At 42.7% G+C, this 72,089-nt stretch overlaps 1 protein-coding gene across 1 annotated transcript; it reads right to left on the bottom strand.

Moving 5' to 3' along the window:
- Positions 1–738: 738 nt before the first annotated feature.
- Positions 739–35,615, bottom strand: LOC106562731 (uncharacterized). Its single transcript, XM_045708986.2, has 8 exons — positions 35,187–35,615; positions 22,801–22,956; positions 21,396–21,518; positions 10,258–10,362; positions 9,853–9,951; positions 6,273–6,608; positions 5,910–6,002; positions 739–5,803 (listed from the first exon to the last, which is right to left on the bottom strand). Exons 1-8 carry the CDS (start codon positions 35,193–35,195, stop codon positions 4,094–4,096), a joined length of 2,631 nt encoding a protein of 876 aa, XP_045564942.1. The 5' UTR covers positions 35,196–35,615; the 3' UTR covers positions 739–4,093.
- Positions 35,616–72,089: the final 36,474 nt, after the last annotated feature.

Below are 72,089 nucleotides of genomic sequence, written 5' to 3' on the forward strand. Positions count from 1 at the left end.
ACAGCTGTATATAGATATGAACTAGCGAGCATTACATTTGGAATACAAGGCTGTACAAACTAGAAGTCCCATGATAAATGTCTATAATAGCCGTATGGAGAAACTCCCCCACCAGAACGACATGCTAGTATACTGTGTATATTCCCCAGATCTCTCAACCACATAATGGCTGAGAGATCTTTAGTTCAAGGTCTCTCTGTTGAGCTGTGTGCTGTTTGTGTAGAGGAGATCAGCTCAGTCTTACTAATCCTGGTTATCCTTTAACAGTCGGTCTGAGGGCAGCTGATGCTCATATCCTATTCCCTGTGGATCTGAGATAGGCAGCAGGGCTGTCAATGAGGAGAAACATGTTCATTATAGGAGGTAGAGCTGTGAGATGCACTACTGACTGATAAGGCTGTAAATGACTGCCACAGCAGTGAGCAGATGGGGAACTGACAGCAAATTGAACAACTACTCTGGAGTACGTGGGTTCATGCCGGAGATTGGAGAGACAACTGCGATACAATTTTGATTCCTGTTTTACTTCTGAACTGTAGTGAAACTGTTGTTCGCTTTATCTACTTCAGAAAGAGGAAGCAGACAAATATAGTTGGCACTAGTTGCTATAAATACAGTAGTGTTGTTTGGATTAAATGTTTTATAAAGTTAAATAAAGGTGAAATAAAAAACTAAACATGGATATGATTAATGTAAATGAATTAGTTGTCCCACATCCAACAAATCTGACGGAAGATATTTCATACAGAAAACAACATTTATTCAGACATGCTTTATAAAGCTACATGTTAAACCGTGTCAAAAATGTCTACGGGCGTATAAACCTTATCAGTACAATTATTAGTAAGAGCATTTGTATAATGAAATATATTACATAACAATATTACAAACCTCAACATACATTTGCAACTCAGCTACAGCTATAAGCCAGTTTGAGGGGATAAATCTATTGTTTTTCTACAACGACGGACCAACCAACCACAAGGAGTGTGTGACAAGATCAATAACTTAAATATTAAGTAGTTCGTAAGAAAATGTGTTATGTGCAATTTGATATTCAAAATAACAATAGATGAATTGACAGAGTATCTACTGTTAGACCTAATAGTACAACTTTAAACTTTAAAAATATAAAACAAATCATGTTTACATATTTGACTTCCTAAAGTCTTGGACAAGGCATTATCATCCTTGCTGTGCATTTGTAAAGGACAAATGTTAGGTAGGAACCACATTTGAGTTCACATCAAAATGGATCAGATCCTTCTGTTTCAATTGGTCAATACCCAATACCCTCAAACCTATGAAGCAGACAAAGGTTAAACCTAATGCTAAGATAAAATAAGAAAATACTTGACAAAGCATTAAGATTTCATAGCCTTAAAAGCCCCTTTAAAACAAAATGGATGCCACTAACTGTCTAATACCACGGTTCTTCAATACCACCAAGCTTCTAAGTCTTAGTCTGTTTTAGCACATAGCAACACCTAGGAGTGCATTTCAGTGTGATACAAATGATCTGGTCTCTGACTAAAGAGATATCTAAAGAAGAGAGGAGATCAGTCAGGAAGTGGCTAGTTCCTGTGTGCCCTATTTATAAGCCAAGTGAACGGGGCTGCTTTCAAGAGCACAGGGTAGATACAACACAACATTACTGGGGCTAGGTGAGAGTAGATACAACACAACATTACTGGAGCTAGGTGAGAGTAGATACAACACAACATTACTGGGGCAAGGTGAGAGTAGATACAACACAACATTACTGGGGCTAGGTGAGAGTAGATACAACACAACATTACTGGGGCTAGGTGAGAGTAGATACAACACAACATTACTGGGGCTAGGTGAGAGTAGATACAACACAACATTACTGGGGCTAGGTGAGAGTAGATACAACACAACATTACTGGGGCTAAGTGAGAGTAGGCATCATAGGTTCTGTACTCACTTTTACAGTAGCTCAGTAATCATACCGCCTACACTCTTAGAAAAAAGGGTTCCAAAAGGGTTCTTCGGCTGTCCCATAGGATAACTCTTTTTTATTCCAGGTAGAACTCTTTGGGTTCTTCTGGGGAAGGGTTCTACATGGAACCCAATAGGGTTCTACCTGGAATCAAAAGGGTTCTTTCTGGAACCAAAAAGGGTTATTCAAAGTGTTCTATTGGGACAGCCGAAGAACCCTTTTACGTTCTAGATTTTTTTCTAAGAGTGTAGTTCCTGTGTTGCAATGTGCAGTCTGAAACCTTTTGTGAAATGTTGTATAAACCTAGCCTGCATAGGTATTTGCCAAAACAGAGTTAAGGTCACATTTGCTATGCATTTGGACCTGGTGAAAAGTTTGCACCTGTTTTTATTGGATGAAACACCAAAGCTAAAACAGCAAACTGTCTTCATTTATACTTGATAAATGATTCACTTTCAGAACCTTTATTCTTACCTTTTCATTTAACCTTTTATGTCCAATTCCCTATGGTAAACTTACTGTGCAATCTTGATACCTGATGCAAAGTGCAAATGTTGAATAAATGGGGTCCTTAGCTGTCAGAAGAAGGGAGGCTTGTAAAATAGGTCTGGTGTCAAATTTGATGTACATCCTGCCATTGAGATTTGGACTGGCAGAGTTTGTCTCAGACATTTTATAAAAGCCCTGAATATTCTTTTAACACTTGGAAAGTAGTTTTTCAAGACAAATAACTTCTCGAGAAAATTATATTTTCATGAACTACATAAACACAACCCACCTCATACACGATTACTTCAACTACATAAACACAACCCACCTCATACACGATTACTTCAACTACATAAACACAACCCACCTCATACACGATTACTTCAACTACATAAACACAACCCACCTCATACACGATTACTTCAACTACATAAACACAACCCACCTCATACACGATTACTTCAACTACATAAACACAACCCACCTCATACACGATTACTTCAACTACATAACACAACCCACCTCATACACGATTACTTCAACTACATAAACACAACCCACCTCATACACGATTACTTCAACTACATAAACACAACCCACCTCATACACGATTACTTCAACTACATAAACACAACCCACCTCATACACGATTACTTCAACTACATAAACACAACCCACCTCATACACGATTACTTCAACTACATAAACACAACCCACCTCATACACGATTACTTCAACTACATAAACACAACCCACCTCATACACGATTACTTCAACTACATAAACACAACCCACCTCATACACGATTACTTCAACTACATAAACACAACCCACCTCATACACGATTACTTCAACTACATAAACACAACCCACCTCATACACGATTACTTCAACTACATAAACACAACCCACCTCATACACGATTACTTCAACTACATAAACACAACCCTCCTCATACACGATTACTTCAACTACATAAACACAACCCACCTCATACACGATTACTTCAACTACATAAACACAACCCTCCTCATACACGATTACTTCAACTACATAACACAACCCTCCTCATACACGATTACTTCAACTACATAAACACAACCCACCTCATACCCGATTACTTCAACTACATAAACACAACCCACCTCATACACGATTACTTCAACTACATAAACACAACCCACCTCATACACGATTACTTCAAATGTCATCATGGTTTGATTGGCAAGGAGGACTACAGAGGAAACCAATCTGTATCCATTCAAAATGTGGATTACAAAAAGTTGCAGGCACTTCCGACATCCCCTAAGACTTACGTACTTTTGTAACATCCTTAAACGTATCATTAAAAAGTTTGATCGGGGTTGTAAGTATTCAAGTAAATATCCTTGGGAAACTGATGATGATCAATGTGGAATGTAAAAAAAAAAATATGCAAGTACAAAAAGTACAATCAACCTTCATTTGCAGGAGAAAAGTGAAAGTGGAAAACATTGCACTTAGCTAAATCTCAGCAGAACACTTGCATAAATATGCTGCATAATCAGCCAGAATAAGAAAACACCTGTCGTCCTTCCAAGCTACTACTTTCCATCACCATTAATCAATACATTTTCCCTACTTCTCCTTCATATTTAACAATCACCAGCTGTTTCTCTTGTCAGTATTCTCAGAATGTTTTGAGTCTTTCATACGCTTGGCCTGCCTGAGGAACTGGTCTGCTTTCCTCAGCTTCTCCATGGCTCTGGCTAGCAGCTCCTCCGGCGACCTGTCCTCCAGGCCATCACCCCCCGCTAGGGCCAAGTTCTGCCCAACCTCGGTGCTCCCTTTAGGGACGACGCTCCCCAGGAGCTCCCCTGTATTTTCCAGCTCCAGGGCCACTTCATTTTCAAGGTCTGTTAAGTCTTGAGGACCCACGGTGGCCTTTGTCACGGCCACGTCTGTGATTCGCTGTTTCACGTTTTCACCCAATGAGGCCTCAGAGAGGAGATCCCCCAAAGAGGTGGACATGAGCTTGGCTAAGGGTTTGAAGGGGATGGGGGGACAATGGGAGGCCTGACTGACCCTCACCTGGAGGAAGGTGGAGTGTAGGCCAGAGGGATTGTCCTGGGGGGTCTGGGTCGTAGAAGGGGAGTCCTCCACAGTGCTGAGTCCCAAGCTGTCGGGGGTCTCCGTGTCTCCGTCTTGACTCTCGTCCATCAGCGCGTCCAGGCCAGCTTGGCTGCCCATTAGGGCAGCGGTGGAGGCCGCCAAAGTGTCCCTGCTCTCTGACCATTCTTCATCGACATCGATGTCCGAGTGTTGGCCGCTGTCGACTGACTTCTCCTCCTCACGCTCACTCTTCTTTTCTGGGGAGAGGTGGCAGGACACGGGGCTGGAGCAGGAGCTGTCTGGCTCAGGGTCACTCAGAGAGAGAACTACGACTGGGAACTCAGACTTAGTCTCAACGACCACAGGAACTTTCAGGGCCTCTGTTTCTTCAGTCGGACTGGTTGTGGTCAGCGCGGCTGGTGTTGGTGAAGTGATAGAGTTGAGTTTCTCTCCTGGTGTGGTGGTGGTGATGTTCTTGGTTTTGTCTGTCGCTTGGTTCTTAGGCTCGCTTAGGTGGACGTCTTGAGCCACCACCACTGCTTTGGGAGGAGGGAGGACGACGGGCTTCTTCTTTGTGGGAGGTCCGGGAGGGCCAGGGCTCTTTTTGATTGGCTCCGGTGTCTGAACTGACGGCGTTACTGTGAGTTGGGAAGACTTCATTGTCTGAGGTTCTTCATTGGGTGATATATCCACTCCACCACTAGGGTCAGAATCTTGTTCTTGAGCCATGGGCTCGGAAACTTTCTGCGTCTCTTCTTCTATGGTGGTGGTGGCGACCTCTGGGTGGTCAGTCACAGAGGGTTCAACTTTGACCTCTAGGGGGGTCATGGGTGTTGTAATCTGAGAGGAAGAAGACTCCTCCTCATCCTCAGCCCCCTCAGGGATACTGCTTTGTTGAACGTCAGATGCAATCATTTCAGAACCCTCTTCCTCCTTCTCCTCTACCTCATCCTCTTCACCTTTCTTCCTTCTCCCACTAGCCTCCTCTGTACCCTCCTGCACGGCTGTCTGAGTGGGCTTCTTGTCTTTGGATGGTGGGGTGGGCGGCCTGTGTTCCTGGCTGGTTTGGGAGGCCTCGGCCATGTTGTCTGTGGAGCCGCCGATGGGTTTTCCGGGAGGGGTGGGCGGTGGTGCTGACTCGACCCCAGCCTCGAAGCACTGCTCTGGGCTGCCCTCGGGGCTGGTGTTCCTGGGGGGTTGGTCTCCGGCTGGAGCAGCGGGCTTGGCCTCTTTGGAGGGTGGCATGGGCATCTTCAGGACCTTGAAATCAAATCAAATGTTATTTACTTAATATGTTTCATATGGTTGTTACAACACATTGTAAAATACATGGAAAGAAGAGGGTAAAACAACAAATGATATGCACCTTTTTCTCAGGGCTGGTCTCCCCAGGTGGTTGGTCCTCGGCAGACACTGTGGGCTTGGCCTCTTTGGAGGGCGGCATAGGAGGCTTCATGACCTGGACAAAAGAATAACAATGGTTATGTGAACATATATCATATGACAAGTGTGTGTGTTTGTGTGTGCGGATGCGTTTGTACATGCGTACCACAGGAGGTTGGTGGCACCTTAACTGGGGAGGACGGGCTCGTGGTAATGGCTGGAGTGGAATGAGTGGAATGGTTTCAAATACATCCATTATTATGAGCCGTCCTCCCCTCAGCAGCCTCCACTGATACGCATGTGCATGTGAAACAGAATATGTACTATACTGTTTTAAAAATGCTACCTTTTTCTCTGGGCTTCTGTCAGTGCTAGTCTCATCAGGGAGTTGGTCCCCTGCAGAAGCAGCAGCCGTCTCGGCCTCTTTGGAGGGCGGCATGGGGGGCTTCAGGACCTTCTGGGGACTGGGCTCCGTTTCAGACGGCAGACCGTCAGGGCTCTGGGTGGTCTGACACTCCTCTGGGGCCTCGCTGGGTTTGGACGTGGGAGGCATGGGGGGCTTCACAGCCTTTTTGGGAGTCTCAGTGGTGTCTGTGGTGATGTGGGGTGTCCCGTTGGGGATGCTGGTGTCCACCGCGTCCAGGTCATGCCGGAGAATGCCGTCTGATGAGACGTTGGCAACCTGGAAGATGAGGGGAGGGGTTTAAGAGACATCTTATTCCAGTGAATTCTATAAACACATAATACAACATGATGCATTTAGCAGCATCACACACTGGCACTAAGCACTATGTTGTAGATCACACACACACACACACACACACTGGCACTAAGCACTATGTTGTAGATCACACACACACACACACACACACACACACACACACACACACACACACACACACACACACACACACACACACACACACACATACACTGGCACTAAGTTGTAGATCACACACACACACACACACACACACACACACACACACACACACACACACTGGCACTAAGCACTATGTTGTAGATCACACACACACACACACACACACACACACACACACACACACACACACACACTGGCACTAAGCACTATGTTGCAGATCAAACACACACACACACACACACACACACACACACACACACACACACTGGCACTAAGCACTATGTTGCAGATCAAACACACACACACACACACACACACACACACACACACACACACACACACACACACACACTGGCACTAAGCACTATGTTGTAGATCACACACACACACACACACACACACACACACTGGCACTAAGCACTATGTTGCAGATCAAACACACACACACACACACACACACACACACACACACACACACACACACACACACACACACACACACACACACTGGCACTATGTTGCAGATCAAACACACACACACACACACACACACACACACACACACACACACACACACACACACACTGGCACTAAGCACTATGTTGTAGATCACACACACACACACACACACACACACACACACACACACACACACACACACACACACACACACACACACACACACACACACACACACACACACACACACACACACTGGCACACACACTATGTTGCAGATCAAACACACACACACACACACACACACACACACACACACACACACACACACACACACACACACACACACACACACACACACACACTGGCACTAAGCACTATGTTGCAGATCAAACACACACACACACACACACACACACACACACACACACACACACACACACACACACACAGGCACTAAGCACTATGTTGCAGATCAAACACACACACACACACACACACACACACACACACACACACACACACACACACACACACACACACTGGCACTAAGCACTATGTTGCAGATCAAACACACACACACACACACACACACACACACACACACACACACACACACACACACACACACTGGCACTAAGCACTATGTTGCAGATCAAACACACACCTGGAAGATGAGGGGAGGGGTTTAAGAGACATCTTATTCCAGTGAATTCTATAAACACATAATACAACATGATGCATTTAGCAGCATCACACACTGGCACTAAGCACTATGTTGTAGATCACACACACACACACACACACACACACTGGCACTAAGCACTATGTTGTAGATCACACACACACACACACACACACACACACACACACACACACACACACACACACACACACACACACACACACACACACAGAGACACACACACACACACACACACACACACACACACACACACACACACACACACACACACACTGGCACTAAGCACTATGTTGCAGATCAAACACACACACACACACACACACACACACACACACACACACACACACACACACACACACACACACACACTGGCACTAAACACTATGTTGCAGATCAAACACACACACACACACACACACACACACACACACACACACACACACACACACTGGCACTAAGTACTATGTTGTAGATCACACACACACACACACACACACACACACACACTGGCACTAAACACTATGTTGCAGATCACACACACACACACACACACACACACACACACACACACACACACACACACACACACACACACACCCTCAAACACACACACACACACACACACACACACACACACACACACACACACACACACACACACACACACACACACACACACACACACACTGGCACTAAGCACTATGTTGTAGATCACACACACACACACACACACACACACTGGCACTAAGCACTATGTTGCAGATCAAACACACACACACACACACACACACACACACACACACACACACACACACACACACTGGCACTATGTTGCAGATCAAACACACACACACACACACACACACACACACACACACACACACACACACACACACACACACACACACACACACAGGCACTAAGCACTATGTTGCAGATCAAACACACACACACACACACACACACACACACACACACACACACACACACACACACACACACACACACACACACACACACACACTGGCACTAAGCACTATGTTGTAGATCACACACACACACACACACACACACACACACACACACACACACACTGGCACTAAGCACTATGTTGCAGATCAAACACACACACACACACACACACACACACACACACACACACACACACACACACACACACACACACACACACACACACACACACACACACACTGGCACTAAGCACTATGTTGCAGATCAAACACACACACACACACACACACACACACACACACACACACACACACACAGAGACACACACACACACACACACACACACACACACACACACACACACACACACACACACACACACACACACACTGGCACACACACTATGTTGCAGATCAAACACACACACACACACACACACACACACACACACACACACACACACACACACACACACACACACACACACACACACACTGGCACTAAGCACTATGTTGCAGATCAACACACACACACACACACACACACACACACACACACACACACACACACACACACAGGCACTAAGCACTATGTTGCAGATCAAACACACACACACACACACACACACACACACACACACACACACACACACACACACAGAGACACACACACACACACACACACACACACACACACACACACACACACACACACACACACACACACACTGGCACTAAGCACTATGTTGCAGATCAAACACACACACACACACACACACACACACACACACACACACACACACACACACACACACACACACACACACACACACACACACACACACACACACACACACACTGGCACTAAGCACTATGTTGCAGATCAAACACACACACACACACACACCTCTTTCATGTGTATCCTGGTTGGTGGTCTTCTGTTACGGTTTCCTTTCGGCCTTGTGCGTGTCGCATGCTCCAACTGACTGGTCTCATCTACCTTCACCTGGGAAAACAACAATTCAGAAAAAGGAGAATAAGTTGGCACCAATGTCAGAAGAGAAAATAGGGGAAAGGTTTGATATTGGAGAACTGGTACACGAACACTTTCAACCACTGGTTTCTAGGGGTTCCAAACATGTCTTGTCCCTGGGATTGTAATAAAGATAGTGCTTATACTAGCCTGGTCCCAGATCATGTTTGGAATGACCATAGGAGTTGGCAAGACAACACAAACCGATCTGGGACCAGGCTATGCTTATACCACACTGGTTACGAAACATGCCTTTTAGCATTAAGGAAAACACTTCACCTCGTCAAATATCTTATTCTTTGCTCTGTTGATGCCGTCACTAAAGGCCTTAATCCAAGCCTCCTTCTCCTCCAGGTTCTGAGCCTGGAACTTGACATCATGGACCTGGGAACCAGGAGAACACAGAGCTTAGAACATTAGAACAAAGGCACAGAACCTGGAGAGCTGTCAATCATTCCTTAATGACTATTAAACCTAGAATCAAAAGAAAACACTGCCACTAACCAAGGTGCTGTAATCAAACAGCCAAAGCCAAAGAATGTATGTTAATTGTGCCTTTTAGTTCTCTGCCAAAACAACTTGGATTCCACCACAGACGTAATAATTACAAACAGGGAATTATGAATACATTGCTGAGTGCCAACTTAGAATAGCGCTGGAGATAACTACATAATCCAATACTACAGAATTCCTATCAAACATTTTCAACAGAGAATTCTTGCTGTCAAATAAATGTCAAAACCAGGAAAGAGGAAAAAACTGAACGATAATGATGACACACTGAGTCATCTACAAAACCACTGTTCAAAACTAGGGCCAGGATGGAGAATAGAATTTAGATTAAGGATCAGAACGGTCTGAATCTACAAAACCACTGTTCAAAACAGTCCCACAGTGGAGTTAAGAAACTAGGGCCAGGATGGGGAATAGAAAAGAATTGAGATTACGTATCAGAAAGGTCTGAATCTAAGAAACCACTGTACAAAACTGCAGAGTTAAGAAACTATAGGCCCAGGGTGGAGAATAGAATAGATTAGAAAATAATCAAATATGTAAGAATAGGACAGAAAGGACATACATTCTATTCTATTCAGAGCACTGAGTACAACAGATTAGAGCAAGAAACTAAAAGCTCTGTTTTGGTGGCAGTTCTGGGTGAACTAGTCTGAAGACCATCTTTGTTCCTTTTGACATACCTTCTACTTAGGCCAAGCCAGAGAGCTAAACAGGGTTACCAGGGATGGAGCGCAGGGGCAGCCAAGTAGCTCTTAACATCCTGGTCAAACCCTCTCTGTCCATTCACACTGAACGACAACAGCGCCAACTCAAAACTACAATGCTGTAGCTTTAGAAGCTAAACTACAAATAGCTTTTAAAGTGCCATAAAACAGCTGTGTAAATGCAATGCATCACAGAACATGCAAATATCCACAGCTTTGAGCAGAAATGATGACAAATGTTTTACATAGACGTTTCTTTGTTAGTGTTTGTGGACTTTGGAGTCTGTATTACAGGGGTGTCTGTTGTGAATGTTAAATAGGTTTCTACTTTCTACGGGCCAAATGCTGACTGTTGTTCCATCCAGACCTGGGTTCAACTACTATTTGAAATATTTAAAATAATTTGAGCGTTTGAGTCTGCCTGGTGCAGAGTGCCAGGTGGGAAGGGTTTGCTCTTCACTATTGGTTCCATGGCAACAGGCCATGGAACCAAGCACATATAAAGTACTTGAAAGTATTTCAAATAGAATTTGAACCCAGGTCTGGTTCCATCCGCTCAGCATTGAGCTCTCTGCTGTTTCAGGTGACCCGACGACCAGACAGAGACAGAAAAGTTGGCAAACCAAATGCGCGGAAAGCCCTTTGGTTTGTCTTGAGAGTGCTAGGGCCAGCACAACCAACTGCTTACTTCACACAATTCTCCCTGATAAAGACCTCCTCCCTAAAGAAACCAAAACCAAACAGGAAACTAGAGTGCACAAAAACAATAAGTAGGCTGCATCCTGGAATATGTTGATTTAAGAAATACACAAATACTAAAGTTTCTCCCGGGACAATGTGGGTGTATGTATGTGTGTGTGTGTGTGTGTGTGTGTGTGTGTGTGTGTGTGTGTGTGTGTGTGTGTGTGTGTGTGTGTGTGTGTGTGTGTGTGTGTGTGTGTGTGTATATATGTGTGTGTGTGTGTGTGTGTGTGGGGGGGGGGGGGGGGCATTGGGACACATATTTTGCACCATAACAACAAATATGTCAAACCATAGCAAGTATGATTATTAACGCATCTCCGTAGTTGTATTATCTTCAGGGTTCCCCACTGATTAAATCGTCCAGCGACATAATGAACGTTCACAGATGTTTACTTTTGTCCCTCCTTCTGTTTGTTTTGTAAAAACTTTATTTATACAGCCTATTGTTCAAGTGGTGTGCTTGGTGTTCATGAAGGACGTGTGGCATCCGGTGTCTTGCTAGGGCCCAGTAAGAACTGTCTAGTGATGCTTAACAACGTCTGTCTAGCCTCCAAAACCAAGCCCAGCAGTATTACATGTAGATGTTCTCTATTGTCCGGTGGAGTGTGGAACTTCTCTATTTTATCAAGTTTATTATGTTTATTTGCACCCTGCTGACATTTTGGAGTGCATGTCAGATATATTGATATCAGATACAGACCAACAGAGCCTGACTCTAGGAAGTGCCTGTCAAAACCCAGTTTAAAGTCAGTTCCAGAGAACCACAGAGAACCTGACATGTTCAGTGTTTAATGGAAGTGTACAGGCCAGCATATAGTTCAACTTCAAACGTCTTTCCAAGCTGTTGAGGGCTGCTGCATTAAAACAAAGCTGTGAGCTAAGCAGTGTGACTCACGCTCCTCTCCTGCCTGGTCACTGTATTTAGGAGGGGAAAAAGTGACACACACACACACACACACACCTCCCTTCCTCTGACATCTGCTCAAGTCGTGGCGTTGGCCAACTCTCCAGTCTCCTCATTTGTTAGTAATACATTCCATTTCACCACTTTGGAATCTTCCACATTTCTTGAGACTTTTTCCACTGTCCTTGATCTGGGCCAAGGGGACCTCAGCTCCACCTGCACATTCATACATTCCTAAATGCTTTCAATATGAAATAGGCCTTTTGAGGACATGAAAATGAAAAAGGTTAACTTCACAGAAGAGATTTGAGACAGTCTTTTTTAAATAACAATCTGAAGACTGGATTTTGAGACTATCAGAGAAACACCATAGAAATACAAACACATTCACACTGTGACTGTGAACAGTTATCAATCAACAATTACCCTCCTGTATCAGTCCATCCACCCCTCCTGTATCAGTCCATCCACCCCTCCTGTATCAGTCCATCCATCCCCTCCTGTATCAGTCCATCCATTCTCTCCTGTATCAGTCCATCCATCCCCTCCTGTATCAGTCCATCCATCCCCTCCTGTATCAGTCCATCCATTCTCTCCTGTATCAGTCCATCCATCCCCTCTTGTATCAGTCCACCCATCCCCTCCTGTATCAGTCCATCCATTCTCTCCTGTATCAGTCCATCAATTCTCTCCTGTATCAGTCCATCCATTCCCTCCTGTATCAGTCCATCCATTCTCTCCTGTATCAGTCCATCCATTCTCTCCTGTATCAGTCCATCCATTCTCTCCTGTATCAGTCCATCCATTCTCTCCTGTATCAGTCCATCCATTCTCTCCTGTATCAGTCCATCCATTCTCTCCTGTATCAGTCCATCCATTCTCTCCTGTATCAGTCCATCCATTCTCTCCTGTATCAGCCCATCCATTCTCTCCTGTATCAGTCCATCTACACCCTCCTGTATCAGTCCATCCATTCTCTCCTGTATCAGTCCATCCATTCTCTCCTGTATCAGTCCATCCATTCTCTCCTGTATCAGTCCATCCATTCTCTCCTGCATCAGTCCATCCATTCTCTCCTGTATCAGTCCATCCATTCTCTCCTGCATCAGTCCATCCATTCCCTCCTGTATCAGTCCATCCATTCTCTCCTGTATCAGTCCATCCATTCTCTCCTGTATCAGTCCATCCATTCTCTCCTGTATCAGTCCATCCATTCCCTCCTGTATCAGTCCATCCATTCTCTCCTGTATCAGCCCATCTATACCCTCCTGTATCAGTCCATCCATTCTCTCCTGTATCAGTCCATCCATTCTCTCCTGTATCAGTCCATCTATACCCTCCTGTATCAGTCCATCCATTCTCTCCTGTATCAGTCCATCCATTCTCTCCTGTATCAGTCCATCCATTCTCTCCTGTATCAGTCCATCCATTCTCTCCTGTATCAGTCCATCCATTCTCTCCTGTATCAGTCCATCCATTCTCTTCTGTATCAGTCCATCCATTCTCTCCTGTATCAGTCCATCCATTCTCTCCTGTATCAGTCCATCCATTCTCTCCTGTATCAGTCCATCCATTCTCTCCTGTATCAGTCCATCCATTCCCTCCTGTATCAGTCCATCCATTCTCTCCTGTATCAGTCCATCCATTCTCTCCTGTATCAGTCCATCTATACCCTCCTGTATCAGTCCATCCATTCTCTCCTGTATCAGTCCATCCATTCCCTCCTGTATCAGTCCATCCATTCTCTCCTGTATCAGTCCATCCATTCCCTCCTGTATCAGTCCATCCATCCCCTCCTGTATCAGTCCATCCATTCTCTTCTGTATCAGTCCATCCATTCTCTCCTGTATCAGTCCATCCATTCTCTCCTGTATCAGTCCATCCATTCCCTCCTGTATCAGTCCATCCATCCCCTCCTGTATCAGTCCATCCATTCTCTTCTGTATCAGTCCATCCATTCTCTCCTGTATCAGTCCATCCATTCTCTCCTGTATCAGTCCATCCATTCTCTCCTGTATCAGTCCATCCATTCTCTCCTGTATCAGTCCATCCATTCTCTCCTGTATCAGTCCATCCATTCTCTCCTGTATCAGTCCATCCATTCTCTCCTGTATCAGTCCATCCATTCTCTTCTGTATCAGTCCATCCATTCTCTCCTGTATCAGTCCATCCATTCTCTCCTGTATCAGTCCATCCATTCTCTTCTGTATCAGTCCATCCATTCTCTCCTGTATCAGTCCATCCAATGTCTCCTGTATCAGTCCATCCATTCTCTTCTGTATCAGTCCATCCATTCTCTCCTGTATCAGTCCATCCATTCCCTCCTGTATCAGTCCATCCAATCTCTCCTGTATCAGTCCATCCATTCTCTCCTGTATCCGTCCATCCATTCTCTCCTGCATCAGTCCATCCATTCTCTTCTGTATCAGTCCATCCATTCTCTCCTGTATCAGTCCATCCATTCCCTCCTGTATCAGTCCATCCATTCTCTCCTGTATCAGTCCATCCATTCTCTCCTGTATCAGTCCATCCATTCTCTCCTGTATCAGTCCATCCATCCTCTCCTGTATCAGTCCATCCATCCCCTCCTGTATAAGTCCATCCACTCCCTCCTGTATCAGTCCATCCATTCTCTCCTGTATCAGTCCATCCATCCCCTCCTGTATCAGTCCATCCATCCCCTCCTGCATCAGTCCATCCATTCCCTCCTGTATCAGTCCATCCATTCTCTCCTGTATCAGTCCATCCATTCTCTTCTGTATCAGTCCATCCATTCTCTCCTGTATCAGTCCATCCATTCTCTCCTGTATCAGTCCATCCATTCTCTCCTGTATCAGTCCATCCATTCTCTCCTGTATCAGTCCATCCATTCCCTCCTGTATCAGTCCATCCATTCTCTCCTGTATCAGTCCATCCATTCTCTCCTGTATCAGTCCATCTATACCCTCCTGTATCAGTCCATCCATTCTCTCCTGTATCAGTCCATCCATTCCCTCCTGTATCAGTCCATCCATTCTCTCCTGTATCAGTCCATCCATTCCCTCCTGTATCAGTCCATCCATCCCCTCCTGTATCAGTCCATCCATTCTCTTCTGTATCAGTCCATCCATTCTCTCCTGTATCAGTCCATCCATTCTCTCCTGTATCAGTCCATCCATTCTCTCCTGTATCAGTCCATCCATTCTCTCCTGTATCAGTCCATCCATTCTCTCCTGTATCAGTCCATCCATTCTCTCCTGTATCAGTCCATCCATTCTCTTCTGTATCAGTCCATCCATTCTCTCCTGTATCAGTCCATCCATTCTCTCCTGTATCAGTCCATCCATTCTCTTCTGTATCAGTCCATCCATTCTCTCCTGTATCAGTCCATCCAATGTCTCCTGTATCAGTCCATCCATTCTCTTCTGTATCAGTCCATCCATTCCCTCCTGTATCAGTCCATCCATTCTCTCCTGTATCAGTCCATCCATTCTCTCCTGTATCAGTCCATCCATTCTCTCCTGTATCAGTCCATCCATTCTCTCCTGTATCAGTCCATCCATTCTCTCCTGTATCAGTCCATCCATTCTCTCCTGTATCAGTCCATCCATTCTCTCCTGTATCAGTCCATCCATTCTCTCCTGTATCAGTCCATCCATTCTCTTCTGTATCAGTCCATCCATTCTCTCCTGTATCAGTCCATCCATTCTCTCCTGTATCAGTCCATCCATTCTCTTCTGTATCAGTCCATCCATTCTCTCCTGTATCAGTCCATCCAATGTCTCCTGTATCAGTCCATCCATTCTCTTCTGTATCAGTCCATCCATTCTCTCCTGTATCAGTCCATCCATTCCCTCCTGTATCAGTCCATCCAATCTCTCCTGTATCAGTCCATCCATTCTCTCCTGTATCCGTCCATCCATTCTCTCCTGCATCAGTCCATCCATTCTCTTCTGTATCAGTCCATCCATTCTCTCCTGTATCAGTCCATCCATTCCCTCCTGTATCAGTCCATCCATTCTCTCCTGTATCAGTCCATCCATTCTCTCCTGTATCAGTCCATCCATTCTCTCCTGTATCAGTCCATCCATTCTCTCCTGTATCAGTCCATCCATCCCCTCCTGTATAAGTCCATCCACTCCCTCCTGTATCAGTCCATCCATTCTCTCCTGTATCAGTCCATCCATCCCCTCCTGTATCAGTCCATCCATCCCCTCCTGCATCAGTCCATCCATTCCCTCCTGTATCAGTCCATCAATACCCTCCTGTATCAGTCCATCCATTCTCTCCTGTATCAGTCCATCCATTCTCTCCTGTATCAGTCCATCAATACCCTCCTGTATCAGTCCATCAATACCCTCCTGTATCAGTCCATCCATTCACTCCTGTATCAGTCCATCCATTCCCTTACCATCTGAAATCTCCAACTTCTGAAATTCAGGGGTTATGATGAAGAGTGACCCAGAACTGTGTGCGTGTGTGTGTGTGTGGTGTGTGTGTGTGTGTGTGTGTGTGTGTGTGTGTGTGTGTGTGTGTGTGTGTGTGTGTGTGTGTGTGTGTGTGTGTGTGTGTGTGTGTGTGTGTGTGTGTGTGTGTGATAGGTACTGGAGCTTAGACGGACCGTCTCATAACCACACAGTCAGTAACCTATAGGAGGGACTGGGGCTTTAACCTATAGGAAGGACTGGGGCTTTAACCTATAGGAAGGACTGGGGCTTTAACCTATAGGAAGGACTGGGGCTTTAACCTATAGGAGGGACGGGGGCTTTAACCCAGAGGAAGGACTGGGGCTTTAACCTATAGGAGGGACTGGGGCTTTAACCTATAGGAGGGACGGGGGCTTTAACCTATAGGAAGGACTGGGGCTTTAACCTATAGGAGGGACGGGGGCTTTAACCCAGAGGAAGGACTGGGGCTTTAACCTATAGGAGGGACTGGGGCTTTAACCTATAGGAAGGACTGGGGCTTTAACCTATAGGAGGGACGGGGGCTTTAACCCAGAGGAAGGACTGGGGCTTTAACCCAGAGGAGGGACTGGGGCTTTAACCTATAGGAAGGACTGGGGCTTTAACCTATAGGAGGGACTGGGGCTTTAACCCAGAGGAGGGACTGGGGCTTTAACCCAGAGGAGGGACTGGGGCTTTACCCTATAGGAAGGACTGGGGCTTTAACCTATAGGAGGGACTGGGGCTTTAACCCAGAGGAGGGACTGGGGCTTTAACCTATAGGAGGGACTGGGGCTTTAACCTATAGGAAGGACTGGGGCTTTAACCTATAGGAGGGACTGGGGCTTTAACCCAGAGGAGGGACTGGGGCTTTAACCTATAGGAGGGACGGGGGCTTTAACCCAGAGGAAGGACTGGGGCTTTAACCTATAGGAGGGACTGGGGGTTTAACCCATAGGAGGGACTGGGGCTTAAACCTATAGGAGGGACTGGGGGTTTAACCCAGAGGAGGGACTGGGGCTTTAACCCAGAGGAGGGACTGGAGCTTTAACCTATAGGAGGGACGGGGGCTTTAACCCAGAGGATGGACTGGGGCTTTAACCTATAGGAAGGACTGGGGCTTTAACCTATAGGAGGGACGGGGGCTTTAACCCAGAGGAGGGACTGGGGCTTTAACCTATAGGAAGGACTGGGGCTTAAACCTATAGGAGGGACGGGGGCTTTAACCCAGAGGAGGGACTGGGGCTTTAACCTATAGGAGGGACTGGGGCTTTAACCTATAGGAAGGACTGGGGCTTAAACCTATAGGAGGGACGGGGGCTTTAACCCAGAGGAGGGACTGGGGCTTTAACCTATAGGAGGGACTGGGGCTTTAACCTATAGGAGGGACTGGGGCTTTAACCCAGAGGAGGGACTGGGGCTTTAACCCAGAGGAGGGACTGGGGCTTTAACCTATAGGAGGGACGGGGGCTTTAACCCAGAGGAGGGACTGGGGCTTTAACCTATAGGAGGGATGGGGGCTTTAACCCAGAGGAGGGACTGGGGCTTTAACCCAGAGGAGGGACTGGGGCGTTAACCTATAGGAGGGACTGGGGCTTTAACCTATAGGAGGGACTGGGGCTTTAACCCAGAGGAGGGACTGGGGCTTTAACCCTGAGGAGGGACTGGGGCTTTAACCTATAGGAGGGACTGGGGCTTTAACCTATAGGAGGGACGGGGGCTTTAACCCAGAGGAGGGACTGGGGCTTTAACCCAGAGGAGGGACTGGGGCTTTAACCTATAGGAGGGACTGGGGCTTTAACCTATAGGAGGGACTGGGGCTTTAACCCAGAGGAGGGACTGGGGCTTTAACCCAGAGGAGGGACTGGGGCTTTAACCTATAGGAGGGACTGGGGCTTTAACCTATAGGAGGGACTGGGGCTTTAACCTATAGGAGGGACTGGGGCTTTAACCCAGAGGAGGGACTGGGGCTTTAACCTATAGGAGGGACGGGGGCTTTAACCCAGAGGAGGGACTGGGGCTTTAACCTATAGGAGGGACTGGGGCTTTAACCTATAGGAGGGACTGGGGCTTTAACCCAGAGGAGGGACTGGGGCTTTAACCCAGAGGAGGGACTGGGGCTTTAATCCAGAGGATGGACTGGGGCTTTAACCCAGAGGAGGGACTGGGGCTTTAACCTATAGGAGGGACTGGGGCTTTAACCCATAAGAGGGACTGGGGCTTTAACCCATAGGAGGGACTGGGGCTTTAACCCAGAGGAGGGACTGGGGCTTTAACCCAGAGGAGGGACTGGGGCTTTAACCCAGAGGAGGGACTGGGGCTTTAACCCAGAGGAGGGACTGGGGCTTTAATCGAGAGGAGGGACTGGGGCTTTAACCCAGAGGAGGGACTGGGGCTTTAACCCAGAGGAGGGACTGGGGCTTTAACCCAGAGGAGGGACTGGGGCTTTAACCCAGAGGAGGGACTGGGGCTTTAACCCATAACAGATGCTGGATATGATCCATTTCCTCTGGTGATGGAGAGTTGAGGCCTGCATAACAACCAGGTCTGGTTTAGCAATACACCCCTGTCATCGCTCATGGATTGTGACTATAGTAAGCACAAGGTTGGGGACAATTCCATTTCAATTTAGTCTCATTACTTTTGTATTGTGGACAATTGGAATGAAGTAGGATTTTCCGTTTACTTCCTGAATTTAAATGGAATTGACCTGAACCCAGCTGTTTAGCATGTTTGCCTTGAAACCAGAAGGTTGTGAGATTGATAGTAAATGGCTCTTTACCCCTGTGTCTATGGGTTCTTTACGCCACAGACAGACGAACAGACAGACAGGCAGACAGGCACACACAGACAGACAGGCAGGCAGACACACAGACACACACACAAATTAGTAGGCAGACAGACAGACAGACAGACGTTTTTCAAAGACAACCTCTTCTATGGCCGGCCTGTTAGCATACTGCATCCACCTCTGTGAAGCCTCAAGGCCTTGAAAGCCCATAATTACACTAGCTCTGGCCGCTTTGATAATCACTAAGCAGTAGTGCCACACATATTTGCAGTCTCAGAGAGAGAAAGACCAAACCTGCTGACTTCAAGGGTAAGAGTTTGTCACCTTTCCAAGCGAGAAAATTGTTCATAGGTTTTAAACTTTAACATTTCAGAATCTACAGTTTAGTGTCTAAAGTTTAGTTGAGTGAATGAGCCCAAAGCTTTATACACACTGAAGACAAGCTGGAGACTATCTGAGAAAGATATTGAATGAAGGGTCTTAGTTATGTGATACTTTAGTCCAGACCAGTTTGTCAGTTTCTTTCATATCATGGAGCAGCAAGCTTTGGACCAACTCTGACCTGGAACACCTCCTGATTTTATTTCTATTTGACCTCCACTCCCACTTTTCAGAGGTCAACTTTGACCTCTTGAATTAAAACAATCACTTGAGAATTGACTAAATCTCTGTGAGCTGACTATCTGACTGACCGGTCAGCATTCTCCCATGGGCCAGTGCCGGTCTACAGACCGGAGGTTGAGAAACACTTTGTCTGGACAACTGACCGTCCAACTCAGTTCATTTTCCCAGATCGCTCTCCTTTGTGTCCGTTGAGAAATAGCTCAAGACAAGCCTTGCTGATGATGACACCACTATGTGACGGCATATGTCTTCTGAGTTTCAACCATAGAATGTGAGTTAGTAGAACAGACATTTCCATTCAAATTGACATTTGGAATGTTTGAATAATTGATGCATTGCACATGTATGAGGAGCTTTGTCCGGTTGATCAATTTCTCATTCTATGGTTTTCTCTTCACATTGGCCGACATTACATATGGCTGTTTAATTTACAGTAATGCTCCTGACATAAATGAACCTCTGGAAGTAGACTTGGGTTTTAGCTGTGCTTGATTGAGCTTTCCTGGAACAATGGAAACAATGGAACATTCCCAAAAGTGCAAACCCCGCTCATCTGGCATTCAAGGCTGGTTTTCGATCAAACTCTTAACGTTTTTGAAAGAAAACAAATAATATTTGAACCCAGGTTTGTCAAACAGACAGACCTTTTGATTCAGAGATTCAGAGACATGTCTCTCTGCTCGCTTACAAGGTTGTCGAATAATGCTCACCTTATTCCCTGATTTGGCCGCTCGTATCAACACCAGTCTATTCTTCTTCGTGAAGGCGCTCCTCAACTCGTGGCACTTATCGTAGTTTTCCAGGTCCACTTTCTCCAAGTAGGTCGCAACGTCCTGCACCAAAGAGGCAGAACGTTGTTTACGTTAAAGGGCAAATTGCACCTTTTAATTAACTGACGTTCTATTCCAGAAGAACGTGTGTGTGTGTGTGTGTGTGTGTGTGTGTGTGTGTGTGTGTGTGTGTGTGTGTGTGTGTGTGTGTGTGTGTGTGTGTGTGTGTGTGTGTGTGTGTGTGTGTGTGTGTGTTTAATGTTTATAAAGCTGCCAGGTGCAAATTGAAGGACTACTGAGTGTTTATGAAAATAGTTATTAAAAGTGAGAGAGACCAGTACATCATCTGACAGACATGCATTAAATGCATTGATACAGGATATCATCTGACAGACATGCATAAAATGCATTGATAGAGGACATCATCTGACAGACATGCAATAAAATGCATTGATACAGGATATCATCTGACAGACATGCATAAAATGCATTGATATAGGATATCATCTGACAGACATGCAATAAAATGCATTGATAGAGGATATCATCTGACAGACATGCATAAAATGCATTGATACAGGATATCATCTGACAGACATGCATAAAATGCATTGATAGAGGACATCATCTGACAGACATGCAATAAAATGCATTGATACAGGATATCATCTGACAGACATGCATAAAATGCATTGATATAGGATATCATCTGACAGACATGCAATAAAATGCATTGATAGAGGATATCATCTGACAGACATGCATAAAATGCATTGATATAGGATATCATCTGACAGACATGCATAAAATGCATTGATAGAGGATATCATCTGACAGACATGCAATAAAATGCATTAATACAGGATAACATTATGAATGTAGTAACATCACAACATTAATTTCAGTAAATGTAGCTTTCTGTTTAATATTATTGTTCTAAAGTGTCATTTTCACTGAGTTAGTAGTGTCCTGCAGAGTTGGGGTCAATTCTATTTCAATTCAGTCAAGTCAGGTCTAATTGCCTTTCAAGAATTTTGCTAGGACTGTCTGGAAGTGTTCTGAGTGAGGAGGGGAAAACGGAACATTTTCTGTTATTGGCAGTGAGGTTCGGAACTCTCCTTCTTATTGGTCTATTAACTCATTTACCACCTGGTGAAGTCACCAGGCAGGCCAAAACTCCATCCCACCTAAACAGGCTGACATTTCAGGCGGTCTTTTCAAACAGTCATTATCCTAATTTCACAGTATTATTCCAACCTCATAGTGTGGAAATATATCTTAAACACAGGAACATCTAGTTTTTGACTACACTGGGCCTTTAATAGTTTATTGAAATGTAGCGTACCTCATTCTCGTACACCACAAGCTCTGTCCTCTCCACCTGGATGTAGCGGTCCTTATAGCTGGCCAGGAACCTGCCTGAGGCCTTTTTCACCCAACCGGCCTTCCATGTGGACCTGGTGGGGTCCTCGTTGGGCCTGGTGGGGTCCTCTTTCACTTCCTGGGAGGACAACAGCGGAAGGAAATCAGAGTCGCACACACAGCAAACTTATACTCGGGGCTATGTCTCAATAGTCTTTCCTCCTTCCCTTCATCATCACTTACAGGTGAGTGAGAGGGCAAAGTGTGTTTCCATTATGTAGGCTATGGATATAGTATTTCCTGTATGGTATGGTTCTGGTATGGTCTGTTCATAATATTGTTGTTTAGGAAAGGAGACACAGAGGGAGAGCTAGTCATAAGGTTTGGAACGTGGCCTAATTAAACCTAAAATGTGTCTAGTAAGTTTTAGAGCATGTTTCTCTTCATACTCTTGCTACATGTCTTGTGCTGTGTCTGGCTCAATACGAAGTGACTTTGTATGCGTATTGTAAACGCCTGAAACCTGACTTCTCAATAGGCTCCGCTGTGGCACTGCAGAGAGCTGTGAAACTCAGTAAGCCCAAGGGCCCTGCAAGCTGTAGGGGAACTGACACTATAGTGGTTAACGATGACACTTTAGGCTTGTGGAGCTAAGTTAACACCGACAACTCTTATTTAGTAACAGTTCATTTCATTTTTACAGTCCCGCTACCTCTTCCTCCACTGCTGCTCTGTTTCTCACCTCAGAAAAACACTTATTTCTAGGCAGTTCGCTCTTTTCTCTCTCTGCTCTCAGGTGTCTTTTCTTAGTATCACATTTCAGTGTAGTATCAGTTTCCTACTCTGTACACTGAGGTCAAGTAAGGAGGTCATCTTTTGTCTTTCTGTCTACATTGAGTGGGGCATGTGCATTACATCAAATGACATTACTCCATTTAGGTAAAGATACACTTAAATGTAAAAAACAGCACCATAAAAATCAACATGCAGGAAGTATGTATAAAGTATTGTAAAAGTAGAACTGATTCCAAGCGTCTGAAAGAAAAACATCCCCATGATAAAATATGATTTATTTACATCTCAAAACATTTGAAGTTAGGAAATGAAATACAAAAGTGAAATGATCAAATCAGAAGGGGTTCTTTGAGTTGTGTTATTTTGAAAAGACTTCCCAGGGTCCGGTTTCCCAAAAGCATCTTAAGGCTAAGTTCATGGTTAGAACCTTCGTAGGAGAATCATTAAATCTTCCAGCTGATCCCAAAACCATCGTTATTAATGTTGCACTTGAAAAAAACGCTCGCAATCTAATACCTGCCTCAGAACAGCTAAGATGCTTTTCTGCCCTCCCGCGTCACTTTATACACAGAAGATCCCTGCTAAACATAGAATCACAGGGTTTATCCTCCTCTCTATGACGCTGATGACTTCAGAACAAAGTTGCCCATGTATAAATATGTGGTTTTCGATGATGGGTTTATAGGATAGCTAGCAACTTGTAAAAAATGACCCATTCGTATAAGTCAGTAGTATTTTAATAGTATGTAAAAATGATGTTTATGACTGTTGCCGTTATAGTTTATTCATTGATAATTATTAGGTGGAGGTCGCTAGCTACAGTATAGCCTAGCTTTTAGCTAGCTGGCTAGCTGCTCTGTAAGATAGCTTGACTTGCTAGAAAATTATGGAAACAAGTTGAGGAAAAAGTAACTAAACTAAACATGTTTTATTATCAACTGAAACAATATGTTTCTCCTGTCTTAAATGAAAAGGTCATATTTTGCAATCTCCCAAAATAAATGTGATCTCTGCCGAGAGACAAGGCTCTCCTCCATCTTGTCTTGCATTGGTTGTGAAACCCTATGCTCTCCGTCCAGTAGCAGAACGAGCTTGCATGAAAATGACGTACGGCGCAATGAAATACGTCACAATGTAAATGGGGCATCGGTATCGACAAATGCCTCAACGACGCACTTAGCAAACGTTCTCTCTGATTGGTGTTTTGGGAAACGTATGTTACATCTTCAGCCATTGTAGGAAATATGCATTGTTAAAACACTTGTAAGCCTAAGTTCCATCACTATCGGGAAACCGGACAGATCTGAAGCAGAATGCCAGGGTTCTGTTCATAAGGGCACACAACAAAAATGTTGTAAAATGTTTTGCAACAGAAAACAAAAGAAGAGCCAGGTATTCCATCCCTGTTTCATTCCATTTTCGTCCATTTCGTGCTTAATGAACACCGCCCTGTTGTTAAATGGAGCTGTTCATAAGTGGAGATACCAGTCCAGACCAGTGTATTGAGACCTGAGAAAGCTGACTATAGTTCCAGAGGATTACTGTAGAGTAGCTGCAGCACAATGTCTTTCTATCACAATGCCTTTCTATGCTACTCAGTTACTACAAAACATAGTATGAAACTTCCAGCACTGAAAAAGAGTGGATTGCGTTTGTAATATTAACCAATGAAGAAACAACAATGTAAAACAAAAGCTCACAGCACTATCTACCTCAAACTCCTTTAGGAGACACTGTGCAGCAAATTGACTGGTCCTCTTTTATTACAGAATAAAACACAAACAACTGCAGGTGCCTGTCTAAAATTCCCAGGCACTCCGAATCTATTGGAGGAAATTCCACAGGATGTCTTTTTAAAGGGTCATCGAGCTGTTTTTCCACTTTCACTGCGACAGCACTGGGAAGAGTGGCTCCGCTTTGCACACAGAGGAAAGGTACAGCTGTGAGGAGAGGAAAGGCCTAGAGAGAGAGGGGGAGTGACACAGAGAGGTTAAAGGAGTTAGAAAGAGATGAAGGGAGAAGGTTAGAGGTGATAGAGGAATGAAAGAGGAAGAGAGAGAGAAAGAGGGAGGGAAATACAGAGATGTCTAGAGAGAGGGAGAGAGAGAGAAAGAGAGAAGGAAAGAGAGAGAAAAAGAGAGAGATAAAAGGCAGTCATTCGTCTTCCACAATGCACTGTACAGAAAACAGAGACATGAGAGAGAGGGGGACATGGCATGCATCGCTGTCTCTAAGTGAAAGAGGAAAGCACTGATTGGCCTTTGTCTCTCTGACACACACACACACACACTGAAGGCCAGGCCAGGGGAAAGTGGAACACATCACAGTGTACTGTACAATGCCTGACAGTACAGCTCACCCCTGCCAATAATGCTGGGTGTGGTGCTGGATACATCTACACTCTTAGAAAAAGGGTTCCAAAATTGTTCTTCGGCTGTCCTCATAGGAGAAGCCTTTTTGGTTCCAGGTAGAACCCTTTTTTGTTCCAGGTAGAACTATTTGGGGTTTCATGTAGAACCCTCTCTGTAAAGGGTTGTATATGGCACTCAAAGGGGTTCTTCCTGGAACCAAAAAGGGTTCCTCAAAGGGTTTTCCTATGGGGACAGCCGAAGAACCATTTTAGGTTCTAGATAGCATCTTTTTTTCCTAAGAATGTACATTACAGAAGAGATGTTTTACACTACAGCACAGTTGGCTTGACTCTGTGTCTTCCATTATGCAGCTTAACATCGGCTAGCATAGTTAGCTAAAGTGAGCGAATGCTGTTAGGTGCAACAGTTTAATGGACTCACGTCATACAACAGCTCCAAACAGCTCCAAACATGGATGTGCTTTTAGCTTTACCACATATTAACTCCCACAGGAAGAGATGCTTGGTTAATCAGTGGACATCCCAAAATGACATCTGATAATGATTGTCGTATGTTAGCATGTAAGTGTGTAACATTATGAAGTTGAAGTTTACACAGGTTTGTGCCTCTCTGAGGATGTTTGAAATAAGACAAGCAAATACACATTTAATATAAAACTGTATTGGGCCAAGCTTTGTTATTGTGTCATAAATGGATGTCTTTCTTCCAAATTCGCATTTCACATGAGAAAACCTAACCCAAAAACCAAGCCCAAGCCAAACCCAAAAGCTCCCTTTTCTTATGCCTTTGCAATATCTGATTCACTTTACAACTCTCTCAATAACCATCCCAAATGGGCCGAGGCCGAGCCCTGATTTCAAGGCCTTAAAGAAGGCACACCTTGGCCGACATGTGTTCCTTATAAAGTCTTAAACAGGGAGGAGAAGGCTCCATCTGGGATGAATTGAGTTCCATGCTGACCTGCCCTGCTTGAACTCACCACACGTCCTAATCAACATCATCTGAGTTAACAAGGTCTCCCTGTCCACTGGTTGACTTAGCTAGCTATTAGGGGAAGGGTGAGAGAGGAGAGAAGACACCTTAGTTTCCTTTGAGAGAGTGGGGAATAGGGGAAGGGTGAGAGAGGAGAGAAGACACCTTAGTTTCCTTTGAGAGAGTGGGGAAGAGGGGAAGGGTGAGAGAGGAGAGAAGACACCTTAGTTTCCTTTGAGAGAGTGGGGAAGAGGGGAAGTGGGAGAGAGGAGAGAAGACACCTTAGTTTCCTTTGAGAGAGTGGGGAAGAGGGGAAGTGGGAGAGAGGAGAGAAGACACCTTAGTTTCCTTTGAGAGAGTGGGGAAGAGGGGAAGTGGGAGAGGTGTACTTTAACTATTTGCACATCATTACAACACTGTATATAGACATAATAAGACATTTGACATTGTATTTATTCATTTGGTACTTTTGTGAGTGTAATGTTTAATGTTCATTTTATTTGTATTGTTTATTTCACTTTTGTTTATCTATTTCACTTGCTTTGGCAATGAAAAACATATGTTTCCAGTGTCAATAAAAACCCTTAAATTGAATTGAGAGAGCTGGGGAGAGGTGAGAGAGGGAGGGAGAGGTGAGAGAGCGGGGTAGAGGTGAGAGAGGGGGGAGAGGTGAGAGAGCGGGGAGAGGTGAGAGAGGGAGGGAGAGGTGAGAGAGCGGGGTAGAGGTGAGAGAGGGGGGAGAGGTGAGAGAGCGGGGAGAGGTGAGAGAGGGAGGGAGAGGTGAGAGAGGGGGGAGAGGTGAGAGAGGGGGGAGAGGTGAGAGAGGGGGGAGAGGTGAGAGAGGGAGGGAGAGGTGAGAGAGTGGGGAGAGGTGAGAGAGGGGGGAGAGGTGAGAGAGGGGGGAGAGGTGAGAGAGGGGGGAGAGGTGAGAGAGGGGTGGAATAGGAGAGATGTAGAGCTGTGGGGAGCTGAGAGGTGAGAGAGTGGGGAGAGGTGAGAGAGGGGGGAGAGGTGAGAGAGGGGGGAGAGGTGAGAGAGGGAGGGAGAGGGGAGAGAGTGGGGAGAGGTGAGAGAGGGGGAGAGGTGAGAGAGCGGGGAGAGGTGAGAGAGGGAGGGAGAGGTGAGGTGAGGTGAGAGAGGGGGAGAGGTGAGAGAGTGGGGAGAGGTGAGAGAGGTGAGAGAGGGGGGAGAGGTGAGAGAGCGGGGAGAGGTGAGAGAGGGAGGGAGAGGTGAGAGAGTGGGGAGAGGTGAGAGAGGGGGGAGAGGTGAGAGAGGGGGAGAGGTGAGAGAGGGAGGGAGAGGTGAGGTGAGAGAGGGGGGAGAGGTAAGAGAGTGGGGAGAGGTGAGAGAGGGGGGAGAGGTGAGAGAGCGGGGAGAGGTGAGAGAGGGAGGGAGAGGTGAGAGAGTGGGGAGAGGTGAGAGAGCGGGGAGAGGTGAGAGAGGGAGGGAGAGGTGAGGTGAGAGAGGGGGGAGAGGTGAGAGAGTGGGGAGAGGTGAGAGAGGGGGGAGAGGTGAGAGAGGGGGAGAGGTGAGAGAGGGGGGAGAGGTGAGAGAGTGGGGAGAGGTGAGAGAGCGGGGAGAGGTGAGAGAGGGGGGAGAGGTGAGAGAGTGGGGAGAGGTGAGAGAGTGGGAGAGGTGAGAGAGGGGGGAGAGGTGAGAGAGGGGGGAGAGTGAGAGAGGGGGGAGAGGTGAGAGCGGGGTAGAGGTGAGAGAGTGGGGAGAGGTGAGAGAGGGGGAGAGGTGAGAGAGGGGGTAGAGGTGAGAGAGTGGGGAGAGGTGAGAGAGCGGGGAGGGAGAGAGGGGGGAGAGGTGAGAGAGGGGGAGAGGTGAGAGCGGGAGAGGTGAGAGAGGGGGAGAGGTGAGAGGGGTGGAATAGGAGAGATTAGAGCTCTCAAAAACACTAACAAACAAGAGGAAGTCCAAAAGAAATACCCTCTTGCACACACACACACACGCACGCACACACACACACACACACACACACACGCACGCACGCACACACACACACACACACACACACACACACACACGCACGCACACACACACACACACACACACACACACACACACGCACACACGCACACACGCACACACACACGCACACACACATACCAACAACACCATCAGAGTTTCAGAGGCTACTCAGTTACACACACTGACACACACACAACCATTGTGCAGCACAAGTCCAAATGCCGGGAAACGACGGTCAGAAATGGACTATTGTGCAGCACAGGGCTGAGCGGTGGTCAAAGAGGGTTAATTGTTTCCTCACATAATGTGCAAGTCTGTTTCCTCAGAATCCAATGTGGTCCGGCAGGCTGACACACCATGGCCATGCTTCCAGGCCATTCAGCAACAGCAGAACGTGACTGACAATTACTGAAGAAGGGTAAAGTGAGGGGTTGAGAAAAACAGATGGAGAAAGAGTCAGAGATAGAAAGATCGCCTGAAGCGAGAGGATGAGGGGAGAGGGGAGAGGGGAGGGGTCAGTGACAGAGTGCTAAAACAGATGGCTGTGTATAACAGGCAGCTAGACAGGCAGTGGCCTTCACTGAGCCGCCAGACACTGTCCAGTCACACCGGTGTATATAAACCCGGCCCACGAGGTATGGCCTGTCAACCTATTGCTCACACTCACTGTGACTCAGAGGACTTGAATGAAGTTGCCCATAAACACTGATCTGAGGACAGTGTTGAGTTTTTAACCCTAATGATTAAGGTGAAATGTGTTGGTAGGGTAAGCTGATCCTAGATCTGCTATAGGAAACGTCTACCAAGAGAGACTGCACAGACACACAGCTGAACCCTTTCCGCCAGTCCTACCTAATAGGGTCTTTCATTTACCAATTAAGATCACATTAGTATAGCTACATATAGGGAATTCAGTGTGGTTAGTCCAGCTGTTCATATAGTTATACTAATGTGAAAACATTGTGATAGCTGACTTGATTGCCTCTCGGGGCTAGTTTCCAGGCCTAGTCCAGGACTAACAGGTCAGTTTCCATTAAACTGGCCCTTGGTCTTTACAATAAACCATTGTAAACAAACCATGTATATCTTGAACATATGGTTAACACTATAAGTCATTCTTATGGACTCTTAGTCTTGGAATTCATAGTCCATCTGAATATGAGAGTGGTTCCATTTCTCCCAGCCTCATCCCTGTTTACCAAACCAAGTGGCAGGGTCAGGCTGGTCAAATTACAGGTTGTACCTTTAACACTTCTGGGGGTGTTGCGTTAATATTTCATGTTTATGAACGTGCCCTGATTTGTTATGGGACTGCCAGGCACCCCTGTAGTATAAACCTTGACTGCATGGTGGTCCTTATCTCACCCCTGCACTCTGGTTAATTATGTAATACTACACTAATACTACACTAACACTACACTAATACTAAACGAACACTACACTAACACTACACTAATACTACACTAATACTACACTAACACTACACTAATACTACACTAACACTAAACTAACACTACACTAACACTACACTAATACTACACTAACACTACACCAATACTACACTAACACTACACTAACACTACACTAACACCACACTAATACTACACTAATACTACACTAACACTACACTAACACTACACTAATACTACACCAATACTACACTAACACTGCACTAATACTACACTAATACTACACTAACACTACACTAATACTACACGAACACTACACTAACACTACACTAATACTACACTAATACTACACTAACACTACACTAATACTACACTAACACTAAACTAACACTACACTAACACTACACTAATACTACACTAATACTACACTAACACTACACTAACACTACACTAATACTACACGAACACTACACTAACACTACACTAATACTACACTAACACTACACTAATACTACACTAACACTAACACTACACTAATACTACACTAACACTACACCAATACTACACTAACACTACACTAATACAACACTAACACTACACTAATACTACAATAATACTACACTAATACTACACTAACACTACACTAACACTACACTAACACTACACTACACTAATCCTACACGAATACTACACTAATACTACACTAATACTACACTAATACTACACTAACACTAAACTAACACTACACTAACACTACACTAATACTACACTAACACTACACCAATACTACACTAATACTACACTAACACTACACTAACACTACACTAATACTACACCAATACTACACTAGCACTGCACTAATACTACACTAATACTACACTAACACTACACTAACACCACACTAATACTACACTAACCATACACTAACACTACACTAACACTACACTAATACTACACTAACACTACACTAATACTACACTAACACTACACAAATACTACAGTAACACTACACTAATACTACACTAACACTACACTAATACTACACTAACACTACACTAATACTACACTAACACCACACTAATACTACACTAACCATACACTAACACTACACTAATACTACACTAACACTACACTAATACTACACTAACACTACAATAATAATACACTAACACTACACTAACACTACACTAATACTACACTAATACTACACTAACACTACACCAATACTACACTAACACTACACTAATACTACACTAACACTACACTAATACTACAATAATACTACACTAATACTACACTAACACTACACTACACTAATCCTACACGAATACTACACTAATACTACAATAACACTACACTAACACTACACTAACACTACACTAACACCACACTAACACTGCACTAATACTACACTAATACTACACTAACACAACACTACACTAACACTACACTAATACTACACTAATACTACACCAACACTACACTGATACTACACTAATACTACACTAACACTACACTAATACTACACTAACACCACACTAACATTACACTAATACTACACTAACACTACACAAATACTACACTAACACTACACTAATACTACACTAACACTACACTAATACTACACTAACACCACACTAATACTACACTAACACCACACTAACATTACACTAATACTACACTAACACTACACCAATACTACACTAACACTACACTAATACTACACTAACACTACACTAATACTACGCTAACACTACACTAACACTAACACTACACTAACACTACACTGATACTACACTAATACTACACTAACACCACACTAACATTATACTAATACTACACTAACACTACACCAACACTACACTGATACTACACTAACACTACACTAATACTACACTAATACTACACTAACACTACACTAATACTACACGAATACTACACGAACACTACACTAAGACTACACTAACACTACACTAACACTACACAAACACTACACTAATACTACACTAACACTACACTAATACTACACGAACACTACACTAACACTACACTAAGACTACACTAACACTACACTAATACTACACAAACACTACACTAACACTACACTAAGACTACACTAAGACTACACTAACGCTACACTAACACTACACTAATACTACACTAACACTACACTAATACTACACTACTGTAATAGGATAGTGAGGCTAAGGGCTAAACCTCTGTGTGCAAGGGGTCTTCTGAGGTCACTAAGAACATTTACTTTTAAACTCAATTGTTCCACGTCAATTGTGATACAGTTGTTTAAATCAATGTTTATGTAGCTGAGAGAAGTTCCTAGAAGTACCATACTGGCTGGGTATACTACTTTTTTACCATGAATTTACATTCCATAGTACTTCATCTCCCATGATTCTGCATGTAGACTGAGAGAATCTGATAGGACTGACTGGGATGCAAGAGATAACAGCAGCATTAGTTCCATTTTTGGGGTTTTGTCACTGGTTATTTGGACATATCAGGATTGGGTGAAGGCGGTACTTAAACTGCTTCGTCTTGAGTGCTTCGTGCCTGTGCCCACATGGGGGGGGGGGGGACTTCGTTTCTGCCAGAACTCTCAATTTGTATGAACACAGAAGTTAACCATGCAGCTGACTTCTGGGTTAACAGAGATTATAGGCTACTCTGACAAGAGTTTCACTGCATCGCATGCGCACGCGCGTGTGTGTGTCTGTATGCGTTTGCACCAACGTGTGTATATGTGTGTGTATGTGTTTGCACCAGCGTGTGTATATGTGTGTGTGTGTGTGTGTGTGTGTGTGTGTGTGTGTGTGTGTATGTGTTTGCACCAGCGTGTGTATATGTGTGTGTGTGTGTGTGTGTGTGTGTGTGTGTGTGTGTGTGTGTGTGTGTGTGTGTGTGTGTGTGTGTGTGTGTGTGTGTGTGTGTGTGTGTGTGTGTGTATGTGTTTGCACCAGCATGTGTATATGTGCGTGTGCAAAAAGTTGCAAAGTAGACCATTTTTATTGATTTACTGTTTTACTGCTCTGTTCAACTTCCTCATTCTAGTAGCAGCTTCCGGAAACTCGCCTCAATGTCATCTACGGCTTGCAACTTTGAGCTGCTATGTGAGTTGTTGCACATACTGTAGGCCTATTTATCCCATAAAGACAGCTTTAAAACACACAGCTCAATGCTTGTCAGTTCAGGACTACTCTTTTTAACTTCACTACATTCTTTCATGTGTAAAACAAAAGAAGGGAAAAAAGGCATCCAGAGGAAGGTTTAAAAGCAGTACATGTGCATCTTCTTCTGGTCTAACTAGCCTATTTAGAATTTCTCTTGAATTGAAGGACACTCATTCAGGATAGGACGAGAGCCTGACATATTAGGTGACTCAGTAGTTCTTTCAGTCTGACCCAAGCTGCATTGCATCCCCAGACAACACTACGGTGTAGGCCTACTGACCATGGTTGTAGGTATGGTGACTTTGTTCACATTCAATAACTGATTTGAGATCAGCTCTCCATAACACATAGGCCTACCCCAACATATTCATTAAGAGCTTGACCCAAGAGCTGACACTGGATCAGTTACTGTACCGGAGTGCTAGGCTACAGTTTTATCTAAACAGTAGGCTATAATGTAGGGTCAGGGTTGGGTTACATGTTATCGGTTTGAAAATAACTTTAACTGTAATCAGATACTTTACCAGTAAAACTATTGTAATCTGATTACAGATACTTTGAAAAACTAGATCATTACATCTTGGATTAAATTCAGAAAGGATGTTTGTTTTCTCAATGACATTCAAATCAGCATTGAAAAAAGGCGCAAGTTTAAATTTGTTCCACCTGAGCAAGTCTGACCATAAGTTCAGAGACCTCTATGATGACACACCAAATGTGTTTGATGGATCATTTGTGTCTTCTTCCAATGCCTCTTAAGGGGAAAGTAATCAAAAAGTAACAGAAAGTAATCAGATTATGTTACTGAATTTGGTTAATCCAAAAATGATGTAACTGATTATAATTTTGGACAGGTAACTAGTACTGTTTTTTTAATATTTTTTTTTATTAAACATTTATTTAACTAGGCAAGTCAGTTAAGAACAAATTCTTATTTACAATGATGACCTACACCCGCCATACCCGGATGATACTGGACCAATTGTGCACCACCCTACTGTAACCGATTACATTTAGAAAGTAACCTCCCCAACCCTGTAGGCTACAATGTATCCAAATAGCTACAATGTAGGCTACAATGTAGTTATTACAATGTAAAAATACAGTTATTATCCCCTCCTCCTCCTCCCCTAATATCTCCATGGCTACGGGGCAGCACCCAGCAACGGAGGGGCGATAGAGACCACTGTAAATGCCGAGTAGCAGCAGTGGGCTACCGTTGAAAGCAACAGGTTGTCAGGTGCGTGGCTTTAACAGCTGCTGGCACCTGAGTTTGAACGGTGAGAAGTACGATGAGTTGTTGGAGCCTATTGACGCATTGCATATCAGTTTGATGAAACGCACATTATTATTTTCTTCGCCGATACTTCAACAGGCTATTTGTAGTGTGTAGTGTCCATCCAATAAACTGCGGATTGGTTTATATCTAGGCTACATTGCTCTTGTTACTCTTTTTTTTCTGACCTTGAATGATGATGAGTTTTAGACTACTTTCCTACTCCTCCGGGAGTGTTTTGATTGACCTATGTCGCCACTGAGAATCTTTACTAAGGTTAAACTTTCATTAGACTGGTAGCCTTTATTTCATTTAAAACCAACCATAGCCGACCGAGATTCCACCAATGCCGCCCATCAGAACAATGCAATAGACTGAATACTCACGTCTTCCATGATAAAAACGAATATCCGTTATACTATATGTGGAGGAATAACACTCGACGGCGGCCGTTATCCTTGACAAAAAGTCAGTATTTCACTTATTTTAGACAGCAACCAACTATTATCCAACATGACGCGAATATGAGAAAGAAAATAAGGAACTGTAAAAGTTTGGACGCGGAACGGTCTTGTCTCTTTCTTTCCTCTTTCGACGCTTTCGACTCAGCTACGAAACAAGTTTGAAGAAAAAGTTTGGTTTCCGGTAAGTCCCTGAATGCCTCAGCGCGTCGATAGACAGGGTATGTCAATCGAACTGAATCCCTTAGTCGCAGTGAAGGCCGTAACAAATTGATGTAGGCTAGACATTTTCTCAAGTGTTCACGCAGTGCAAATGTGAGTGAGCACCTTTAAACTTCGCACTGTCTCTGTCACCAACACAGTAACCTATTGTATAACTGTGAGAAGTAAGCTTGTCCTTTGGCACAATGAATGACGCCATAAAACCATCGTCCTGAACTCATGATAAAAACACAGCACTGCAAGACCAATAAAACAGATTGTATAAAGCATTCCTATACAGGCGGAATAAAACACATGGAATTGTTTCCTTTTTGTCACCCTCATTTGTGTTTTTTTTTATGAATAACTTACTACACCCACTATCCCACTGTGTTTGTCCTTAATGAAAACAATTGCATACTAATATATATATATATTATATATATATAATGTAAAAATGTAAACAACAATGTTATTAACATGGAACTACAATATCTAACATCTATTTTGTCAACATTTCTGAATAGGCCTAGCCTACACTGAATCAGATGTGGTCATCACTCTGTAATACAATAACAGGTTGTATGTAATAAAATGACAAGTTGTTTGACGAATTACTTGACATTATGTCCTTTAACGTTCCCCGTCACTCTAATGTTTTCATTCAACCTAGATTTAGCCCCTGGAGCTGTACCACTGTGGGTTGGATAAACATTTTGATTAATTATAAACTCTAAACTTGTCTCTTCTTACTTCCTGATAGGTGTGGTGGCTGTTATTGGTTAGAGGGGATGTATTGTCTGTCACAACACTGAGCTATAAAAAACTGAGCTCCCCTGGGCGGGGCTGCAGTTTACCCTAAATGAACAGTTCTCTTGCATAATTCATTTCTCAATGCTTATAGCTTAAAGTAAATACATGAATTTCATGTGATGAAGCTGTGTGTGTGTCATACATATTGTGTGTGTGTATGTGTGTGGGGGGTATGTGCACCCATGCATATGTGGTGCACACAAAATGTATGGTCACATTTGTGTTTATGTATTTTCTTTGTATTGGGGAAGAATGCTTTTACTGAAATGTCAGTCCTCCAAGGTTTCGCCATTTCGATGCGTTTATACACCTGTTGGCCAGTAGGGGGCAGTGAGACATTTTCGCTTCACACTGGGACTTTTTATTTTATTTTTTGTATTTTTTATTTCACCTTCATTTAACCAGGTAGGCTAGTTAAGAACAAGTTCTCATTTACAACTGCGACCTGGCCAAGATAAAGCAAAGCAGTTCGACACATACAACAACACAGAGTTACACATGGAATAAACAAACATACAGTCAATAATACAGTAGAAAAAAAGTCTACATACATTGTGTGCAAATGAGGTAAGATAAGGGAGGTAAGACAATAAATAGGCCATGGTGGCGAAGTAATTACAATATTGCAATTAAACACTTGAGTGATAGATGTGCAGTAGATGAATGTGCAAGTAGAGATACTGGGGTGCAAAGGAGCAAGATAAATAAATAAATACAGTATGGGGATGAGGTAGTTGGATGGGCTATTTACAGATGGGCTATGTACAGGTGCAGTGATCTGTGAGCTGCTCTGACTTCTGGTGCTTTAAGTTAGTGAGGGAGATATGAGTCTCCAGCTTCAGTGATTTTTGCAGTTCGTTCCAGTCATTGGCAGCAGAGAACTGGAAGGAAAGGCAGCCAAAGGAGAAATTGGCTTAGGGGGTGACCAGTGAAATATACCTGCTGGAGCACGTGCTACGGGTGGGTGCTGCTATGGTGACCAGTGAGCTGAGATAAGGCGGGGCTTTACCTAGCAAAGACTTGTAGATGACCTGGAGCCAGTGGGTTTGGCGACGAGTACGAAGCGAGGGCCAACCAACGAGAGCGCACAGGTCACAGTGGTGGGCCGTATATGGGGCTTTGGTGACAAAATGGATGGCACTGTGATAGACTGCATCCAATTTGTTGAGTAGAGTGTTGGAGGCTATTTTGTAAATGACATCGCCGAAGTCGAGAAACGGTAGGATGGTCAGTTTTACGAGGGTATGTTTGGCAGCATGTGTGAAAGATGCTTTGTTGCGAAATAGGAAGCCGATTCTAGATTTAATTTTGGACTGGAGATGCTTAATGTGAGTCTGGAAGGAGAGTTTACAGTCTAACCAGACACCTAGGTATTTATAGTTGTCCACATATTCTAAGTCAGAACCGTCCAGAGTAGTGCTGGACGGGTGGGCAGGTGCGGACAGCGATCGGTTGAAGAGCATGCATTTAGTTTTACTTGCATTTAAGAGCAGTTGGAGGCCGCGGAAGGAGAGTTGTATGGCATTGAAGCTCGTCTGGAGGTTAGTTAACACAGTGTCCAAAGAAGGGCCAGAAGTATACAGAATGGTGTCGTCTGCGTAGAGGTGGATCAGACAATCACCAGCAGCAAGAGCAACATCATTGATGTATACAGAGAAGAGAGTCGGCCCGAGAATTGAACCCTGTGGCACTCCCATAGAGACTGCCAGACTATATGTGATCCCGCACCTGTGTGTTCTCGTAATTGAGAGAACCTTTGAAAGAGATGCCATGTTCTCCTGTTTCATCATTTATCCTGTGTTACAGGTCAGTAAAGTGCAAAAATACACAGAATGCCACAATATAGTTTTGTAACTTGCCTGTTGAAGACAGAAAATTCATGTCGAGTGTAAAATGAAATGATGGCGGTGCATTCCTGTGATCTAGAAAAAAACGAATTGTTAACTCCTGAACATTTTTATTTTTGAAAAAGACACTCCTGACAATATCCTAAGGGTTTAGAGAATTGAATGTTGTAACTGTGATGTTTAAGAACCGCTCCGACTCGTTATTAGCTAGCTCTGGTTAGCTTTTGGCTAGTTCCGGTTAGCTGTTTGCTAGCTCCGGTCAGTTGATTGCTAGCTTCGGTTAGCGCTATGCTAGCTTATTCAGTCATTTTCCAATAATTAGCATTAATGTCATTTGCAATAGTCTTGTCTTTTTATTAACCCTTCTTACACTGGGTGAATGTATTTTGAGAATGAGTTTAAAGTAACTTCTAATGAGATTTACCAGTCTTTAAAGGCTTTCATGTTTTACTCTCCAATGGGGCTTTAGTGGGCAACAGTCAACTACATAATTATAACCTAAACAGGTGAATTAAAGTTAAGAGTAAATGTGTTGGAGGTATAAATGTAAAGAATTTTAGGATGTGAATTGGATTGTAATTTAATATTTTTTAATGTGTTAATTAATTGATGAATTTTTGATGTTTATGAAATAATATGTCAGGGATTTATGAGACAAATTATTAAATACACTTTAATCAAAAAACAAAAAAAACATTGAAACACAATGAAAAGACAGAAAAAGACGATTTGCACTTGAGAGAATATTGAATAAAATAATTGAGAGAAGCTTTGAAAGAGAAGCCACACTCTCCTGTTTCATCATTTAGGAACTATTATCTGCTGCACCAGTCCCAAAACTGGGACCTGTAACACATATGTGTTTCTGTGTGTGTGTGTGTGTGTGTGTGTGTGTGTGTGTGTGTGTGTGTGTGTGTGTGTGTGTGTGTGTGTGTGTGTGTGTGTGTGTACATGCATGCATGTGTGTGTGTGTGTACGTGCTGTTACAGTTACATGCAGTGAGGCAGATTAGAAACTAAACTACACTGACATTTAATTGAACATCACCTTATTTAGAGGAAGAGGAAGTGGTGAATGATGCATAAGGCATGCTATCTCATTAGTGGTCCAATGTTTGCTCAATAAAGTCTGAGCACCCAAGAAGAAGACCTTGTTGGTCACATGGCCTATTTCTACTTCTAATGAAAGTATCCTTGAGCAGGGTCTCTCTCTTTCCCTTTTTTCTTCCACTTTTCTCCCACGTTGAAGCTTCTTCCACTCTTCAACTCATGCACAGGACTTTGTCAGGACAGGTTACACATCCACCTCTACTATCTTACCAACAACCACAACCAATATCCATCATTAAAAGTAGTTTCTTCGCACATGCACAATATTTAGTGGTCACAGTGAGAGTCATAATCAAAACAAGTAGAAACACTTGTTTAGTGAAGGCTGCATGAAGAGTGAAATGTGTAACCAAAAAGGACATCTTTATCTATTTACATTTTAGTCATTTAGCAGACGCTCTTATCCAGAGCAACTTACAGTATTAGTGAGTGCATACATTTTATTTTTTTCATACTGGTCCCCCGTGGGAATCAAACCCACAACCCTGGCGTTGCAAACACCATGCTCTACCAACTGAGCCACACGGGATCTATGAGCCCAGTCGCCTGTAAAACCCAACCACAGTCCTACACTCAAACACTGCTGTGAGTCTTCCCAACATGTGCCTGCATCACCAATGAAGCACCACCCTCAGGTAGTCTTTGGTAAGTGCATTGATTTAACTCAAGCTGTCGGTCTGGTCTGGAGTAATCTGAAGGAAAAGTAGGATCAGACACTGCTCTTAGTTCAGTTGTGAGTTATCTCCCCTAATGGTTAATGAGGATAGGATCTGAAGAGCATAGATGATCCTAGATCTGTGATGTGCCTAAGTCACAGGAGGTTGGTGACACCTTAATTGGGGAGGACGGGCTTGTGGTAATGGCTGGAGGGCAATAAGTGGAATGGCATCAAATACATGGTTTCCATTGGCTCCATTCCAGCCGTTATTATGAGCCGTTCTCCCCTCAGCAGCCTCCACTGGCCTAAGTGTACCTCTAACCATAATGCTGTGTCTCAGGCAATTTCCCCAACATTAATGTGTTCACTGTCTGCTTCATAGTCAGTGGGAGCTATCCAAACAGCTACCGAGGTAATATGGAAAATAACAACGTACAGTGCATTCGGAAAGTATTCAGACCTCTTGACTTCTTCCACATTTTGTTACGTTACAGCCTTATTGTAAAATTGATTACATAGTTTTTTCCCCTTATCAATCTACACACAATACCCCATAATGACAAAGCAAAACAGTTTTTTTCTTTTTGCAAATGTATAAAAAAGAAAAAACTAAATATCACATTTACATAACTATTCAGACCCTTTACTCAGTACTTTGTTGAAGCACCTTTGGCAGTGATTACAGCCTTGAGTCTTCTTGGGTACGATGCTACAAGCTTGGCACACCTGTATTTGAGGAGTTTCTCCCATTCTTCTCTACAGATCCTCTCAAGCTCTGCCAGGTAGGATGTGGAGAATTGCTGCACAGCTATTTTCAGGTCCCTCCAGAGATGTTCAATTGGGTTCAAGTCCGGACTCTGGCTGGGCCACTCAAAGTCATTCAGCTCTGGAGCAGGTTTTCATCAAGGATCTCTCTGTACTTTGCTCCGTTCATCTTTCCCTTGATCCTGACAAGTCTCCCAGTCTCTGCCACTGAAAAACATCCCCACAGCATGATGCTGCCACCACCATGCTTCACCGTATCTTGGTTTCATCAGACCAGAGAATCTTGTTTCTCATGGTCTGAGAGTCCTTTAGGTGCCTTTTGGCAAACTCCAAGTGGGCTGTCATGTGCCTTTTACTGAGGAGTTGCTTCCATCTGGCCTAATTGGTGAAGTGCTGCAGAGATGGTTGTCCTTCTGGAAGATTCTCCCATCTCCACAGAGGAACTCTGGAGCTCTGTCCGAGTGACCATCGGGTTCTTGGTCCTTCCTTGACCAAGGCCTTTCTCCCCCAATTGCTCAGTTTGGCTGGGCGGCCAGCTCTAGGAAGATTCTTGGTGGTTCCAAAATTCTTCCATTGTAGAAATGTTTGGGTACCCTTCCTCAGATCTGTGCCTCGACACAATCCTGCCTCGGAGCTCTACGGACAATTCCTTCGACCTCATGGCTTGGTTTTTGTTCTGACATGCACTGTCAACTGGTGTGTGCCTTTCCAAATCATGTCCTATCAATTGAATTTACCTCAGGTGGACTCCAATCAAGTTGTTGAAACATTACAAGGATTATCAATGGAAACAGGATGCACCTGAGCTCAATTTCAAGTGTCATAGGAAAGGGTCTGAATACTTATGTAAATAAGGTATTTAAAAATATATATATATATACATTTGCAAAAATATTGAAAAACCTGTTTTCACTTTGCCATTATGGGATATTGTATGTAGATTGATGACAATTATTTATTTAATCATTTTAGAATAAGGCTGTAACATAACAATGTTGAAAAAGTCAAGGGTTCTTAATACTTTCCGAATGCACTGTAGTTCCTTCAAAATATGCTTCCGATATAATTTTTTGTATTTACTTGCTCAATTTCCTGTTTTTTTCATGACCAAAGTGTATGGTGAATTGACCCTAGACACTGATCTTGGCTTAATGATTAAGGTTAGGAATGGGGGAGGGGAAGCTGATCCTTGATCTGTGCCTAGGGGAAACTTCTCCCAGGAGCCATGACCAACCTAATGTAATGCACAGACAGATGTGCTTGCAGGGTTTGAATCACAGTCTTTCTTACAAATGTCCCACCATCGTCTCCTGCTATGGTGTCCTACTGACTGGACCAATGATATTATGAAAGCTTGGGACTATAAGGTTTTAAAAGATGATTCTGACATAATTGGCTTTAAATTTTCAAACCCTCATTGGTTTGAATGTTGTCAACAATTTTTATCTTGTATACCTTTTGAACAACATGCATTGGGGGTATTTAGAGAGTACTCTATAGGTAGAGAAAATGTAACAGAATAAGGCTATGTCAATAACTACATTCAGTCAAAATGCCGATAGAACCTTAGAGTCCCAGGCTCTCTCTTACTCACAACACATTGTGCCCATACATTTGCTTAAGGGTTAGTTGAGAGAGTGGTGGATGCACATTCCAGATTTCTTCATCTGCGTATCATGAATCAAGGTAAGACCCAAGTCCACACTGTGTGAGTAACAATGTTTATTGTAACCACAGGGGCAGACAAAGACAGGTCCAGGCAGGCAGGGGTCGATAATCCAGAGCAGAGGCCAAGGTACAGGACGGCAGGCAGGCTCAGGGTCAGGTCAGGCAGGGGTCGGTAATCCAGAGCAGAGGCCAAGGTACAGGACGGCAGGCAGGCTCAGGGTCAGGTCAGGCAGGGGTCGGTAATCCAGAGCAGAGGCCAAGGTACAGGACGGCAGGCAGGCTCAGGGTCAGGTCAGGCAGGGGTCGGTAATCCAGAGCAGAGGCCAAGGTACAGGACGGCAGGCAGGCTCAGGGTCAGGTCAGGCAGGGGTCGGTAATCCAGAGCAGAGGCCAAGGTACAGGACGGCAGGCAGGCTCAGGGTCAGGTCAGGCAGGGGTCGGTAATCCAGAGCAGAGGCCAAGGTACAGGACGGCAGGCAGGCTCAGGGTCAGGTCAGGCAGGGGTCGGTAATCCAGAGCAGAGGCCAAGGTACAGGACGGCAGGCAGGCTCAGGGTCAGGTCAGGCAGGCGGGTACAGGGTCAGGACAGGCAAAGGTCAAAAACCAGGAGGACGAGAAATTGAGAGACTAGGGAAAACCAGGAGCTGAGACAAACCACTGGTAGGCTTGAACAAACAAGATCAACTAGCACCAGACAGACAGAAAACACAGATAGAAATACACGGGATAATAGGGAAGATGGGCGACACCTGGAGGGGGGGGGGGGGGAGACAAGCACAAGGACAGGTGAAACAGATCAGGACATGACACTGTAAACAACACATAAAAATAAAGGATAAATCTTCACCCGGTCAGACAGGGTATACTGCTTCTTTGTTTTGTTGCTGCCCCCATATATGCAAGGGACCTGCTCAAATAGATTGAACATGCATCCTTCCTTCATCCCTTCCTAGGAATAATCATTGATTTGACATATCTGGATTAGTGAAAGCTATGAGGTTGAACCCTTACTTTCCCCTATCCAATCATATTAGATTAGTGATTTTATTTTATTATTTAAATACGAGTGGGGCAGGCCAACTCTTCAAATTTTTTTGGTTTATTGGATAGGAAAGAGGTATAAGGGAAAGATAGAGGGGAGAGTGTGGACCGGATCTGAACATATGCTGCAGAAGAATAACATATTATGTGATCCGGAGGCAGTGGCTTAGACTGCTAGACCACCCTAGTCGACTGCAGGAACCATTTGAACAGTTTTAAAACAGCTTTGATCTCTCTCTCTCTCTCTGTCTCTCTCTTTCTCTCTCTCTCTCGATCTCACACACGTATCTCGCTTCACGGTGGGACCGTCATTGTTCCTCCTGTTTTATCACAGAGAGATCACAGCAGAGGAGCGGCATTGGGATGCTGTGAGTTGCTGAGGCTCCTGGCAGACACTATAATTGCACTGTCATACAGCTGATGGGATGTGTGGACCTGTAAATCAATGAGAATCACGGCAGACCCTGTCGACACTGGCAGGCCAATCTGAGCTAATGCCACACCTCCCACAATAGTTAGGTCATCTCCCACCAGTGTCTCTAGATCTTGTTCTCTCTCTTGTTCTCACTCGTTTTCTCTCATGGTCTCTCTCTCGTTCTCTCTCTCGTTCTCTCTCTTGTTCTCTATCGTTCTCTCTCATTCTCTCTCTCGTTCTCTCTCATTCTCTGTCTCATTCACTCTCGTTCTCTCTCTATCGTTCTCTCTCATTTTCTCATGTTCTCTCTCGTTCTCTCTCATTCTCTCTCTCGTTCTCTCTCTTGTTCTCTGTCTTGTTCTCTCTCGTTCTCTCTCGTTCTCTCTCTTGTTCTCTGTCTTGTTCTCTCTCTCGTTCTCTCTCTCGTTCTCTCTCTCGTTCTCTTTCATTCTCTCTCTCGTTCTCTCTCTATCGTTCTCTCTCTATCGTTCTCTCTCTTGTTCTCTCTCTTGTTCTCTCTCTCGTTCTCTCTCTTGTTCTCTATCGTTCTCTCTCATTCTCTCTCTCGTTCTCTCTCATTCTCTGTCTCATTCACTCTCGTTCTCTCTCTATCGTTCTCTCTCATTTTCTCATGTTCTCTCTATCGTTCTCTCTCTCGATCTCTCTCTTGTTCTCTCTCTTGTTCTCTCTCTTGTTCTCTCTTGTTCTCACTCGTTCTCTCTTTTGTTCTCTGTCTTGTTCTTTCTCTTGTTCTCTCTATCGTTCTCTCTCTCGATCTCTCTCTTGTTCTCTGTCTTGTTCTTTCTTGTTCTCTCTCGTTCTCGCTCTTGTTCTCTGTCTCGTTCTTTCTCTTGTTCTCTCTCTATCGTTCTCTCTCTCGTTCTCTCTCTTGTTCTCTGTCTTGTTCTCTCTCGTTCTCTCTCTCGTTCTCTCTCTCGTTCTCTCTCTTGTTCTCTCTCGTTCTCTCTCTCGTTCTCTCTCTTGTTCTCTGTCTTGTTCTCTCTCTATCGTTCTCTCTCTCGTTCTCTCTCTTGTTCTCTGTCTTGTTCTCTCTCGTTCTCTCTCTCGTTCTCTCTCTTGTTCTCTGTCTTGTTCTCTCTCGTTCTCTCTCTCGTTCTCTCTCTTGTTCTCTGTCTTGTTCTCGCTCGTTGTCTATCTTGTTCTCTCTAGGTCTCTATGTTTCTCTACTGCTCTCTTTCTCGGTCTCTGGTCTCATTATCATACTTGTTCTCTGTCTGTCTGTCTGTCTGTCTGTCTGTCTGTCTGTCTGTCTGTCTGTCTGTCTGTCTGTCTGTCTGTCTGTCTGTCTGTCTGTCTGTCTGTCTGTCTGTCTGTCTGTCTGTCTGTCTGTCTGTCTGTCTCTGTATGTGTTTAACATAGAAAGGGAGAGAGAGATTTTTTATTTATTTCACCTTTATTTAACCAGGTAGGCAAGTTGAGAACAAGTTCTCATTTACAATTGCGACCTGGCCAAGATAAAGCAAAGCAGTTCGACAACATACAAAAACACAGAGTTACACATGGAGTAAAACAACATACAATCAATGATACGGTAGACAAAAATAAGACTATATACAATGTGAGCAAATGATGTGAGATAAGGGAGGTAAAGGCAACAAAAGGCCATGGTAAAGAAAGAGATTGATAGAGAGAGAGTGAGTGATAGAGAGCTTGTGTGTCTCTCTGTGTATGTGTGTATATAACAGAGAGGGAGAGTGATAAAGAAAGATAGTGATAGAGTGAGTGATAGAGTGAGTGATATAGAGTTTGTATGTCTCTGTGTATGAATGTGTGTGTTCAGCACAAGTGGTATTGTAATGAAAATTATTTAAAAATGAATCTCTGTCCAGTCTGATGTAGTGGAGAGCGTACATAATTTAGAGTCAAATATATATCAAAACCTCCCATTATGGTGGTATTGTTGACTCAGTTTGTCAACATAAACTACAGGGTCCACATTCATGTAGTCCTTCTCTGAGATCCTTTGTGAATACGGGCCCTGGGGTACAGTTAAACAGCAAGGTATTGAGGTGTGCCTTAGAGGATTCAGCGACCCTGACAGTGTCTGAAAGTATGTTTCACAGATGTAGAGCTGAGAAACTGGATGGCCTGGTTTTCTGTCTGCTGCGGGGCCGAGAGAGATGGATTTACTCAATTACTCACGCTTAATCTAATATTTACAATGTTTGCAATTTGTAGATTTTGTTTCATTCAACTCAAAAGGTAAAATAGCGGGTGCTTATATATGTCCTGTTTCACTGCATGTACAAGTGGTTAACCTGTACTAGTGTGAGGTGTGAAATGGAAATGTAGTTTTTGCATATCCCAACTCCCCCTAAGACACCCTCGGAGAGTGGGGTCACTGCGTGGGATCATTTTGCAAATTCAGCGATGGGCAACTTTGATGGGGGTGGGGGCCCAAACAAATCTACAAACACCATGAGGGTCATCAGTTGCTCGTGAATCTGCGTAGCCACGTGTTAGCTGACATGGTTAACCGAGTGACAGTCAGTGACTGACATAACAACAGAAAAACTGCTGATTCTCAACCAAATCTTGACATTCTCTGTGCATTCTACTATTTTAGCTTGTAAGTTGAGACCAGGAATTGTATTTTATTTGATTATTCTAATTGTTTTCTTTTATTGATCCGAGGGGCTTCAAAAGGGGGTGGGCTGTATCCCTGTGCTAATTGGTCAGAAGTTTCATTTGTATATGTTTGCTTATTTTGAATATGACACACTGTATGTTTGTTTTTGGGCCTTAGCCTACTTGCACACACATTTCATGATTAATATGGTTCATTTGACATCTAGATATGTTTGCATGAAGTTATTTTGGTACTAACAAGGATGTGACTTACTTTTCCCTCAGCAGTGCTGACTGAGTTTACTGTATGTGGCTCTATTCATCAACTGTTAGCTGTGTGTGTGTGTGTGTGTGTGTGTGTGTGTGTGTGTGTGTGTGTGTGTGTGTGTGTGTGTGTGTGTGTGTGTGTGTGTGTGTGTGTGTGTGTGTGTGTGTGTGTGTGTGTGTGTGTGTGTGTGTGTGTGTGTGTGTGTGTGTGTGTGTGTTTGTTTTTCTTCAGACCTATCTCGGTCCTCAATATAAAAAGACATGTAGGCCCATAGTCAATGCAAAACCCATATGCAATGGTAAACTGGAATCAAGCTCGCTGGGTTTGATTATTAACATTACTGATAGCTCTGACCACAAGTTAGCACTATTGTACTAGCTAGCCTCTATTATTCTGTAATATCATCAGTTTGCCAATGGTATTTTTCCAATCCATCAATATAGGCTACCAGTTCATTTAGAATGATTTAGCCTGAAGAGCATCTTTAAAGTAGGCTACTTCCCCCAAATATAATATATCCTCTCTACTATATTCATTCAAAAACAAAGAGCATCCGAAAGTGGTCTCAGATTCAAGGTCATTTTTTAACTATAGACCTAGTCCTTTTCCTGGGGGTTGATGTAATAGAATCTCTTTCCAGGTATACTGTACATGAAATATAAATCATACTGTACCAGTAACATGGAGACAGACACCTGCTGGGTTGTTTGATTATACTGTATGTCATGTTAGACTTGTATATCTGTGACCTGCATGATAAAAAAAGGTTCATTGAACGTGAGTCATTAAAGAAGAAAAAAAGAAGAAAGAAATGCAATATTAAAGGTTGATAGTTTAGATACGACATTAGATACGTCATTAGATACGTCATTAGATACATCATTAGATACGTTGTTAGATACGTCATTAGATACGTTGTTAGATACGTCATTAGATACGTCATTAGATACGACATTAGATACGTCATTAGATACGTCATTAGATACGTTGTTAGATACGTCATTAGATACGTTGTTAGATACGTCATTAGATACGTCATTAGATACGACATTAGATACGTCATTAGATACGTCATTAGATACGTTGTTAGATACGTCATTAGATACGTTGTTAGATACGTCATTAGATACGTCATTAGATACGTCATTAGATACATTGTTAGATACGTCATTAGATACGTCACTAGATACGTCGTTAGATACGTCATTAGATACGTCACTAGATACGACATTAGATACGACATTAGATACGTCATTAGATACGTCATTAGATACGTTGTTAGATACGTCATTAGATACGTTGTTAGATACGTCATTAGATACGTCACTAGATACGACATTAGATACGTCGTTAGATACGTCATTAGATACGACATTAGATACGTCACTAGATACGTCGTTAGATACGTCATTAGATACGTCATTAGATACGTCATTAGATACGTTGTTAGATACGTCATTAGATACGTCATTAGATACGTCATTAGATACGTTGTTAGATACGTCATTAGATACGTCACTAGATACGTCGTTAGATACGTCATTAGATACGTCACTAGATACGACATTAGATACGTCGTTAGATACGTCATTAGATACGTCACTAGATACGACATTAGATACGTCGTTAGATACGTCATTAGATACGTCATTAGATACGACATTAGATACGTCATTAGATACGTCATTAGATACGCCATTAGATACGTCGTTAGATACGTCATTAGATACGTCATTAGATACGTTGTTAGATACGTCATTAGATGCGTCATTAGATACGTTATTAGATACGACATTAGATACGTCATTAGATACGTCATTAGATACGTCGTTAGATACGACATTAGATACGTCGTTAGATACGTCATTAGATACGTCGTTAGATACGTTGTTAGATACGTCATTAGATACGTCATTAGATACGACATTAGATACGTCATTAGATACGTCATTAGATACGCCATTAGATACGTCGTTAGATACGTCATTAGATACGTCATTAGATACGTCGTTAGATACGTCATTAGATGCGTCATTAGATACGTTATTAGATACGACATTAGATACGTCATTAGATACGTCGTTAGATACGTCATTAGATACGTCATTAGATACGCCATTAGATACGTCGTTAGATACGTCATTAGATACGTCGTTAGATACGTCATTAGATACGTCGTTAGATACGTCATTAGATACGTCGTTAGATACGTCATTAGATACGTCATTAGATACGTCGTTAGATACGTCGTTAGATACGCCGTTAGATACATCATTAGATACGTCATTAGATACGTCATTAAATACGTCATTAGATACGTCGTTAGATATGTCATTAGATACGTCATTAGATACGTCATTAGATACGTCGTTAGATACGCCGTTAGATACGCCATTAGGTACGTCATTAGATACGTTGTTAGATACTGAACATTTGAGATTTACTATGCAATCTGATACACGTCAAATCAGTTTTCTTGATCTTCTGATCTTGTGTGAAGATAATGTTTTATACACTGATCTTTACAGGAAACCTACTGATCGTAACAGTTTGTTGAGGGCTGATAGTTGTCACCCACTTCCCTTGAAAAATAGTTTGCCCTACAGCCAATTCTGTCGAATCAAAAGAATTTGTATTAAACAATCAGATTTCGACAGAAATATGGCTGAGACTCAGGATAAGTTCAAGGAGAGGGGGTACAACAATGATCAGATTAATATTGCCATTGAGAAAATTCAAAACAAAACGAGACATGACCTTTTTCAAGGTCAGTCTCGCAAAAAGACGCATTCTTGCGTTCTCACTACCCGCTATTCAAAGTGCTCTGAACAAATTAAAGGAATCGTTCACAAACATTGGCACATTCTGAAATATGATGATAGTCTCGGTAATGTGTTTTCTGATCTTCCCCTGGTCGTATTCTCGCGGGGCAGAAATCTCAGAGACCAATTGGTACACTCTGATTTACCACCCCAAGATATTCCTGAACAACGCCTATTTGCGCCCATACTGGATGGAAATTACAAGTGTAATGGCTGTGCTCAATGCAATGGCACTTATAAATGTAGATCCTTCAAACACCCCCAAACAGGGAAATCTATCCCAATTAAAGGTGTTATTACGTGTTCCACTAAGGCAGTTATTTATCTTATAACTTGTCCCTGTGGTAAAAATTATGTGGGTAAAACAAAGCGTGAATTAAAAGTACGTATCTCAGAGCACCGTAGCACCATTAGGTGCAAAAACTTGACTTACCCAGTTGCGGCCCACTTTTTGGAAGCAAACCATTCGATTTCGTCTCTGCGTTATATTGGTATCGAACATGTCACCCTCCCGAGGAGAGGGGGTGACCTTGATAATTTATTGTTAAAACGAGAGGCTGCCTGGATCTTTAATTTAAAGACCCTTGCTCCCTTCGGCCTCAACATAGACTTTGATCTGAAGCCATTCTTGTGATTATTGTGATTTTGCCATTGTAATTGTTTGTTAGATACATTTTAGACTACAAATGCTATGATCGTATGCTATCCATTTGTTTGTCTTTTTGTATGTTCTTTGTATGCCATTTTTTTTTAAATATTTGAGTTAACCAATGATATTAGGCCATACTTGGCCATGATTACAAACACCTGTGTGTCTTGACACTATATAAATGACTCATGTCGTAGTGTTTGTGATGATACCCTGATGAAGACAGCTTCGCTGTCGAAACGTTGGTTATTACATTTTTGCATCTGAGCTCTTAGAGTGTGCGGCTTTCCTTTATTTCCACATTGTTAGATACGTCATTAGATACGTCGTTAGATACGTCGTTAGATACGTCATTAGATACGCCATTAGATACGTCGTTAGATACGTCGTTAGATACGCCATTAGATACGTCGTTAGATACGCCATTAGATACGTCATTAGATACGTCATTAGATACGTCACTAGATACGTCATTAGATACATCGTTAGATACGTCATTAGATACGTCATTAGATACGTCATTAGATACGTTGTTAGATACGTCATTAGATACGTCGTTAGATACGTCATTAGATACGACATTAGATACGTCATTAGATACGTCATTAGATACGTTGTTAGATACGTCATTAGATACGTCATTAGATACGCCATTAGATACGTTGTTAGATACGTCATTAGATACGTCGTTAGATACGTCATTAGATACGTTGTTAGATACGTCATTAGATACGTTGTTAGATACGTCATTAGATACGTCATTAGATACGTCGTTAGATACGTCATTAGATACGCCATTAGATACGTCATTAGATACGTCATTAGATACGTTGTTAGATACGTCATTAGATACGTCGTTAGATACGTCATTAGATACGTCATTAGACACGTCATTAGATACGTTGTTAGATACGTCATTAGATACGTTGTTAGATACGTCATTAGATACGTCATTAGATACGTCGTTAGATACGTCATTAGATACGCCATTAGATACGTCATTAGATACGTCATTAGATACGTTGTTAGATACGTCATTAGATACGTTGTTAGATACGTCATTAGATACGTCGTTAGATACGTCATTAGATACGTCATTAGATACGTCATTAGATACGCCATTAGATACGTCATTAGATACGTTGTTAGATACGTCATTAGATACGTCGTTAGATACGTCATTAGATACGTCATTAGATACGTTGTTAGATACGTCATTAGATACGTCATTAGATACGTCACTAGATACGTCATTAGATACGTCATTAGATACGTCATTAGATACGTCACTAGATACGTCATTAGATACGTCATTAGATACGTCATTAGATACGTTGTTAGATACGTCATTAGATACGTCACTAGATACGTTGTTAGATATGTCATTAGATACGTTGTTAGATAGCCATAGGGTCTACTGTCATATTAATTCCCTTAGATAGCCATAGGGCCTACTGTCATATTCATTCCCTTAGATAGCCATAGGGCCTACTGTCATATTCATTCCCTTAGATAGCCATAGGGCCTACTGTCATATTCATTCCCTTAGATAGCCATAGGGTCTACTGTCATATTCATTCCCTTAGATAGCCATAGGGCCTACTGTCATATTAATTCCCTTAGATAGCCATAGGGCCTACTGTCATATTCATTCCCTTAGATAGCCATAGGGCCTACTGTCATATTCATTCCCTTAGATAGCCATAGGGCCTACTGTCATATTCATTCCTTTAGATAGCCATAGGGCCTACTGTCATATTCATTCCTTTAGATAGCCATAGGGCCTACTGTCATATTCATTCCTTTAGATAGCCATAGGGCCTACTGTCATATTAATTCCCTTAGATAGCCATAGGGCCTACTGTCATATTCATTCCCTTAGATAGCCATAGGGCCTACTGTCATATTCATTCCCTTAGATAGCCATAGGGCCTACTGTCATATTCATTCCTTTAGATAGCCATAGGGCCTACTGTCATATTCATTCCTTTAGATAGCCATAGGGCCTACTGTCATATTCATTCCCTTAGATAGCCATAGGGTCTACTGTCATATTAATTCCCTTAGATAGCCATAGGGTCTACTGTCATATTCATTCCTTTAGATAGCCATAGGGTCTACTGTCATATTCATTCCCTTAGATAGCCATAGGGCCTACTGTCATATTCATTCCCTTAGATAGCCATAGGGCCTACTGTCATATTCATTCCCTTAGATAGCCATAGGGCCTACTGTCATATTCATTCCCTTAGATAGCCATAGGGCCTACTGTCATATTCATTCCCTTAGATAGCCATAGGGTCTACTGTCATATTCATTCCTTTAGATAGCCATAGGGTCTACTGTCATATTCATTCCCTTAGAAATCCATAGGGCCTACTGTCATATTCATTCCTTTAGATAGCCATAGGGCCTACTGTCATATTCATTCCTTTAGATAGCCATAGGGTCTACTGTCATATTCATTCCCTTAGATAGCCATAGGGCCTACTGTCATATTCATTCCTTTAGATAGCCATAGGGCCTACTGTCATATTCATTCCCTTAGATAGCCATAGGGCCTACTGTCATATTCATTCCTTTAGATAGCCATAGGGTCTACTGTCATATTCATTCCTTTAGATAGCCATAGGGCCTACTGTCATATTCATTCCTTTAGATAGCCATAGGGTCTACTGTCATATTCATTCCTTTAGATAGCCATAGGGTCTACTGTCATATTCATTCCCTTAGATAGCGGAAGGATGTGTTTTATTTCAGAATGTTTTTGTAAAGCGTCAACTGTCACATGACAAAAACTCTGGACAAAATACAGTAGCCCAAAACATAGGTTTGGCCTGGTCAAAATGGCAGGCCAATAACTGTAGGTTTGGACTGGTCAAAATGGCAGGCCAATAACTGTAGGCTTGGCCTGGTCAAAATGGCAGGCTAATAACTGTAGGTTTGGCCTGGTCAAAATGGCAGGCTAATAACTGTAGGTTTGGCCTGGTCAAAATGGCAGGCTAATAACTGTAGGTTTGGCCTGGTCAAAATGGCAGGCTAATAAGTGTAGGTTTGGCCTGCTCGAAGTGGCAGGCTAATAACTGTAGGCTTAAAGAGCCCCTAGACACCTGTCGTAATAGAATTAAGAATTCATTCTCTGTCACAATGGGAAAATTCTTGTGTGTTTTCAAAAACATTTGTCATAAATGGTTTAGAATGTGCAGGCTTAGAATGTGTTCTGAAATCCATGACAACATTTACCCAAACATCCCAAAAATAGGCTACAACATTCTGCAAAAATATTTATCACCTGTAAAGTAATCTATGAAAAGTGACTTGGATAAAATTCATTTAAAAATGGCCAAATATATTGTAGGATTAAGTAAGGTAAGTTAGCTTTCTTTTTTTTATGTTATACTTAATTGATCACATTAATTTATCTCTTTGGCTCCTTGCATTTATTTTAGGGTCTATGATTACCGCATTTAGTCTGATTTAATTTGCTGAATTCCTAGCCGTGTAGCTTAAAATCTTCATTTTGTTACTAGTATTTAAAAATACCAACCAAACTACTTGCATAGCTATATCAATTTAGGCTACTTTTTAAAATAGTGAAAGCTTTACATATTGATTCTCAATGCAGTCTTACCTCTGAGGGATGATGAAGCCAAAGTACAGTAGGTTTCTGTTGTTGTCCAGGTGATCCACTGGTCTGATCAGAACACCCCCAATAATGAACTCATCAAGCGTCTACAGCTCTGCTGCTACCAGCAGGTATTTCCTGGGAAATCTCATCAAATCAACATCTTGATGATTCATTGATAACTTGAATTAGATGTGTTAGTGCTGGGCTGGAACAAACACGTGTATACTCTGTAACTCTAAGACTGTCAGCCAGTCAACAGGGAAAGGAAGGCACATGTAGTACTTATATATTTTGCAAATAAAATAAAATTAGAGTTCATTGGTCCCTTAATCAGATTTGCAGATTATATTGCAGGTGCAGTGAAATGCTTGTGTTTCTAACTCCAACAATGCAGTAATACCTATCAATACATAACAATACACACATAATACAAAAAGTACAAAGAAAGAAATTAAGAAATATCAGAACAAGCGATGTCAGAGACCAGAATAAAACTATTTATAAACTGGGTGTGTCAGACCGTACACCACGGGTATGACAAAACATTTATTTTTACTGCATTAATTACGTTGGTCAGCCGTTTATAATAGCAAAAATGGCTCCTCTCGGGTCGTGCTTTAGAACTGCCCTTAGCCATGGTATATTGGCCATATACCACACCTCCTCTGGCCTTATTGCTTAAATATACCACAGGAGGTTGGTGGCATGTTAATTGGTTTCTATGTGTTTGATGCCATTCCATTCTGTTCCAGCAATTATTATGAGCCGTCCTCCCCTCAGCAGCCTCCACTGATATTTACGCATAATGTATATAAATAAATATACATATGATGGTGTATAAAGACAGTATGGACAGTATACGAATAGAAAAGGTGTGTACAGCAGTAGTTACAGTATATAGGATGAGCAATGACTAGAATACAGTATATACATATGAAGTGGGTAAAGTCATTCAAACACTCTTTCTCAAAGGAAATGTCAGTGACTTTACATTTAAATGATCAATGAATTCGGCTGCAGTATGTCAGTTATGGATTTGACATTGAGTTTGATATATTTCAGGAAAGAAGACCTCTAGTGTTTGTCATGAGTCCTTGGGTGTCTGCTGGCATCCTGTCCCACGGGTTCAGAGGGACCTTGGAGAGATGTCTTTCCATCCCTACAGCCGTGATGACCAGTGTTCTCCATGAGAGGTAAGAGAAGTGTCCTGGCTGTATGCCTATCTCCATGGTTTCTCCTCAGTAACAACAGCGTGCAGCAACATTTATCGGCATTAACAGAAAGTCTGTTACTTGAAAATGTCAGTGTACAAGTATCCACTATGGTCAAAGATGTGTTAGAGAATGATTGTCATTGTGTTTTGTGAAGGTTTCCAATGGATGTCACTGAGCCTGGATATCACTTCTTAGTTGAGAGGGTAAGCAGAAAGAGACAGTATAGAAAGTTAGGCAGGCATCTTACAGTACATTTAGTCACTTTTATCAATGTTTTGTTGGATTTACTGAGCGGAATCACCTGACTGTTAGTCCCTCTGGATAAAGCAAAGAGATTGTTGTTATTGCATTAAGAACTGATTGGGTAGCATTATATTGTCTCATAACTGTTGTTGTCCTCTTGTCCTCAGGCTTGTGGATCTAGCACATGTTTGACCACGCTCAGGACACCGCGTCCATCACCCATCCACCTGCCTAACCTGTAAGTGCTACTTGCTGTCAGTGAAAGGCCCAGCTGTGTGTTTGAAACATAGATGCTATCAATTCCTTCTCAGTTCAGTCAATACAAGAAGTAAACTGAAATTCCAGTTTCAATCCAAATTTTCCTCAATGTTTCTTTATGAGAAAAAAAATGGATTTGGAATTTCTGTTTACTTCTTGCATTGACCTAATTGGAATGGAATTGACGCCAAATGTGGTTTGAAGTTAACATTGTGATTAAGTTAGTGCTCGTTTCATTATATTTTATTGTTCATGTGGTCCCACTCTTGTGATGGGATGGTATTGTCTGGCCCCTGCTGACCCCCTCCTTTGAACTTTCACCCCTGTATGTCTCGCAGGTTGACACTGAGAGCAACGGGTGATAGGCTGCAGGCTGTGTCCCGTGGTCTGGGGGTCACAGAGGGCCGTGAGGTAACCATGACCCAACTTCAAGTCCCTCACCATTGTCCTGCCACTGCCAGCCAGAGGGCAGCAGCTCTCCACTGCCTCAGTGACCTGGTGCGAGTGTTCCGCCGGTCTCATGGCCTGTGGAGTGGCAAGGGAGTGGGTGAATGGGTAATATCCACCACTACGGGGTCAGAGGTCACTGTGCGAGTTGCAGGCATGTTGCAGAGCTGCCTTCGCTTTGGTGGTAGGATCAGAGTCCAGGTCTCCTTCTCAGGCCAACTCCTCTCCTTGACCCCTGGTGGCTCCAACAAGCCAGCTCACGCCACTGCACCATCAGCGAGTGATCAGACCAAGAGTTATTTTCCTTGCAAAACCTCTGTGATAAGTGGACAACCCAGTCGAGCCCAGAAGCTCTGGAAGAAGAGCCCCAAGCACAAACATTGTCACAACGCTGCCAAGCTGTGCATGGTCCCAGAGATGCTCCTCATGTACACCCTGGGCAGATTTGTGTACGCCATCTACCCCCTGAAGGACTTCTCTCCGTGGACAGAGGAGGTTATTGAAAAACGTGTGGAGCTGACATGGCACCTGTTCCTCCTGGTCCAAGAGGCCTTGGCAAAAGCTACGAAGACCAGAGCCCTACAAAGAGCACTGAAAAGGCTTTCAGAGCCTAACCAAAACCATGGTCCACTGGAGCTCCGGCTAGGAGACCTGCTCTACAGCAACTTTGAGAAGGACTTCCCTTCACAGCGCCCTCTGGTGCCAGAGGCCTTCCTGGGGGACCACCAGCTCTGCTTGGAAGTGTCTGTCATGGTGAGCAGGGTGCTCCTACAGCACTGGACCCCCAGGATAACTTTCTCCCCTGACTGTGAGGTGCAGGACATTAGTCCCAGACTGAGGCGTCGCAGCGGGAGCCTCACTCGCCACTGGTCCTCGATGAACAATCTCAGCGAAGTAAGGTTTGAGCATCGAAACCACATCCACGCTAAAATAAATTATTGTAGGAAACACATGTTTTTACATCATTAGTGAACGTTACTGAATGGAATCATTCAATCTGACTTGTGACTTCTGTGTGCTTTTAGTTTGCTGATGAAGGTGATGAGGAGCAGTGCTCTGTGGGTAAGTTATCCAGACTGTACACACACCTTAGGGTTGAAAATGGAAGGCCTAAAAGAAAACTTTAGGAAACTAAACTAAAGGGCTAATTGCTTGTGTTGTTTTTCTTTCAGAAGCTGACGGAAAGCAGGAGAAAAAAGGATTGCAGGGTTTTTTCCGCAGAGTTTGGAATTCATTGAAGCAATCCATTATCTGTGGCTGTCTGCGCTCTAACTAAGCACATTTTATTATATTTTAATAAAGAATTTTTATTTTTTATGAAAACGTAACAATAGACTTGCTTGCATAATAATTGTACTGCTATGACAAACTCTTTAAAATACTGTATATAGTAAACATGATCTGGAGTAATAACTCCTGCTTTGGCAACAAAAGCAGTTTTGGGAACAACACATAAAATAAAATTATACACAATTTAAAACACAAAATTAAATAAATAGCAAATATTATATACACAATAAACAATCAAACAAAACAAACACATTTATCAATATAAAAATCCCTAGCCTTTCTCCTAAACTGACGTAGAGACAACAACAGATCCAAATGAAACATTTCTTGGAGATTATTCCACATGATAGGAGCCTGATAGGTAAAGACAGATTTACCCAACTCTGTGGAAACACGTGGAGTCTCCATCATTAACCAACCCTGTGATCCAGTGTTGTAATCCCAGTTTCTATATTTCAACCATGATGTTAAGTAAATTGGTAGTTTATTGAGTAAGGCTTTATAAACAAAAACAGAATAATGATGTGACCTACGTGTTTTTAGCGAGGTCCTACCAACTTATGATAAAGGATGCAGTGTCAAAACTGTCAGATGTTATAAAACGAGGTGCGCTATGATAAATTGTGTCCAAGGGCTTCAAAACACTGGGAGATGCATTCATGTATATAATATTGCCATGCTCTATAACAGGAATACATGTAGACTGAATTATCTTTTTTCTACTATTTAATGAAAGGCAAGCTCTATTCCTATAGAAGAAGCCCAACTTAATTCTTAATTTCTTGATTAACTCATCAACATCAGGGGCTCCCAAGTGGCACAGCAGTCTAAGGCCCTACATCTCAGTGCTAAAGGTGTCACTACAGACACCCTGGTTCAAATCCAGGCAGTATCACGTATAGGCAGTCATTGTAAATAAGAATTTGTTCTTAAGTGACTTGCCTAGTTTAATTTATTTGTTATTTTTAAGATAGCTTTTCGGCAATCCAGATGCCAAGATATTCAATGGGGGCACCATCTAATGTACTTATGCACAAATCATCAGTTACATTATTGCATTATTTGGAAAATAACATGTACTTGGTTTTAGCAGCATTTAGTATCAACTTCAGGTCAACCAAGGTTTTCTGCAAGCTAGTAAAAGCAGATTGAATGGTCAACAGAGCCTGAGCTGCCGTAGGGGAAGTAGCTGTCACGCCCTGACCTGAGAGAGACGGTTTGTTTCTCTATGTGGTTAGGTCAGGGTGTGGGGTGGGCATTCTATGTTTTGTATTTCTTTGTGTTGAGCCGAGTATGGTTCCTAATCAGAGGCAGCTGTCTATCGTTGTCTCTGATTAGGAATCATACTTAGGCAGCCTTTCCCCACCTGTAGTTGTGGGATCTTATTTTTGTACTGCTTGTTAAGCCTGCAAGACGTGATGGTTGTTATCATTGTTTATTATTTTTAGTGTTCTGATTTAAAATAAATATCAAGATGAACACTTACCACGCTGCACCTTGGTCTACTCCTTTTGACGATCATTACAGAAGATCCCACCACCAAAGGACCAAGCAGCGTGGGCCAGATGACTGGACCTGGGAAGAAATCCTGGATGGGGCAGGACCCTGGACAAGGCCTGGGGAGTATCGTCGTCCGCAAGAAGAAATAAAGGCAGCGAAAGCGGAACGGCGATACTGGGAGGAACAGGCAAGGAAACAACGGAAGCCCGAGAGGCAGCGGCAAAAAAAAAATGGGGGGGGCACACGGGGAGATTGGCGAAGTCGGTGCAAGCTCCTCACCGTTGCCGTGCTAGAGTTGGCATTCAGCCAGGAAGGAGTGTGTCTGCTCAGCGTTCCTGGTCTCCGGTGCGTCTCTTCGGCCTAGGTTATCCTGCGCCAGCTCTACGCACGGTACCCCCCGTTCACCTGCACAGCCCAGTTCGTCCTGTGCCGGGCTAAAATAACCATCCAGCCAGGACGGGGTGTGCCAGCCCTAAGCTCCATATCTCTAGTAAGCCTCCACAGTCCAGTATACCCTGTGCCTGCTCTGCGCACCCAGTCTCCTGTGCGTTTCCCCAGTCCGGTGAGACCGGTTCCAGCTCCACGTAGGAAGCCTCCTGTGATGATAAATGGTCCGAAGCCTCCAGTGATAATCCATGGCACGAAGCCTCCAGTGATGATCCATGGCCCGGAGCCTGTAGTGATAATCCATGGCATGAAGCCTCCAGTGATGATCCATGGCCCGGAGCCTGTAGGGATAATCCATGGCACGAAGCCTCCAGTGATAATCCATGGCCCGGAGCCTCCAGTGATGATCCATGGCACAAAGCCTCCAGTGATGATCCATGGCGCGGAACCTGTAGTGATGATCCATGGCACGGAGCCTGCAGCGACAGTCCCCAGTCCGGAGCCTCCAGCGACGCTCCCCAGTGCAGAGCCTCCAGCGACGCCTCCAGCGACGCTCCCCAGTCCGGAGCCTCCAGCGACGCTCCCCAGTCCGGAGCCTCCAGCGACGCTCCCCAGTCCGGGGCCTCCAGCGACAGGCCGCAGCCCCGAGTCTTCAGCGACGGTCTGCAGCCCCGAGTCTTCAGCGACGGTCCGCAGCCCCGAGTCTTCAGCGACGGTCCGCAGCCCCGAGTCTTCAGCGACGGTCCGCAGCCCCGAGTCTTCAGCGGCGGCATGCAGCCCAGAGTCTTCAGCGGCGGCCGGCAGTTCAGAGCCTCCGGCGATGATCCACGGTCTGGTTCCTCCGGCGACACAGAAGCGGGGGGATCAGCGGGCGGTGTGGGGGCTACGCCTCGAACCAGAGCCACCGCCAAGTATAGATGCCCACCCGGACCCTCCCCTATAGGTTCAGGTTTGCGGCCAGGAGTCCGCACCTTTGGGGGGGGGGGGGGGGGGGGTACTGTCACGCCCTGACCTGAGAGAGACGGTTTGTTTCTCTATGTGGTTAGGTCAGGGTGTGGGGTGGGCATTCTATGGTGTCTATTTCTTTGTGTTGAGCCGAGTATGGTTCCTAATCAGAGGCAGCTGTCTATCGTTGTCTCTGATTAGGAATCATACTTAGGCAGCCTTTCCCCACCTGTAGTTGTGGGATCTTATTTTTGTACTGCTTGTTAAGCCTGCAAGACGTGATGGTTGTTATCATTGTTTATTATTTTGTTTTTAGTGTTCTGATTTAAAATAAATATAAAGATGAACACTTCACACGCTGCACCTTGGTCTACTCTTTTTGACGATCATTACAGTAGCATATACAACAGTGTCATCTGCATCCAGATAAAAGTTACAGTTTTGTACAGATCGACCAATACTGTTAATATAAATAGTGAAAAGAACTGGACCAAGAATCAAACCCTTTGGGACACCTTTTGTTTTGTCTGGAAGTCCTGATTTAATGTCATCAGTAAATACACACTGTGTTCTGTCTTTTAAATCATTCTCAAACCAACTACAAGCAGCCCAATCTAAGCTAATTGTGGAGAGTTTCTGAATAAGTAAGGTGTGATCCACAGTGTCGAATGCCTTGGACAGGTCAATGAAGAGGGCAGCACAGTGTTTCTTACTATTTAAAACCACAGAAGTAGCAGAGATGGTACCATGACCCGGTCTGAAACCTGACTGTTTTACATTCAGAAAATATGTAGCAGTTAAAAGGGATCTAAGCTGAGTTGAATCAATGATTCCAGGATCTTTGCTTGGCAAGAGAGTTTGGAAATGGTACGATAATTATTTAGATCACTCGGGTGGCCACCATTATGTAGAGGAAGAACATGGGCCGCCTTCCAAACTCTAGGGATAGTACTCAATATAATTGTCAAGTTAAAAAATATGTGTTAAAATGAATCAATGGAGCAGAAAGCTGTAATTAGAAGGGATCAAGCATATCAGCCCCAGTCGTTTTTTAAACATCAATCATAAGTAGTTGTTCCAATACATCAGAAGTAGACAGCTGCTCCAGAGAGAACAAGGATTCACTGGGGGTTGTCTGGTCCTCTATCAAGTCGACTAGCAGCTGGGAGAGGGACGGGCAGTTTACTGACTTAACCGGGTCTATTAAACAAAGATTTCTTCCAATCAAAAAAACAACAGACATAAAATGATGATTAAAAGCATAACCTATATCACTATAACTTGCTTGGATAGGGAAGGAGAGGAATTTCCACACTTTAGCACCTTTACTGTTTTACAATATGTAGATGCATCACCAGCAGAATCAACAATAGAACTTAGGAAGTAACTTGATTTAGCCTTTTTTACTAAGGACGTGCATTTATTTCTCAGTTGCCTGAAAAGCTGCCATTCCACAACAGCATCAGTTAGTATAGCTTTGGCCCAGGCATGATTTTGAGATGGGTGTCAGCCAGTCCAGGATAAAGTCACCTAAGACCACTACTTCAGATGATAGAAAAGGCTTTAAATGCTCAGCTATGATACTAGTGACATCAACTAAAGCAGTAGGAGGCCTATACACTCCAGCAACAAATACATGCACCTTTTTGGCTCATGGCCACATCTAGAACCAGGATTTCACATTTCTGGGGTATAGTGACACGTGATTTCACATACATAGCCACCCTCCACCTTTTCTCTGCCTATCACATCTAAAAAAGCTGTAATTAGCAACGTCAATGTCCTTATCCATAATCGAATCATTTAACCAAGTCTCTGATAAAACAAGAATGTTTGTGTTCGTGTCATGCATCCAGATATCGATAAAGTCCATCTTTGACATCATACTTCGCACATTTAAATGTAACACACCCAGCCCTTCGCGAGACTTAAAAACAGCAGGGGTGTCCATATTTAACCTAACTTCATCATTAAGTAAGTCAGGAGATTTCATAGGAATAGAACTCAGGATATTAAAGCTTGCCCTAATGGGCCTGCGACTGCATCTATTTGGTGGCTGTTTATATCCTATTGATATTAAGACAGGGATAATGTAGATTTCCTTGACTTAACATCAGAAACAGTTTGATGTGTGATGATGGTTGGGATAACCTGGATAGAGTGAGGGTTATATCCCAGTCAGTCTCTCAGAGCAGCCTTAAAATGGCCTTGCAATGTATAAGCCCTGAGATCGTATGGGTGAATTCGTCATCTTTGTAGAATTTTGAACATGAGGCTTGGTTTTCCTCATTTAGCCTGGGTCATGTTCATTAGGGGACTTGAAGGAAATCATTTAAAAAATGTTTTGTAACTGAACATTTTTATTTTAATTTCTTACCCAGGTAGTCCCAGCCTGTTTCAGTCTATTTTCCTCTGATTGGTGCCTGAAGAACACGACACTCTGGTTTCCATTCTAATTTGAAGCAAATTCCTACAGGCTAAGTGTTCATTTTCTTTTTTCATATCCTTTGACAACAGCAAAACTAATATTCACACCATTCTGTCTGGCTTCCCTATTAACGACATGAGCGTAATGTTTGAAAAGACCTTTACAAATAAAGTCATCATTTTGGCTAAAGCAGACAGAATTACCAACCAATGGCTTTCTCTCTTTTGACTGCCGCCCAACAGTTGTTGTGTTAGTTTATTCTGGCCAACGGTTTCTATGGAGACCACTAGGCACCCTCTCGGAGCGCCTTTCAAGCAAGCAGATTTGATCCCCACCTCGGTCCGAGGGAGACTCTCAAAAGCCTCTCTGTTAGTCCGGGTCTGTTTCTGCCCATGCCCAGTTAACTAAACAACCAACAAACAAGGAGAGAAACAAATATCAGGGCCTTATAAGAGTGCTGATGTAGGATCAGTTTTGCCTTTAGATCATTATGAATAAGACAAGGGGATCTGATTCTAGATCAGCACTCCTATGACGCTTGAATGTAGACCCTGACTTGCAATAATGACTGTGTATGCCATGTCCTTTTTTAATCATGCTTTTACTAGTTTGGTTAATACAGCCAAGAGCTGGAGAATAGTTGGATAGAGGAGAGGGGTGGAATAAGGAAGTAGAAAGTATAATTACTGGAGGTATGTTGTTCCTTTACATCAGTTCTTGCAAACAACTCTGTTTCTAATTACTTAATAATTACTGATCTGATGAAACACTTCGAAACACTTTGAAGGTATGAGCGTGAAAATGACAGAACCTCCAAATGGGGTTGTTTTGAGACAGATGCCTGCCTTGCACTTTAACTGAACTGAGCTCCAACTGAGCTTATTTTTATGTCTCTCTCTTTCTCTCTCTCTCTCTCTCTGCTCACATTCTCTCTCTCTCTTTCTCTGCTCTCATTCTCTCATTCTCTCTCTTTCTAGCTCTCTCTCTTTCTCTTTCTAGCTCTCTCTCTTTCTCTTTCTAGCTCTCTCTCTTTTTTCTCTCTTTCTAGCTCTCTCTCTTTCTCTCTCTCGCTGCTCTCTCTCTCTCTCTCTCTCTCTCTCTCTCGCTGCTCTCTCTCTCTCTCTCTCTCTCGCTGCTCTCTCGCTGCTCTCTCTGCTCTCTCTCTCGCTGCTCTCTCTCTCGCTGCTCTCTCTCTCTCGCTGCTCTCTCTCTCGCTGCTCTCTCTCTCTCCCTCTCTCTCTCTCGCTCTCTCTCTCTCTCGCTGCTCTCTCTCTCTCTCTCTCTGCTCCATTATTAGCATTGATTGACCTTGTCCATGCGATGCTTCCTATTGATTTGGTACTTGTGTAGCTGAGTTATTGAACTTTTAGAGGGCTCAGTGTAGTTGGACTGATGGGCCGGACCGCTTGCTGCATGCTACTTCATGAAGGCTTAAAGAGATTCTCTGGTACTTTTGTATACTTTAGTGTTCTGAAAGTGGTGCTCACAAGTCAAAAGTGGTCCCTGAAAATGTATTACTACGTCACATTCAGTATGTGCACCACATCATTCTCTCTCTCTCACTTATCTGTGAGTGCATCTTGCTAGCTGTCACTCAAATGATGAGGGGATGAAGCTCATTGGCTGAAACTTGACTTGAAGGGGATATGGTGCAGAACAGCTTCCAGAAAAATGTCTCTTTCAAACTGGGGATTTCATGGCTAACTGAGATAAGACAGTAGTTCTGCTTCTAGATTATGCATGTATGAACTACACATTGACACATCCAGCCCAAAGTGGGAGAAAAATAAAATACTAGCTGCCAAAGTTCTGGAGAATGTTTTAAATCTTTATCAAATAGGACAGTTAAAGTCAGTAGGGGCACAGTGTTTTGAATGGGAGTTGGTTGGCCTTGGAGCTTGGATGGTTTGGTCTGTCTGTGTGAATGGCAAGCTGATTAAGGCTTACATCAAAAGAAGATACAATTATTAGGAGTCAGGTGTGTCTGTCCACTAACCCTAACCCTCCACACCTAAATAACAACCTGGACATAGCTGATCATTTGGCTCTGTCACGGACTGTGTGGATGGGGTGAAGAAGTGAACACTGTCAAAGCATTTCATACTGCATGTGCTGTATGCAAGAACAAACGTACACACACCCTAACACACACACAGACGCGCAGACATGCATACGCACGCATGCACGCACGCACGCACGCACGCGCACACACACACACACACACACACACACACACACACACACACACACACACACACACACACACACACACACACACACACACACACACACACACACACACACACACACACACACACACACACAGCCTGTGAGTAATGGAGTGCAAAAAACGAAATAATGTAATTGAAAAGCACCTGAAGTACCATACTGTGTGATGTGAGATATAGAAATGAATGTAAATGAAGGCACACAATGACAAAGAAGATTAGCTACAATCCTAATAATACGTGAAATTGTGTAGCATGCCATGCTATCAGTACTTTGGATTAGGAAAATGTAATCTCCTTTGCAGTGAGGTACAGCAACAATCACAATAATTGCTCATGGTGTAATCAGAACTACAATTGTGCTAGTATTTATTCTGAATGATTAAGAGATACATATCTATACTTGTCCTGTTTTTGTTGTGTTGTTGAATATGTTTAAGTTTCCATAGATTTTTATCAATATTCAAAACACAAGATGGCAGCACTTCCATTATAACTAGGCCTTATGCACCATTCAGTTAATACTGTTATTTCAGCATTATAACTAGGCCTTATGCTCCATTCAGTTAATACTGTTATTTCAGCATTATAACTAGGCCTTATGCTCCATTCAGTTAATACTGTTATTATAACTAGGCCTTATGCTCCATTCAGTTAATACTGTTATTATAACTAGGCCTTATGCTCCATTCAGTTAATACTGTTATTATAACTAGGCCTTATGCTCCATTCAGTTAATACTGTTATTATAACTAGGCCTTATGCTCCATTCAGTAAATACTGTTATTATAACTAGGCCTTATGCTCCATTCAGTTAATACTGTTATTATAACTAGGCCTTATGCTCCATTCAGTTAATACTGTTATTATAACTAGGCCTTATGCTCCATTCAGTTAACACTGTTATTTCAGCATTATAACTAGGCCTTATGCACCATTCAGTTAATACTGTTATTTCAGCATTATAACTAGGCCTTATGCACCATTCAGTTAATACTGTTATTATAACTAGGCCTTATGCTCCATTCAGTTAATACTGTTATTATAACTAGGCCTTATGCTCCATTCAGTTAAAACTGTTATTTCAGCATTATAACTAGGCCTTATGCACCATTCAGTTAATACTGTTATTTCAGCATTATAACTAGGCCTTATGCACCATTCAGTTAATACTGTTATTTCAGCATTATAACTAGGCCTTATGCTCCATTCAGTTAATACTGTTATTATAACTAGGCCTTATGCTCCATTCAGTTAATACTGTTATTATAACTAGGCCTTATGCTCCATTCAGTAAATACTGTTATTATAACTAGGCCTTATGCTCCATTCAGTTAATACTGTTATTATAACTAGGCCTTATGCTCCATTCAGTTAACACTGTTATTTCAGCATTATAACTAGGCCTTATGCTCCATTCAGTTAATACTGTTATTATAACTAGGCCTTATGCTCCATTCAGTTAATACTGTTATTTCAGCATTATAACTAGGCCTTATGCACCATTCAGTTAATACTGTTATTTCAGCATTATAACTAGGCCTTATGCACCATTCAGTTAATACTGTTATTATAACTAGGCCTTATGCTCCATTCAGTTAATACTGTTATTATAACTAGGCCTTATGCACCATTCAGTTAATACTGTTATTATAACTAGGCCTTATGCTCCATTCAGTAAATACTGTTATTATAACTAGTCCTTATGCTCCATTCAGTTAATACTGTTATTATAACTAGGCCTTATGCTCCATTCAGTTAATACTGTTATTATAACTAGGCCTTATGCTCCATTCAGTAAATACTGTTATTATAACTAGGCCTTATGCTCCATTCAGTTAATACTGTTATTATAACTAGGCCTTATGATCCATTCAGTTAATACTGTTATTATAACTAGGCCTTATGCTCCATTCAGTAAATACTGTTATTATAACTAGGCCTTATGCTCCATTCAGTTAATACTGTTATTATAACTAGGCCTTATGCTCCATTCAGTTAATACTGTTATTTCAGCATTATAACTAGGCCTTATGCTCCATTCAGTTAATACTGTTATTATAACTAGGCCTTATGCTCCATTCAGTTAATACTGTTATTATAACTAGGCCTTATGCACCATTCAGTTAATACTGTTATTATAACTAGGCCTTATGCTCCATTCAGTTAATACTGTTATTATAACTAGGCCTTATGCTCCATTCAGTTAATACTGTTATTATAACTAGGCCTTATGCTCCATTCAGTAAATACTGTTATTATAACTAGGCCTTATGCTCCATTCAGTTAATACTGTTATTATAACTAGGCCTTATGCTCCATTCAGTTAATACTGTTATTTCAGCATTATAACTAGGCCTTATGCTCCATTCAGTTAATACTGTTATTTCAGCATTAAAACTAGGCCTTATGCTCCATTCAGTTAATACTGTTATTATAACTAGGCCTTATGCTCCATTCAGTTAATACTGTTATTTCAGCATTATAACTAGGCCTTATGCTCCATTCAGTTAATACTGTTATTATAACTAGGCCTTATGCTCCATTCAGTTAATACTGTTATTTCAGCATTATAACTAGGCCTTATGCACCATTCAGTTAATACTGTTATTTCAGCATTATAACTAGGCCTTATGCACCATTCAGTTAATACTGTTATTTCAGCATTATAACTAGGCCTTATGCTCCATTCAGTTAATACTGTTATTATAACTAGGCCTTATGCTCCATTCAGTTAATACTGTTATTATAACTAGGCCTTATGCTCCATTAAGTAAATACTGTTATTATAACTAGGCCTTATGCTCCATTCAGTTAATACTGTTATTATAACTAGGCCTTATGCTCCATTCAGTAAATACTGTTATTATAACTAGGCCTTATGCACCATTCAGTTAATACTGTTATTATAACTAGGCCTTATGCACCATTCAGTTAATACTGTTATTTCAGCATTATAACTAGGCCTTATGCTCCATTCAGTTAATACTGTTATTATAACTAGGCCTTATGCTCCATTCAGTTAATACTGTTATTTCAGCATTATAACTAGGCCTTATGCTCCATTCAGTTAATACTGTTATTTCAGCATTATAACTAGGCCTTATGCTCCATTCAGTTAATACTGTTATTATAACTAGGCCTTATGCTCCATTCAGTTAATACTGTTATTTCAGCATTATAACTAGGCCTTATGCTCCATTCAGTTAATACTGTTATTATAACTAGGCCTTATGCTCCATTCAGTAAATACTGTTATTATAACTAGGCCTTATGCTCCATTCAGTTAATACTGTTATTATAACTAGGCCTTATGCTCCATTCAGTTAATACTGTTATTTCAGCATTATAACTAGGCCTTATGCTCCATTCAGTTAATACTGTTATTATAACTAGGCCTTATGCTCCATTCAGTTAATACTGTTATTTCAGCATTATAACTAGGCCTTATGCACCATTCAGTTAATACTGTTATTTCAGCATTATAACTAGGCCTTATGCACCATTCAGTTAATACTGTTATTATAACTAGGCCTTATGCACCATTCAGTTAATACTGTTATTTCAGCATTATAACTAGGCCTTATGCTCCATTCAGTTAATACTGTTATTATAACTAGGCCTTATGCTCCATTCAGTTAATACTGTTATTATAACTAGGCCTTATGCACCATTCAGTTAATACTGTTATTATAACTAGGCCTTATGCTCCATTCAGTAAATACTGTTATTATAACTAGTCCTTATGCTCCATTCAGTTAATACTGTTATTATAACTAGGCCTTATGATCCATTCAGTTAATACTGTTATTTCAGCATTATAACTAGGCCTTATGCTCCATTCAGTTAATACTGTTATTATAACTAGGCCTTATGCTCCATTCAGTTAATACTGTTATTATAACTAGGCCTTATGCTCCATTCAGTTAATACTGTTATTATATCTAGGCCTTATGCACCATTCAGTTAATACTGTTATTATAACTAGGCCTTATGCTCCATTCAGTTAATACTGTTATTATAACTAGGCCTTATGCTCCATTCAGTAAATACTGTTATTATAACTAGGCCTTATGCTCCATTCAGTTAATACTGTTATTATAACTAGGCCTTATGCTCCATTCAGTTAATACTGTTATTTCAGCATTATAACTAGGCCTTATGCTCCATTCAGTTAATACTGTTATTTCAGCATTATAACTAGGCCTTATGCTCCATTCAGTTAATACTGTTATTATAACTAGGCCTTATGCTCCATTCAGTTAATACTGTTATTTCAGAGGGGGCATAATGTTGATAAATGGTTGCAATCAGGTTATGTAGTCTGTAATAATTTCATGACTAGCATTATGGTTTAACACAAACTATGGAAGGGAATAAAGTTCCTAAGCAATATTTTACTCAGTACTCAGATTGAAAAGCTGTGACATATCAAACATCTAACTGTTCTGACAGATATTGCATTTTTTGATAAAAGGTTTGAGATCATTTTGATATCAGTGTAATTATATTTGAACCAAAGTATCGTAAACATCACGAGTCTAGTTTATTTTTATTGAAGATTAGCATTATATAAATTCTGTAGACATTCTGTTTGTATCACATAGCCTACAGACCATGTTTGTTCATATTGGCTCACCTGAATCCTAAAAATCTTCAGCCTGTTTGTAGAAATAGATGATTTATTGAGCAGTGACACATAGTCACCTGAGAACTTCAAACACTCCCCTCGCCAGTCTGCCAACACTGCAGGGCTCATGCCAGGGCAGAGGCTGCCAAATGCTGTGTGGAGGTCTCTCTGCACGAAGTTAAGCTATATGATTTACTCACATGCACAGAAACACGGCACGCAAATGCCGAAACACCTAGACAACGGCAAAGACACACACACACAAACACAGACACACACACAGAGGTACAGACACACACACACACACACACACATACACACACACAAGCCAGAAGAAACCACAACCCCAATACTCCTCCTGCCAATGTCTACTCTGCGGGCAACTCTCTAGACTATTGAATAACTTTCTTCTTAATTTCACTAAAACCACATAATTTTACTGAGGAGAGCAAGGTGGTAGTGTTAACAGACTCTTGCTGACCCCATATAACACCGCTGACCCTAAATCCCATCCAAAACATATGAAAACAAGCTAATAAACGCTTTGCTGTCACTGTCAAAGGACATGTTTGTATACATGCATTTCAGACGAGTTTATTTCAGATTCTGTCGCCATTTCTGACCCAGAGGATTTTTACAACTGTTCAGGTCGATGCCTTGCATGTTTATATCCCCCATTTCTCAGGATAAGCACATCGTGTTTGAGGTATTGTCGCCATGCACCAGAGGCCATGGTCAAAAGACCATGGCCATATTTCTAAACCAATGGCCTAAGCAACGACTAAGACCCAGTCTTTCCCGCCTCACTAGGTTAGTATATGAGTGTTGTACCCCTGAGAATCATAGTCCCATCCCACACACAGACATTATTGGTACAGCAGTGAGAACAACCTAGATCACACCAGCCTTATACCTACAGAACCCTCCACTGAGGAGAATACTACAAGTTAAACCATTGCAGCATGATGTTTAGTCTGTTACATGTCACACCTAGCAATACAATGTTGTATTCCCCTTTTCAGGGTTCAACTCTTTATCCACAAGTATGTTAGGATTTTTCCCCTTGTAAATCTCCATTGTTATTCAGTGTTTTGCTGCTATAATTTTCTTGGATTATCAACAAAATAGATAAAGCCCATTATGTTGTGACCCGTTACTTTCCGAAGCCTATAAACCACTTGTGTTTGTGTTAGGAACTCAAATAAAGCCATATCATGAAGCTTGGGAAGCGAGACCACTTTTCCTTCATAAAAGTCATGATTCTTTATGATTGTTGAAGGTATATTGTCCGTAGTTCCTGGAGGGTTTTGTAAACATTCACAGAAAGTGAATCTATTGCTACAGCTTTCACTCTGACAAAAACAGGGAAACACTTTTTATTCTCTTGATATTTTATAAAGTCTGTGACATCAGGTGTGAGAGAGGAAAGTGACTGGAGGCATCTGTCTCTGTATTTGTCTGTAATCAATGGACATACTCATAGAGCAAGGTGATTGCATGCTATGGAAATGATACGCGCTTCAAATGTGTCAAAATAGATTCTTTAATGTTTGCTGTGAATTCACATTTTTCTCTTGTTTCGGATTTTTTTATTATTAGTTATTACAATGTAGAAAATAACATGTTAACTTAAAAAAACACAAAGTCAATAGAATAGAATAGAATATTGTCCATTTGTTTGACTTGTTGCCTTTGTCTTCTGCTGAGGACACACGTTAAGAGAAACAGGGTCAGCCGAGTATAGCACCCCTAGAGCTATACTCTTGAAAACCCCTCTAAGTGGATTTCAAGAAGTTGCCTTTTTGGGCTCCTGCTGTTGGAGATATAAAATCTCATTGCGGATGTCAACTTTTATTGGAGTTTCAGCTTTCTGCATTCCACACCCAGTTCTTTTGAAAAAGTTCTAACGTATGGCTATAACTAGCCATTAGGATACCAGCTCCTCCCACTACTCCTGCTGTGACATGTCCTCCTGATAGTATTTCTGCAGGTGCCAAGGCACAAGCCACTCGTGCCTGCTCCCACTGCAGGCATTTTTACAGCCACTTTCTTTAATCTCATCCTCACGGGTCTTTCTTTGAGCCTCCTGGTACATCAAATCAGATTGTATTCATCAGGTAGCCTAGTGGTTAAGCACATTGGGCCAGTAACTGAAAGGTTGCTGGTTCGAATCCTGAACTAACTAGGTGAAAATCTATCAATGTGCTCTTAGGCAAGGCACTTAAGCTTAGTTGTTCTGGATAAGAGATTGGTAAAATGTACATGCGTTGTAAACAACAGGTGTAGATTAACAGTGACATGCTTCCTTAGTGCCCTTCCCAACAACGCAGAGAGATATAAATAAATAATAGCAAAGTAATAACATGTAGTAACAACAACAAATACACAATGAGTCATAGGAAATGATGGTGGAAACATTATGTACAAAAAAAATACAAACCACACAAAATAGACCCGATTTATTGTGCTGTTGTGCTGTCGTCCATTCTTCTCCTCTATCTTCCTTAGCAGCTCTGTCACCTGAGTCTGGCCATCTCTGGCTTTATTATTAAAGACATGAGCTCTATCATCACCACCTAAAGGAGAGTCAGAGGCTCCTTGCCTTCTTAAAGAAACACCTCCACTGGTTTTCCTTCCAGCTGATCCGCTCTAGTGAATATTACTATAGTGTCCACTTCACTGCATCCAGCATCTCCGCTGTGTGTTTCCCAACGCCAATCACCAGAAGAAACGCATGGGGTTCTGGGACTGACAATTTGATCCAATTTCCTATGTCACTTTTCAT

This window comes from Salmo salar, chromosome 26, assembly GCF_965601325.2.
Source record: "Salmo salar chromosome 26, fSalSal1, whole genome shotgun sequence".
Taxonomy (NCBI): domain Eukaryota; kingdom Metazoa; phylum Chordata; class Actinopteri; order Salmoniformes; family Salmonidae; genus Salmo; species Salmo salar.

Excerpts from the sequence above, each read along its gene's own strand:
- LOC106562731 (XM_045708986.2), bottom strand. Across the intron at positions 21,519-22,800 it reads TTGTGGTGTACGAGAATGAG|GACGTTGCGACCTACTTGGA; the intron begins GTACGCTACATT and ends TCTTTGGTGCAG. Across the intron at positions 9,952-10,257 it reads AGAATAAGATATTTGACGAG|GTGAAGGTAGATGAGACCAG; the intron begins GTGAAGTGTTTT and ends TTGTTTTCCCAG.